Raw genomic sequence first — 72089 nt, forward strand, 5'->3', positions numbered from 1 at the left:
GTCTAACTTCGATTAAAACCAGTATCTGCAGTCCCTTCCTACATATCTACATTTTCGTACATGCTAAAGCTTTCTTGCTCACTGTTTTTCAATGGCGGTTTTTGAAATCATCTGCAAGCCATTCATATTCAGTTCAAAACAATGGGATAAGCTGTCGAGTAACCAGACTGATAACAACCACTGTGTCAATCTTGGAGGTGTTCAGTGAAACGATTGCTGAGCCTGCGCTTGGTCTTGCTGATATATTGGAGTCCACACCTGGAACAGTAGGTACAGTAGATGAGGTTGGAGGAGGTGCTAGTCAACCTCTGCCTCACCTGAAAGGACTGTCAGGGGGAGGAGGTACAGGGACAGGTGTTGCATTGTCTGCAGTTGCAGGGGAAGGTAACTGGGGAGGAGGTGGTTTGGGTGGGAAGGGATGAGTTAACCAGGGAGTTGCAGAGGTGACGGTCTCTGCGGAAAGCGGTGGAGATGGGAAGATGTGGCTAGTGGTGGGATCCCGTTGGAGGTGGTGAAAATGTCGGAGGATGATGTCTTTCCAATCAGGTTTCAGGGCTCACCACAGCACAGTCTGCCTTGTTGAAGGTACATAATGACCTACTGCTTACCGTTGACTCCGGCGACTGTGCAATCCTGCTCCTTCTCAACCTCAGCGCAGCATTTGACACTGTCGACCACACCATCCTAATTGACCGTCTCCGGTACGGGGTTGGTATTGATGGCACTGCCCTGAGCTGGTTCATCTCCTACCTCAAAGGTAGGAGTTTCTCTACCAACATAGGAAACTCTTTCTCCTCCCCAGCTAGTCTCTGCTGTGGGGTTCCACAAGGTTCCATCCTTGGCCCCATTCTCTTCTCCCTGTATATGCTCCCCTCAGGCCAAGTCATTGAAAGGCACGGCATTTCCTTCCATTGCTATGCAGACGATACACAACTCTATCTCCCCCTGAAGCCCAATAACCAATCAAATCTGCTTAACATTACCCGCTGCCTCGAGGATATCAAGTGCTGGATGGCCCAGAACTTCCTCCAACTAAACGAGAGTAAGTCTGAGGTCATCCTTCTCAGCCCCTCAGACTCAATCAAAATGATAGCAGGCAGCTTTGGAAGCCTTACTCCACTATTCAAACCTCACGTCAAAATCCTTGGCGCGATATTTGACTCAGCACTGAAATTTGACAAACACGTCAATGCCGTGGTAAAAGCTAGCTTCTTTCAGCTTCGGATGATAGCTAAAATAAAACAATTCCTCCAGTTTAATGACCTCGAAAATATCATCCACACATTTATCTCCTCCTGCCTAGATTACTGCACCTCCCTTTACACTGGCATCAGCCAATCTTCTCAGTCCCGCCTGCAACTGGTCCAAAACGCCGCAGCGAGACTCCTGACGGGCACCGGAAATAGGGACCACATCACCCCGATCCTGGCCTCTCTCCACTGGCTCCCTGTGCGGTTCCAAATAAATTTCAAGACCCTCCTCTTTGTCTACTTGGGGTTGCTGAATGTCCCGCGGTCTAGGCATAAACTCAGGGACGACCGTGCCTTTGCGGTTGCAGCTCCTAGACTGTGGAACAGCATCCCTCTTCCCATCAGAAATGCTCCCTCCATCAACTCCTTAACATAGAAACATAGAAATTAGGTGCAGGAGTAGGCCATTCGGCCCTTCGAGCCTGCACCGCCATTCAATATGATCATGGCTGATCATCCAACTCAGTATCCCGTACCTGCCTTCTCTCCATACCCTCTGATCCCCTTAGCCACTAGGGCCACATCTAACTCCCTCTTAAATATAGCCAATGAACTGGCCTCGACTACCCTCTGTGGCAGAGAGTTCCAGAGATTCACCACTCTGTGTGAAAAAAGTTCTTCTCATCTCGGTTTTAAAGGATTTCCCCCTTATCCTTAAGCTGTGACCCCTTGTCCTGGACTTCCCCAACATCGGGAGCAATCTTCCTGCATCTAGCCTGTCCAACCCCTTAAGAATTTTGTAAGTTTCTATAAGATCCCATCTCAATCTCCTAAATTCTAGAGAGTATAAACCAAGTCTATCCAGTCTTTGTTCATAAGACAGTCCTGACATCCCAGGAATCAGTCTGGTGAACCTTCTCTGCACTCCCTCTATGGCAATAATGTCCTTCCTCAGATTTGGAGACCAAAACTGTACGCAATACTCCAGGTGTGGTCTCACCAAGACCCTGTACAACTGCAGTAGAACCTCGCTGCTCCTATACTCAAATCCTTTTGCTATGAAAGCTAACATACCATTCGCTTTCTTCACTGCCTGCTGCACCTGCATGCCTACTTTCAATGACTGGTGTACCATGACACCCAGGTCTCGCTGCATCTCCCCTTTTCCTAGTCGGCCACCATTTAGATAATAGTCTGCTTTCCTGTTTTTGCCACCAAAATGGATAACCTCACATTTATCCACATTATACTGCATCTGCCAAACATTTGCCCACTCACCCAGCCTATCCAAGTCACCTTGCAGTCTCCTAGCATCCTCCTCACAGCTAACACTGCCCCCCCAGCTTAGTGTCATCTGCAAACTTGGAGATATTGCCTTCAATTCCCTCATCCAGATCATTAATATATATTGTAAATAGCTGGGGTCCCAGCACTGAGCCTTGCGGTACCCCACTAGTCACTGCCTGCCATTGTGAAAAGGACCCGTTTACTCCTACTCTTTGCTTCCTGTTTGCCAGCCAGTTCTCTATCCACATCAACACTGAACCCCCAATGCCGTGTGCTTTAAGTTTGTATACTAATCTCTTATGTGGGACCTTGTCGAAAGCCTTCTGGAAGTCCAGATACACCACATCCACTGGTTCTCCCCTATCCACGCTACTAGTTACATCCTCGAAAAATTCTATAAGATTCGTCAGACATGATTTACCTTTTGTAAATCCATGCTGACTTTGTCCAATGATTTCACCACTTTCCAAATGTGCTGCTATCCCATCTTTAATAACTGACTCTAGCAGTTTCCCCACTACCGATGTTAGACTAACTGGTCTGTAATACCCCGTTTTCTCTCTCCCTCCCTTCTTAAAAAGTGGGGTTACGTTTGCTACCCGCCAATCCTCAGGACCTACTCCAGAATCTAAAGAGTTTTGAAAGATTATTACTAATGCATCCACTATTTCAGGAGCTACTTCCTTAAGTACTCTGGGATGCAGCCTATCTGGCTCTGGGGATTTATCGGCCTTTAACCCATTCAATTTACCCAACACCACTTCCCGGCTAACCTGGATTTCACTCAATTCCTCCAACTCCTTTGACCCGCGGTCCCCTGCTATTTCCGGCAGATTATTTATGTCTTCCTTAGTGAAGACGGAACCAAAGTAGTTATTCAATTGGTCCACCATATCCTTGTTCCCCATGATCAACTCACCTGTTTCTGACTGCAAGGGACCTACATTTGTTTTAACTAATCTCTTTCTTTTCTAGTCTAGACTAAAAACGTATCTGTTCTCCCAAGCCTTTCCTGACTTCCTCTGAGCGAGGGCTATTTGTATATATGTATGTAGCTTGCTTGTGTATACTATTCTTATAACAAATGTAAAGCATTTTGGTCAACAAGAGTTGTTTTTTAAATGTGCTATATTAATAAATATCCGGTGGGCGGCACGACCGACGTCGCAGCGGCCTCTGCAGTCCGTCTGTCTTTTAAAAAAATATTTTTAAATTTTATTGACCTGTTGAGGGTATAGTTTGTAGTGGGTTTTTGACTGTGTATGTGTGGGGGGCGGGGGGTGGGTTGGGGAAACTTTTAAATCTCTTCCCTGTAAGGGGACCCGACCTTTTTCCTGTCGGGTCTCCGTTGTCGTCTGGGCCTGGCGCCGTGGAGCGGCCTCCAGCCGGAGCCAGCTGGGGGCTCAAGTCGCGGAGCCGGCGGAGCTACGGACCCACCATCGTGGAGCTGGCCGGCTTCGGAGCGTGGAGAGCTGTGGTGGCACGCTGCTGCGACCCGACTCCGGTGGATGGTGACATCGGGAGCTCGCGGGTCCCCGGTGGGAGACCGCTTTGCGGGGCACCGGCAACGGCGACTTCTCCCGCTCGAATTGCAGGGTTGAAGGTGACCTGGAGCGGGGCCTTACATCGCCCGGCGCGGCTTAAACAGCTGCGGGACTTGCTAGCGCCCGCCGGGGGCTCCAGTGTCGGGACCCGGAGCAGGGCCTTGCATCGCCCGGCGCGGCTTTAAGTGGCCGCGGAACTTTCTAGCGCCCGCCGGGGGCTTTGACTTTGACTTTGACATCGGGAGAAGAATGGAGAGCAGGGGAGAGACAAGACTTTGCCTTCCATCACAGTGAGGAGGAGATTCGCTGTGATGGATGTTTGTGTGGATTGTGTTGGTGTGTGTCTTGGTTCTTTTCTTGTTGTATGACTGCAGAAACCAAATTTCGTTTGAACTTCATGTGAGGTTCAAATGACAAATAAACGGTATTGTATTGTAAATGTGACTTGACTGGACAGTATTGGGTGAGGCATCGCGGTACTTACTGCTCCCTCCCTGAAGGGGCGATGCGGCGGGAGTCTCGCCTGCCCCTTGGGCAGCGAGGGCGGAGTCAGGGCGCCTCAGGTTCCTGCAGACGTGGTGCTGCTGCTCGTTATCGTCAGTCTGAGGTTCCGGACACCCTTCGTGCCACCGCCATGGGTCTGCGCAAGAAAAACAAGAACCCGCCGGTGTTCAGTCATGAGTTCATCGTGCAGAACCACGCCGACATCGTGTCGTGTGTCGCCATGGTCTTCCTGCTCGGTCTGATGTTTGAGGTGAGTTAGTGAGCGGCGCCTACCTCCACCCGCATCGGGGTTAGCTCCCTTTCAACGGCCCTCAGTGAGGCTGCTCCCCGGCTCCGGCCGTCCCCGAGACGTGGCATTCCGTGGTGTCGGGCGGATCGTGGACATGTCGGTCCGCTCCGTCGCTCGGCCTGCCTGCCTGCCACCAGTATCCGGACCCTCTCTCTGGGTTGCTTTTTCTCACCCGGACCTGGTCTCAGCCGCCGGGCATTCTGGTAGTTGTAGTGCCCCGTACGTGTGTCCGGGCGGCGGTGGGCGAGTGCAGGACTACAAGCACCACGGTGCAACGCGCGAAACAAGCGGCGTGGCTTGGCTCAGCTCCCCCTCGGGAACAGTTGCCTTTGGGTTGACGTGTCCAATTCGAAGAGCTTCCCGAACCTCATTTTACTCTAAGCTTGCTGATGGTTTCCAAAATGTATATGTATCCATTCTTAACCATGCTGCACTTGAATATCAATTTATGTTTAAAACTACTTGGAAATATAATCCATATGTGCAATTAAAATGTATTTGTCTATTTTGTCACTGCTGCATATGCCCCTGTTCTGCATCGTACTTTGAGAAGTTTGGTGATGTTTTCGTTACTCTTCATCAGTGGTAGAAAGCCTTGCGTGTAAAATTGCAAGAGTTAACCAGGCTTCTTAACTCGGCATGATTTTTCCTGCGAGTGCCTATCTACGTATATCTAAACTTACATCAATGTAATTGCACTCTAGTCAAAGCAACGCGGTGTCATGTTAGCGACATGCCTTTGTAAATGTGTAAATTTAATAAAACCAGCGTTTTTTAATTGGGTGTTGGGTTAAATGTGAGTATACTGATCCAATTATTCACTACAGGTTAATGCTACTTCACTGTACGCATTTGATTACATTTGTGCAAAGTTGTAAGGAGACATGAAGACATGGTACAAAAGTTGCAAGATAAATTTTTGCAAAGCGAGTTACAGTTCATAGAATCAATCAAAAAATTAATACACAAAAACAAGCGTTTTGCTGGTAATATCTGTGATGTTGAATAAGAGCAACCAAACATTATCCCACTTTCTAACACATAGCTCTGCACATCAAGTCCGTAGCTCTACACTTGACTCTTCAAATACACATTAAAATTGTTCCAAAGCGATGGAAGGGTAACTCCATCAGACTTTCTGGCATTGAATTCCAGAGTTCGTTTGCCCTTTTGAAAAAAAAAATCCTCATCTTTTTAAAACTATGCCGTCAGGTTTGGCGCTGTACCCAAGGGAATTGGGTCCTTTCTATTTGCTATTCAACCGCTCTGAATTTAATCCACTGAAATCATCTCCCTTTTGTTCCAAAGGAAACAAGTTTATTTGATATCTCGTCAGATAAAAATTTAGATCCATGTAAATACCTTATCTTCAAATGTATACATGGTATGCAAGGTGTGGTCTAAATTGTACATATGAAGCTGAAGCATAATTATGAGCTCTAAAGTTCTGTGCCTCGGCCTATGTGAAAGCTATGCTATCTTAAGCATCATATTGACTTGCCCTTCTACCTGCCAAACCTCCCCAAATGTCTTTCATAGTTGGCTTTCTTCTCTTCATTTTTAATCTTTTTGAGTTCCAGATTTGTTAGTGCTAGTTTCCTTTGATTAACTCTTTGCTAGTTTAATGTCAGAGGACCTAATGCCATCTTTCCAAGCTTAACATTGGGAATGTTCAGGTTAGTGCAGAATTTTATCATGAGATTGGGTGCTCTCTCTGTAGACTCTGCGCATCTTCTGGCTTGTTGGTAGATGGGTGTTATTCTGGCTGGAGGTCCATGACCAGTGGTGTTCTGCAAGGATCAGTGCTGGGACCTCTGTTTGTGATATGTATAATGACTCGGACAAGAATGTAGATGAATTGGTAGGCAAGTTTTCAGACAACATTAAAATTGGAGTTGCTTACAGTGAAGGATGCTGTGAAACGATACAGCAGGTTATAGTTCAGTTACAGATACGGGCAGAGAAATAGCCATGGAGTTTAATCCATGCAAGTGTGTCCATGCACCTTTGTGCATGGACCATTTGTTTCTTTGCTCAGACCTTGTCTCCAGCATATCCAATCTGTCACCTGGGTGACCACAATAAATTAATTCATCTTTGTTACTTGGCCACTTTTGACTCTTTGATAACATTTTTCATGTCAGCTGGGGGGCACTTGGCACTGCTTCTCCTTTTCACATTACAGACCCGAAAAAAACAAACTATGATCTTCCAACTAGATTTTTCATCTACTCTCGTCTGTCTTTGTAATTCTGACATTGGATTGCAATCAAACCTACTGATATATTCCGAATGGTTTCAAGTGTTGTTCGAGCAGTGAATAACCAGACAAGTGAAGAATATTCTATTAAAATGTTTAAGGTGCCTTGTGGATGGTGAAAGGTTTTTGGAGAAATCATGATCTGCTTGTGTGACTGGTTCCTTGTCAATGTTGACTCTTCAGTATCACAATGATGACAAATGACAGGAAACCCGATGTCAATGCAATGTGGTTGTGCGGTTTTGTTGTAGATGGTCGATGCTTGGTACTTGTTCAGCACATTATCTGAGGTTTATCAAGTAAAGCGTCAAAGGTTTCTAAGTTTTTCTTTGTGCAGGGAAGACATTCTTCATCCTGTTTTTGACTTTGTGATGGAGGGAGATGATTGATCAAATGGTTGCAAAATGATTGATCCTCTAATCCTTTCTAGTGTAATTATTTGTACTGACTCAGCTTGGCAAATCCCCAGCTGAATCTGATTCAGTATTTCAGTCAGGGTGCTTTTAGACCTTTCCTGTGTCACTACACTCAGTTATACCTTTATTGCCCGGAATATATTGAATTAACTGAAGATCACCATCTGTGTTTGTGGCGTGGTCAGGGCAAGATCAAAATGTATCATGTTCTTAGGGCTTCAGGTTCAAAATAGTTATAAATACTCATCTATGTGTTTTGCTCTTGTGCTGGACTTTGGTATTGTTCATGGTGGAGCTAAGTATGTAGCGACTAAATCAATTTTCCCTCCGGCTGGATGTAGCTTTGATATGTCAATTGTTCAATAGCAAATTGTAATGTATTTTTGTTTTGCATTTATGCATGCATGCAGTCCTGTACTTGATGCTTCACCTCAGTTGTTAGCATTTTTCGGCCTGCTTGCGGTTATGATCAGCAAGCTGTCCTGCATTCCTCATTGCTTCCACACTTGCTGGGCACGATAGGATGACTGATATGGGAAGCTACGTGACTAGATTGTAGTGGAAATGAAATCATTACTGTGTGTGAAACCTCATTTTTGTAAATGTATCCCATTTAGTGTGGGTTTTAATGCTGTACAACAAAATTGAGCTGCCCTTACTATTGTTGGTATTGACATCAGCCATTGAAAAGGTTGATGTCCATTTTCCGTGCTGATTTATGGTTAAAATGTTGTTTTTTTAATTTAAATGATTACTTATGATAACTGAGGATATTTTCTTTCCTGTTTTGCAGATGACAGCTAAGATAGCTGTGTCCTTTGTTACTCTGCAATATAATATCACAATTCCTGCAACAGGTATGTTTTCTTAGCGTTTTTGGATTTCTCCGAGCAATACCTTGCATTAAGTAACCCTTGCTTTCCCTCTGTCTCCATCCCTTCACCATCCTGGTTCTCCGACTAGTTTGACTGTCCTCCTGAGTACATTTTACTGATTGTATGCCTCGTTGTCACCTTTCCCTAGTTTAATGATCTATTCTACATTTTCCTTGATCTTCCCCCCCCTTTGATCTCTTGTTTTCATGCTTCCATATCTCTGTCTCCCTCTTCCCCGACTCTCAGATTGAAGAAGGGTCTCGACCATCACGCATTCCTTCTATCCAGAGATGCTGCCTGTCCTGCTGAGTTGCTCCAGCATTTTGTATCTATCTTCGGTTTAAACCAGCATCTGCAGTTCCTCTTTTTCTGGCTGAGCCTCTCGACAGCCTAGCTAATTTATTAACCCAGAGATGAGCTTCCAGCTCAATGTCCTTCGTTACAAAGACCACCTACATTCACCTTCAGAATATTGGGAAAGGTCACCCCTGTCTGTGATTTGACTATGGAAATGATGTGTGGACCAATCTACCATCCACCCATCCAGAATTCTGGGGCCTATCTCCAGACTTCGTCTTCCATTCCAGTATTCAGGCATGAGATTTCTCCACGGATTTTGAAATTTGATAAGTCATCGCCGCTGTTGTGAGACTTCACCCCTTATGAGGCATCAGCGCTATCGACGCCCCACTTCACACCTCCGTGGTGCCGACCCAGGCCCCAACCGCGGGCACCATCGGCCGCTTCGTCCGATCCGGGCTTCTACCCGCGAGGACTCGGGCTTCTACGCGGCGCTCCAGGAGGCGTCGAGACCGCGGCGCCTCGATAACGGCCTCTGGCCGCGTTCACAGGTCGTCGGGATGCCTTCTGGCTGCGCAATACAATGCATTGTTGCATTTCCTACTTGGACTCACCATTGAGTCAGCAATTAGCATTCCTTAATAGTCACTGACTTTGCTGGACATTTTCACATTGCCAGAATCGCCAAAAGAAGATAAAAGATTATTTGCTTATTTTTCTTTTATTTTAAATATAATTTGACCATAGATTTAAATAAATTAAATCTTTAATTTTAAATTTTGGCAAGTGTTATTTTCAAATATGGCTTAAATTCCAAGTTGAGATGTTAATATTTTGTCTACTTAATTTGACTGAGTAGCTATGTAGCACAATATGATCATCTTTGAAGTAGACGGACCATCATTTTCATCCTAACTGTTAAGAGTTGGATTTGAAATTCATTTGGCATTTAAATACAATGGTAAAGGATACTTCTCTATAATTAGAGTAAACAAGCAAGGAACAGGTATCATGTTACAAGTAGGTGTAATATAAAATATTTTCAATATGACATAAGTGTAAACAAGCAAGGAGTTGGTGTCATTTTAAGGTATGATTATCACAAATTTTCTGTGTAAATTAAGAAGTGACAAGCAAGTAAAATGTGCCATTTTAAGGTATAATTTAAAAAAATTACAGTATAAATTAAGGGTAAACGGGCAAGAGAGTATATTGCCTGGACCCCCATCTCTCTTCCTCTTTTTTTCAGTTTTTTTCCCTATCATGCCTGAGTATTACCTCAATTAAACATTTTTCACCCTTGCGTTCAAATTTCTCTATTGTTCCAAGACTCCCTATTTTGGTAACCACAGTCTCCTTCATCACCACAATGCGTTTACTTTTTACCCATTTCTGGACACCTCTTTATTCTGAGTGACGTTTCCTCACTATTTGGCAACCTTGCCTCTGTGAACCCTGAACTCTGAAGTTCCCTCCAAAATATTGTCTCTCCAATTTCCTTCAAATCGTTTCTTAATCCACAATTTTACTTAGTAACTGCTTGCCAGGCTTCTTCTCATTTTCTTGGTCTGATTCCTGTAAGGTGCCTTAGGACATTTTATTATATTAAAGCAGTACATAATACAAGATGTTATCATTATCTTTATCATGGGCTGATGTAAAGTGCTTATTAATGTGATGGTTTTTTGATGAACCTTCGAGTAATTTCTCGCTTTTTGAAATTATTTGCAAGTAACATACTTAAAAACATCAACCGAAGTTTAAAAGTAGTTTGTCATGAATACTGTTGTAGTTGTTGTACATGGTCTTCAATTATTAGTTTTTCTTATTCTACTTATTCCTATTTTCCCATATTCCTTCAGATTTTTTTTTATTGTAATTGTTGGACATGGTCTTCAAATGTTAATGGATTTCTGACATCTCAATCAGCGGGATCCTATAACTATTGCTTGCTTCCATTTTATTGAAATGTACTTTCCTTCTGCTATTGGGATCACATTATAACTTTTTACTGGAGCTTTACAGTAATTGTGTTGAATTCACCTAAAACACCTGAACTCCTTCAACATTAAACCCACCCGTTCTAGAGTAATGATTTTTTATTTCTACTAGCTGAACATTTTGCAATCGTTACTCTCAAGTTTTTTTTATTGTTATTAATTAGTTTATCAACCTAATCATTCTATTTTTTTTATTTGCTTATTATACAATCTTGTAAAGCTTCCATCTTTTTTTGTTTTTTTGTTGTTGTTTTATTGTTGTTTATTTTATTAGAAGTTAATACAGTACAAAACAGTACAGTGGAACCTAATTTTAGGTGCCAACTATGTCATACCATAATCAATTCTATGTACAACCTCTAGTTTTATGTTTTGAGAAGGAAGTAAGCAAGACAAGAAAAAGAAAACAATAGAAAGCGGAAAAATAGATGGTAGAGAATAGAAAAATGTGAAGTGTGTATATAAAAAAAATAAATAAATAAAAAGTGGAAAGTAGAAATAGGAGAGAAGGCCCCTTAAAAGAGAAATTTTCAAATCTTTATTCGGAGATGTAGATCTATCCGGGAAATCAGCAATCTTTACGGTACCGCTGCATCACATGATTCCAAAAAGTCGATGAAAGGAGACCAACTCCTTAGGAATTGGTCATATTTATCTATTAGTCGGAGTCTCATTTCTTCAAGGCGTGCTATGTCCATCATATTCCTAATCCACATTTTAACAGTTGGTATGGTTGTATTTTCCCAAAATTTAAGTATCAATTTCTTTCCAATTATTAACCCATAATTAAAAAAACCGTTTTGGTCTTTATTTAAATTGATATCTTCTACTATTATTCCAAATATAATCCATTCCGTTTTAGGTTCTATTGTGGACATGAAAAGCTTTGTAAATATATCAAATATATCGCTCCAAAATTTATTCAACTTTGTACATCCTACAAATGAATGTGTTATATTAGCGTTTTGAAACACACATTTATCGCATCTGGGAGAGACGTTTGGATAAAATTTATTCAACCTCGTTTTTGAATAATATAGTCTATGTAATAATTTGAATTGAATTAAATTATGTCTTGCATTAATAGAACAATTATGTGTGTTCATCAGATACTTTTCCCATCTATCCTTCGAGATCTTTATCATTAGCTCATGTTCCCAATCTTCTCTTAGTGCTTCTGTTGAGGGTAATTCTCTATTTAATATATTATTATAAAAGTATGATATTAGTTTTTGTGAATCAGCCTTAATATTCATTGCTTCTTCTAAAGGATCTAAAAATATAGTTTGAAATCTATGTATATATTTCTTCATAAAGTCACATATCTGTATATATTTAAAATATTGATTATCCTTCAGTTTAAATTTAAATTTTAAATGTTGAAATGATAACAGTTTGCCCAATTCATACATATCCCCTACTTTCCTAATCCCCAGTCTATCCCATTGTTGATATGTTTTATCGATAAGAGATGGTTTGAATGCGGGGTTGTTCAATAGTGGGGTTAGTACTGATAGATTATTTAATTTCAAGGATACATTTATTTGTTTCCAAATTCCATCTTTAAGATCACATTACTTCATGAATGATTTATGAATTGCATTCTTTTCAATGTATATTTTGTTTTTCTTTTAATTTGACAGTTACATTTGCAGTTATTGATTCTTACAAAATAATCACCTGTGAACGCCTACGTGTACTTTTGTTTTACATATGTAACTTACCTTGTGCATCAATATATCTTGAATTCTTTGTTTCTTTTAGATGAAAAGGATGCATCACGCATTCTTTATCATTATGGCTTTAAGGACGTGGCTACAATTTTCTTTTACACTTTGGTTGCTATTATTCTCCACGCCATTGTGCAAGAGTATGTGCTTGATGTGAGTATGGTTACATTTTTAAAATAATCCCTCAAATGATGTTTTATCCAGCTATCAAATGACTTGAGTTTCATCATTACAGAAAATCAACAGGCGGATGCACTTCTCAAAAACAAAGCACAGCAAATTCAATGAATCTGGACAACTCGGTGCCTTTTACTTGGTTTCTTTTGTCTGGGGAGCATGCATTCTAGGCTCTGTAAGTAAAAATTATTTTCAATAGTTTTTGATTTTGGCAAATATAATGATTGCTTAACAGTCTGAGCAAACATTTTTTCATGTTTACAGGAGAATTACGCATCACATCCTAGGAATTTATGGGAAAGCTACCCACATACGTTGATGCCGTGAGTATTTTTTTATAAAAACATTAATATATCTTCACCTATTTCTATTATTTATTCTTTACAATTTTAATTCTTATAGGCGTGTGCAATGCGGGTGCACTTTTCAATAGAAATAGTAGAATAGTTTCTTTATTGTCATTGTAACATGAACCATGTACAATGAAATTAAAAGATGTCAGCCAGTCAGTGCACCATTCAAACATTTCTAAAAGCTAACGATACATACAAGGTAAAATATTAAAAAAAAGATAAACAACTAAAATAAATATCATGAAAATAGCACGCATAAACACCCAACCCTACATCCTTCTGTCGATTTCACAGTGTACCACAGTCCCTTAGTATGTATCGCCCCTGCGTTCCTTGACGGCTACATTTAGTGCCTTTATAGCAGTGGGGTAAAAACTGTTTTTAAGTCTGTTTGTCCTTGTCCTTGTAGATCTGTACCGTCTGCCTGACGGCAACAGTTCAAACAGGGAGTGTCCGGGGTGGGAAATGTCCTTTATAATACTCTGAGATTTTTTGATGCAGCGGGAACTGTGTAAGTCCTCCAAGGTAAGGAGAGGGCAGCCGACAATCCTCTGGGCGTTGTCAATGCCGTTTGTGCTGGGGTTTTGGGTCTAAAAATGAGTGCCTTATGGTTATAAATGCTTTTCTTCCTTTGAGCACAGCACTTGACCCAAAGTGTAGGAGAAAAGAATCAATCTTGTGGCTCTCTTGGGTGTTTCTTCCAATGTACCTCTAACCCTAAACATCTTGCTTAAACTTGCTGGACACCTCTCCCTGATGAAGCAATGCTGGAATATTATTATTATAATAATAATAATAATAATAATACATTTTATTTATGGGCGCCTTTCAAGAGTCTCAAGGACACCTTACAAAAATTTAGCAGGTAGAGGAAAAACATGTAAGGGGAATGAAATAAATAGTAGAGACATGACTAGTACACAAAGTAAAGACAGAATACAATTAAAAACACAATATGAGGCAATTAATGCACAGATGAAAAGGGAGGGGGACGTGGGGCTAAGGATAGGCAGAGGTGAAGAGATGGGTCTTGAGGCGGGACTGGAAGATGGCGAGGGACACGGAATTGCGGATCAGTTGGGGGAGGGAGTTCCAGAGCCTGGGAGCTGCCCTGGAGAAGGCTCTGTCCCCAAAACTGCGGAGGTTGGATTTGTGGATGGAGAGGAGACCGGCTGATGTGGATCTGAGGGACTGTGAGGGTTGGTAGGGGGAGAGGAGGTCAGTGAGATATGGGGGGGCCAGATGGTGGAGGGCTTTGTAGGTGAGGACCAGGATTTTGTAGGTGATCCGGTGGGAGATGGGAAGCCAGTGAAGTTGTTTGAGGACTGGAGTGATGTGATGCCAGGATTTGGTGTGGGTGATGAGTCGGGCGGCTGCCTTCTGGACCAGTTGGAGTCGGTTGATGTAGGTGGAGCTGATGCCAAGGAGAAGTGAGTTGCAATAGTCCAGTCGGGAGGAGATGAAGGCATGGATGAGTCTATCAGCAGCGGGAGGTGTGAGAGAGGGTCTGAGTTTGGCGATGTTGCGGAGATGAAAGAAGGAGGTTTTAATGACATGGCGGATGTGAGGCTCAAGGGAGAGGGTGGAATCAAAGATCACCCCAAGGTTGCGGGCCTGGGGAGATGGGGAGACAGTGGTGCCGTCGATTGTGAGAGTGGTGTTATTGATTTTGCTGAGTGTGGCTTTGGAGCCTATGAGGAGGAATTCTGTCTTATCGCTGTTGAGTTTGAGGAAGTGATGTTGCATCCAGGTTTTTATAGCTGACAAACAGGAGTTGATATGGGAGAGGGGGGGGGGGGGGGTTGTGGGGGGATTTGGTGCCGAGGTAGATCTGGGTGTCATCGGCGTAGCAGTGGAAGTCCAGGTTGAAGTGGCGGAGTATCTGACCAAGGGGGAGGATGTAGATGATGAAGAGGAGGGGGCCGAGTACGGAGCCTTGGGGAATGCCTTGAGTGACCGTGGCTGTAGCAGAGGTGTGGTTGTGGAGAGAGATGAAGTGGGATCTGTTGGAAAGGTAGGAACGGAGCCAGCTGAGTGCAGAGCCTTCAATGCCGAGGTTTTTGAGTCTGGTGACAGGATGTTATGATTCACTGTATCGAAGGCTGCGCTCAGGTCGAGGAGGATAAGGATGTTGAGGGAACCAGTGTCAGCAGAGGTGAGGAGGTCGTTGAGGACTTTGAGGAGAGCAGTTTCTGTGCTATGGAGGGGGCGAAAGCCAGATTGGAGGGGTTCAAGTAGGTTATACGCAAGGAGGTGGGAATGAAGTTGCGATGCAACGATACGCTCCAGGGTTTTTGAAAGAAAGGGGAGGTTTGAGATTGGGCGGTAGTTAATGAGAGAGGAGGGATCAAGACCAGGTTTCTTTAAGATTGGTGTGACAGCAGCAGTTTTGAAAGCGGAGGGGACAATTCCTTGGGACAATGAGGAGTTGAAGAGATTAGTGAGGTAGGGGCAGAGAACGGGGAGGCAGGACTTCAGCAGGGGAGTGGGGAGAGGATCGAGGGAGCAGGTAGTGGGTTTGGAAGAGCTGATGAGTTTGGAGATTTCAGTAGGGGTGACCAGGTCAAACTGGGAGAGGAAGCAGTGTGGAGGAGGGGTAAGGAGGTCAGTGGAGATGTTGAAAGGAGGGGCCTTGGTAGGTGGTGGAGTAGATGCTGGGGAGTCGGGTACAGGGGATAAAGATTGATAGATGGTGCTGATTTTATCAGCGAAAAAGTGGAGGAATGAGTTGCAGAGATCCGGAGTAGAGGTAGGGAGAGTGTTGGCTCGAGGCTTGAGGAGGTTGCCCTCTGTGGAGAAGAGAGTTCTGTGGTTTAGGCAGGGGTCGGTGAATATGGAGGAGAGGTAGGCAGATTTTGCAGCAATGAGGGCATCTTTGTAGTCAGTGAGGTGGAGTTTGTAAGCTTCAAGGTGGACTGTGAGAGATGATTTCTTTGTGAGTCGTTCAAGTCGGCAACCAGTCTGTTTCAGTTTACGAAGTGCAGGTGTGTACCAGGGTGAAGATGTGTTGAAAGTTACGGTTCTTGTTTTGAGGGGGGCCATAGTGTTAAGGGAGGTAGACAAGGTGGAGTTGAGATGGTCTGTGAGATCATCAGGTGAGATATGGGGGAGAGTGGTGGAGAGCAGGTCAGAGAGATGGTGGGAATCAATGGATTTTAGATTACGGAAGGTGATTTCTCGGAGGAAGCGGGGGCGAGGTGTCGGAGAAGGGATGGTGAATCGTATAAGCTTATGATCAGAGAGGGGGAAGAGGCATGGATCAATCAAAACTCATTTTGAATAACCTGAAGGGAAGACTAACACACTGGGTGAATACATGGTTGTGTCAGCCTCAAAAAGAGCCGAAAGAGCAATACAAAGTTACGTGCTGCCACAAATTGTGGGAAGAAATTATGTGGGACATAATTTGCCGAGAACGACTGGCAGATTTGGATGAGGGTGATGATATTGTGTGCCAGATCAAAGTGGCAGCCTCTACTGAGACTCGGTCTCCAGAAGTGAGAACAGTGAACACTGCCTGCAAACTGAAACCCTAACCTTTGCGTTCTCTAAAACGTGGTAATTGGCCACCAAACCTTGGTAATGAGCAATTTTGTTATGTCAATGCAGCTTAGTACCCAGGACCTCCTGGTTTGAGGCTCAGCTGAGTATTGTCTTTACTTGCTGCCTCTTGTGAAGCTCTCTTTCCCTGAAATGAGAAAGTGAAAACCACAGTTGAATTTTGGAGAAAAGAAAATAATGGCTATGCTATCCTAATAAATGTGGTACTAAATTTCAAGTTCAAATGAGCCATGATTGATTTCAGATCTGTACTTTACCGTTAGACTTTAGAGACCTGATGTGACATTATGGTTGAACCAGAAGTTTATTTACAATACTTTCAGCTTATTTAATTTTAGACAGGACTTGGTGTTATAGTTGCATTCAAGACATTAAATAATTTTGTTGTAATATATTTGAACTGGTTATTTATTGTAGACTTATTGCAATTTATATCCAAGAGCTGAAATATGATATTTGATCACTGGTAGCTGTAAAGTCTGAGACTAATTTGCATGCTACACTATTCCAGGTAAGAATATTAATTTCACAGCGTCGTGAAGAAATATGCAACGTTCTGATTAGTCAGAATGCTTTGTGGCAACACGGCTGTGAGCAAAGGTTGTCATTACAGTAGTGTCCCTTAGTTATCTGGAACTGTTTTTGTTGGTTATTGCAATGATGCCTCCAAAATATGTTACAGATAAATTAGCGGTAATTTATGTAACTATTTACAAGAGTTAATTTAACCTGTGCATTTTGATTTTGGCCTGTACATTGTGATTTGCACTAAATTGCAAGATTTCTATGTACATTCTTTGTAACATATTTTGTTATTTTTTTTAGTTTTCAGGTGAAATTTTTCTATATCGCCCAGGTGGCTTATTGGTTGCATGCCTTACCGGAGCTTTATTTTCAGAAAACCCGAAAGGTGAGCTTTGGTACTTTTCCTTTGCATGATGTTTTGCATACAGTATACCAGCTGCAGCAACAAATGTTGGGAAGGCAAATTTGATTAACAAAGTTAATAATAATTAGTTGATGATGAACAGCAGAATTTAGACGACTTGGCATTGAACAAAGCTCTGTAGAAATGCAGTCTAATATTATTATGTTAAGCCTTGGTAATGACATTAGTTTTTGAGCTTTCCTGATGAATGACAGATTAAAACCACTACCTGGTGTGGCTGTACAGCCCAAAAGCCTTGGGTGTAGGAAAGAACTGCAGATGCTGGTTAAATTGAAGATAGACACAAAATGCTGGAGTTAATCAGTAGGACATGCAGCATCTCTGGAGAGAAGGAACGGGTGATGTTTCGGGTCGAGACCCTTCTTCAGTCTGACGAAACGTCACCCATTCCTTCTCTCTAGAGATACTGCCTGTCCTGCTGAGTTACTCCAGCATTTTATATCTATCTTCTGTGGAACTATGAATCTTCATCGGAAGTAAAGATGCAGCTGCGAAGTGTCACTAAGGGTTTTCCATGTGGGCGGCACAGTGTCGCAGCAGTAGAGTTGCTGCCTTACAGCGCCAGAGACCCAGGTTCGATCCTGACTACGGGTGCTGTCTGCACAGAGTTTGCATGTTCTCCCGACGACGGCATTGGTTTTCACCGGGTGCTCCGTCTGATTTCCAAAGACGTGCAGGTTTGTAGATTAATTTGATTATGTAAATTGTGTGTAAGATAGAATTAGTGCACGGGGTGATTGTTGGTCGGCTGAAAGGTGTGTGACCACTGTTTCCCTGAACTAAACAATGTCTGTTACCTGGGAAGATGGGTATATTTTAGACATACAAGTGCAGTAAAACTTTGATAATCCACTATCTGGTTGTTCATAAATTCTATGGGTTCTTCATCTGGCTCATTGGGATTCTGATTTGCACACTCCTGCTGACACAGACACCCAGGTCTCTGGGGAAACGTATTATGCTACTGTGTAACATTTAAAAGTAAAATAAGTGTATTTGAATATTCGTACAAAAAAACACCCAATAGAAACATAGAAAATGGGTGCAGGAGTAGGCCATTTGTCACTTTGAGCCAGCCCCACCATTCAATATGATCATGGCTGATCGTCCAAATAATCTGTCAAATCTGCTGATCCACAGCACTTTGTTCCTACTTTGCAGTCTACACTTTGCAGTCTACAATGCCCTTCAAAATGCGCCACTATTCCCTCCCAACCCAGATCCAAGCTGCATGACTTCCCTGCCTCTGCCCTGACAGCATGATCTAAGCAAAACAGGAATTCTTCCCGGAAGAATGGAAAACAGATTTTAATGCAACTATTTTCTTGTGTATCTAATAAGTGAAACACCCCCGACAAGGTTTTGTCATTGTTTTCAGCTGGATATACCAGACATTTTTTAAAGATTTTGTTGATAATGAAAATGTTTGATGTACTAATGCTGTTCCAAGGCCATTGAAACATCTGAGTTAGAATCATTATATATTGATTATTTGACCATTCTCAATATATTTCTGGAGAAGATGCATTTTTATTGATGTAACATACATTTCAATGAAGTGATTTGGAATCCACCTCTAAAATTGCACCTTTGAACTATGTTTGCACTGTTACTGGTTTGTAATCAGTTGAGTGTCTTTTTGTTTTTAGGAAGATATTCCTCGGCAGCTTGTGTATACGAGCTTGTATATTTTACACATTGCTGGAGCTTATCTGTTGAAGTAAGTATTTTTCAGAACTGGTGTGAATGAAGAAAAACCCCTCAATATAATCATTTGAATCAGGCAATTAAAATAAACCTAAATAGGAACTCCAGAAGACCCTGTCACTTGTTTCACTGGAAGGGGCTGTTAGATAGTCAAAAAGAGAGCCAATAATAATAATAAACTTTATTACGGACTCAAGGTCCAGACAAGGGGCAACATTACATTAAAAATGCATTGCATATCAAATATCATAAATATATATAAAATCATGGTATATCACATAAAAATATCATAATTTATATTTAACAAAAACCCACAATACTTAAGTTAAAAATCCAGATTAAAAGATGATCAATGTCCTACAACGAGACAACGATACCAGTGTCTCCACAACTGGGATTCGTAGTGTGTAGTGCTAACCCTTATGTTTGTCAAGGCCACAATAAGCACATTTTTAGAGTCATTTATTCTGCAAATGAATTTATACATGTGGTGTCTTAGGATAGCTTCTAAAGTACTGACTCCTGCAGCCACAAACATATTACTGGCATTACACCATCTAGGTTGCCTTAGCAGTGTTCTCATGGCATCGTTATATGCCACCTTTAGTCTCTGCATACTTGTCTTTAAATAGTTCGACCACAGGTGCGCAGTGTAGAGGGGTGTGCAGTATGCTCTAAATAGCGACATCTTCACCACATCTGCACACGCACCAAATTTACGCAAGAGGATATTTGCCTGTACATACAGCATGCGTCGTTGCCTATAAATATCCTCATCATCTTAGCCAAGATTGTAGCTAAAGGGGAATCTCTCCTTTTTAAAATTCATTTATTAACAATATTCGTTATTTTAATTAAACTGAACCAAACCTGCAGGGACACTGTTTATAGGCTATCTCAACTGTGGCATTTCTTAACAAGTGGGTAGTTTTGCAGATGGTTATTTTAATTATATGGTTTCAAAATTCTGTTGCATTAGCTTGTGGCAAACCTAACTTCAATTTGTGACCATTTTTACTTGTCTGGAATTTAGTTGTGACAGAAAAGGCTTGTGTTTCTGGGCATTCATCAATATATTCATGAACTAGGTGCATGACATTAATTTGAAGATTGCCTCCCTCTGATTTAACCCTCCCTGGGGAGAATGACCAATTTACACAGAAATGGGATGATTTGGGAATCAAACACATATCTTATTCCTTTAGGCTATGATTGGTTCTTCGAACTGATTTTTGTGATTGAGCTTGCTGCTAGAAGTATGACCTTTATTTATGTTGGTCCTTTCGATCTTGAACAGGAAAAAAATGGAAAGGTTTGGAAAAATAAATCTTCACTTGGAAGGCTTTTTGGAGATGTTAATAAATCATGAATAGAAGAAACTTCTGATGACTTCTGATAACTAGATTAATTCTGGTGGCTCAGCAAGACATAGTTTTCGGCCGATTAATTTGCAAATTAGTAAATGAATCGGTAAATCATAAATTAGATTCATGTTATGGTATTGGTTAAATTCATGGTGGAACAAGAATTTAATCAGCAAGGTAGTTAAGCTGATCGGAATGGAGGTCATGTCAAATGTGTAACTTGAATGGACACTCAACCTAACAAGTCCCTGCTTTTTATTATCTCAATCTATATATGCAATATCATCTAATTTTATTTACACCAATGTTCATTTTTCGATAATCACCGTTTCCAACTTCACTTATAGTTAGTTTAGAGATGTAGTGCGGAAACAGGCCCTTCGGCCCACAAGTCCGTGCCGATCAGCTATCCCCGCACACTTAAGGGCCCGTCCCACTTTCATGGCCGAATTCATGACCTTTTTTACTCGTGGACATTTTTCATCAGGCTAGAAAAACGCCCCGACCTACTTGATGCCACGAGTACCTACGACTAGCATCACGACCTACCTAAGACCTCATGACGACCATGCTGCGAGTATGAGTCAAGGGCAAACTCGGCAGAGGTCGTAAATTAGATCGTGAAAGTGGGACAGGCCCTTTACACTATCCAACGCACACTAGGGACTATTTTCAATTTTATCAAGCTAATTAAACTACAAACGTGTTCATCTTTGGAGGATGGGAGGATCCCGGAGAAAACCCACGCAGGTCACGAGGAGAACGTACAAACTCTGAACAGACAAGCACCCATAATCAGGATCAAGCCCAGGTCTCTGGCGTTGGAAGGCAGCAACTCTTTCCTGCGCCCAACCGTATAAACATTTTAATTTTCATTATCCCCCAATTTGATGATACCATCAATGGGTATTGCATTTGAAATCAGTTATGCTAACCAGTTTTCTATCTCTAAAACCCTGTTTCCTCATTTGAAAACTAGCAACTATCTTGTGAATGTGTCTATTTAGCTTCATAAAGTAGAGAAGCATTCCTATTTACCCATCAGTCTTTTTTTTTTAATGGTCCTCCTCTTGTCATTCTTTGAAATTTAGAATTTGTATTCCAAATTGTATCTAAATTTGCACCTAATTTAGGAGAAAAAAAAATTAGGAGTATTTTTAACCATGCAATATTAACAGTTAAGAATCTGATTTGTTCATGCTGATATTAGTCTTTGATTCTGTTACTGAGAATGGGGATAACTTAAGATTGCTATTGGTTTATTGTTGAAAGGTCTACGTCCATTGTTGCTAACGGAATGGAAACTGCAGAATATAATGTAGACACAAAATGCTGGGGTAACTCAGCGGGTCAGGCAGCATCTCTGGTGAGAAAGAATGGGTGACGTTTTGGGTGGAGACCCTTCTTCAGAATATAATGTTACAGATTCAGAGAAAATGCAGATAAAAACATGCTATTGCTGCAACGAGGTAGATTGGCAGATCATGAATCTTAGACTCTTGAACAAAACTCGTATGCTAACAGTGGGGACGAGCTGTTTTGGAATCTGATTGTAGTTTCATCTTTTGTTCCTTCTGCATGAGGTGAGGAGAAAAGAGAGTGAGTGAGGTGTGAAAGGTCTTGATAATGTTGATCGCTCTCTGCCCATTTGTTGTCAATAGCAAGGTGCGGGGCCCAATTGGGAACAATTTTGGTGAGCCCCAGGTTCCCAGCCAAGGTTTGTAGAATTGTAGAAATATAAATAAAGTCTATTACTTTATATCTCTATATTAGAAAGGAAAGTAATCAAAATGTGCGCTTAAAAAGTGCATGCGAGTTAATGGACCAAACAGATCTAAGCTACATTTTAATATAGAATTGCATACATGTAAGCCTACAGGTAACAAACAAAATGTGTAGATCACCTCTGGAAAGTACCTAGTTACAATACCACTTGTTTTAGTGACTGAAATGAAAAAAAAGAAGTAATTTAATTAACTAGATCCTGGAACAATAACCATTGGCAAAAAAACAGTCCAGGCATGAAATTTTGGGCTTCAGCCCCATCCTACCCTTTCGGGCTTTACTGCAGACCTTTTTGAGTGGAAGACTTGCTATAAAACCACGGATTTTACGATTTAACTACTTGGTTTCCCTCCCAAGTTGACTCTCCAACTTTCCCCACAAGAGCTCGCTTAAACCAAATAAAGCCACGTCTGTTTACACATATATCATTTATTTATTCATTTATTTAAAATAATACTTGTACTCTCTGCAAATATGAATAAAGCAGAAAACATATAACACCTGCCTATCACTTCTTATGAAAAGCCGTAACTGAAGGAATGTTTGAAAAAATTAATTCATCTTCATTGTCACACATAATGATATCTGATCATCTTTTACCTGATGTTTTATGAACATTTGTACTGCTTTTCACAGTAAACCTCCGAAAATCGGTGACCATATTTCAGATATATGGTTTATATCTTGGTCACTAAAACTTACCTCATTTATGGGTCTGACACAAAATTAATCAGATAGTAGTAAGATCCAGTTAGCTGTGTTTACACTCGACGGTAGGGAAACTCGCACCATAAGATGGAAACAAAGTTAAATCTGACGAACTCTAGAAACTTTGGCCAGTCATGCCAAAGAAAACGGTTTTTAACAGTGCGGAGGAAACTCGACGAAACTGAGACGAGCCGAAAGTAGATTACTCTAGCGCAGGGCCCCCTTTGGCGCGGGGCCCAATTGGGAGCAATTGGTCCAGTTGGCTTAAGGCCGGCCCTGGTCAATCTATTAGATATTAAAACTGTGTGTGTGTGTGTGTGTTTCTGGCTGTGTGTGTTTGCGGGTGCCAGCCTTTGATTCATTGCTACGCCAACACCACACGCAGAAACTCCGAGAATTTTTCCATTTTGGTAGAGCTTTCACTTTTACATTCTCAAATCCACTCATTAGATTTTGTCGTGTTTATGCACACATTTTTAATAAAAACCTCCCACCCCCCTCCCAAAAATGTCAAAATATTTGTTTTAAAAACAGCACTCACCCATAGAATGTTGGTGAACGCTCCATCGTGTGATGTCACAATGCCCAATGCTCACAGATGTCCAATCAGAATAGATCTCATTTACATATGCCTTTGCACCAGCCCCAGCCCCCCACCCCCGCAGCCTGTGTCGAAGCGCCTGATCACGTGTGTGGGAATAGAGAAAGAGGATTGGGGGTGATAGGCAATGGGGAATAGATGGATTGCCCCTACCCCTTCCACTCTCCCCCAACCCCTCTCCCCCTCCATCCACACTCTTCCCCCTCCCTCCCCTACCCATCTCCATCTTCCATTCCCTCCCCCACACCTCCCCATCCCTCTCTCCTCTCCTCCCCCTCTCCATCTCCCTCTCCTCGCCCCTCTCCCCCTCCTCCCACCCCATCCCTCTCTCCCCCACCCTCCTTCCCTCTCCCCTCCCATCCCCCTTCCCTCTCTCCCCCCACCCCCTTCCCCCTCCCCATTATTCCCCCTCCCTCCCCACTCTTCCCCCTCCATCCACACTCTTCTCCCTCTCTTCCCTCCCCCTCTCCTCCCCTCCCCCACCCCTCTCTCCTCCCCCCTCTCCTTCTTCCTCTCCTCACCCCTCTCCTCCCCATCCCTCTCCCCCACACTTCCCCCTCTCTCCGCTCTCCCCCTACCTCCACACTCTTCCCCCTCCCTCCACACTCTTCCCCCTCTCCCTCCTCCCTCCCCTCCATCCTCCCCACCCTCTCAACCCCCCCCACCCTCTCCTTCTCCCTCCTCCCCTCCCACCCCCACCCCTCTCTACCCCACCTCTCCCCCCCACCCATATCTGTCTCTTCCACCACTCCCCCTACCCCTCTTCCCCACTGTTATCCCCCCTCCCTCACCACTCTTCCCCCCCTCTCCCCCTCCCTCCCCACTCTTCCCCCTCCCCTACCACTCTCCCCCTCCCTCCACACTCTTCTCCCTCTCCCCTTCCCCCTCTCCCTCCTCCTTCCCCACCCTCTCTCACCCCTCTCTCCTCCCTTTCCCCCCTCTCACTCCTCCCCTCCAACCCCCAACCCTCTCTATCCCACCTCCCCCTACCCATATCTGTCTCTTCCATCACTCCCCCTACCCCTCTTCCACACTCTTACCCTCCCCCTCCCTCACCACTCTTCTCCCTCTCTCCCCCTCCCTCCCCACTCTTCCCCCTCCCCCCACCACTCTCCCTCTCCCTCCACACTCTTCTCTCTCTCTCCCATTCCCCCTCTCCCTCCTCCTTCCCCTCCCCCTCCCCTTCCCCCACCCTCTCTCACCCCCTCCCGCACCCCCCTCTCACCCCCTCCCGCACCCCCCTCTCCTCCCCTTCCCCCCTCTCCATCTCCCTCTCCTCACCCCTCTCCCTCCTCCCCTCCCATCTCCCTCCCCTTCCCCTCATCCCCTCTTCACCTCTGTCCCGCCCTCTAACATCCCCTCCCACCCCCTACCACTCTCCCCCCCCTTCCTGCCCTCCCTGCTCTCCTCCCCCCCATCCCCCTCTCTCTCCCCTACCCCTCTCTCCTCTCCCTCCCCAATCTCTCCCCTTTCCTCCTCCCCCTCTCCCCTCCCTCCCCGTCTCCCTTGCCCCGTCTGTGTGTTTGGGGGGTGGTTAGTGTGAGTGTGATGCCGCAGCCCCTCCGCAAACGCGCGTTGGGGAAACAGACCCAACGGGTCTGCACTTGGTCTAGTAAAATATAAAATTCTGCCTTTTTTTTTCTCTAGCTTGAACCGTTTTGGCCTGGTACTCATGGTGCTGCATTATTTTGTGGAACTTCTGTTTCATATCTCTCGACTGTTTTATTTCAGTGATGAAAAGAACGAGAAGGGGTGAGTTTAACCACTTAAAACAGTGCTTGGGTCCGTATTTAATAGCAAGCAATTGTACTGACCACTATAAGTTTACATTGTTTATTCAAATGTTAATAGAGATATAAACATTACAAGAAAAGAGGACTGTTTTTGTTCGTAAATCCTGAAGCTTATTTTATGAATGAGTAGTTGACCATGCAGTTAACTGAGACTTTATCATTGCCAAATAGATTAGATTCGCAGAAGGATAGTTTTCAGATACTGCAATAATTAGGAAAGCTAACAATGTTGTCATTTATTCCACGAGGAATTCAAAAGGGAGCTTATACTTCAGTTATATAGGGCTTTGGTGAGACAACATTGGAATTTTTTCGGGAAGGATATTAATGTGTTTGGAAGCAGTTTGGAGAACCTTCCCAGAATATATTTGGAGTATGTGGGTTATCGTATAAAGGAAAAAATTGAACAGCCCACGTTTGTACCCAATAGGGTTGGAGTAAAAGGAGACTTGATTGAAGCAAAAGACCCTACATGGTATTTATAGGGTGGATGTAGATATGATATTTCATCTTGTGAGAGAATCTAGAAATAAGGGGCACTTTAAAAAAATATATAAGGCTCCCACCGCCTCCATTTAAGGCACAGGCATTTTTTTCCACAGAGGGTCCTGTGATTTTGTAACATTCTTGCTTCAAGAGTGGTGAAAGCAGTGTTCAGATATTTTCAAGGCAGATGTAGGTAAGATTATGATAAAGAAGTGAAAGATTATAAAATGATCTTATAGTGAGAAAAGTTTGGAGGGCCAAATGACGTGCTCCTGCTAATTTGTAAGCTTCCATGTAATACATAGCACTGAAATATCGTATAGAGTTGAAAACTATTAAACTGTGGATATAATTTGGGTTAAAACATTTCCAAGAAGGTTCACCGAAGTGGAAAGGAGAAAAGTAAATTGGATAAATCAGCCATTTGTTTTAAGTCCCTTCATTTTGGAGATTAAGAAAAAACACCAGGGTAAGCTGCTTGTTGACCACATATTTGGAAGTCCACCTATTTCTGGGTGCAATGTATAATGTAAATAAAATTACTTAAATGGATTTGGAATGGCTGTTGTTTGGGTGGCTTGCAAGTATTAATGCTGTGATCCCACATGGTCTAGCTGATTTATCTTGGCTCTCTGGGGATTTAAAAAAAAAAAAGTATTGTAATCAAGTGTTGGAAAAATCAAGAAATTGATATTTGGATTGATCTACAGATGAGCTTTAAAATTTGCTGATATGCACATTTGAAGCAGGCAGTTATCCACATGACCGAAATATTGTGTTGTTTCCATACTAGCCACTTTTGTATCCTCTAATTTAGACACCATTATCTTTTTTTTTTTACATGATTTATTGATTGTTTCACAAATTCACAATTGGTGTGTGTCAGTGCATTAAACTTGAGTTTCTCCATGAATCAGTCTTGCTCCTGCTTTTAATCTGACTGAATTGCTGTCATCACATATAAGAGAAATATATCAATTTTCTACATGAAGTATTGGTGTGAATATTTCAACGTTGCAGTCACCTTTTGGAATTTGTTCTGATCATCTGTGGTCAACTTTCTAGAAAGTTGTAAATTCATGCACCATACTTTATCCTAAGTGCAGGGCCTCGACATAATGGAATACCGAGGGTATGCTGCGCTCTTGATAAAGCTATCATTTGGTGAGGCGATAAATCAAGCCTATTTTCTGGTCGATGTTGATGGTCCTATGGCACAATTGAAAGAAAGCTAGCTTTCTTTTTCCACCCCCAGAGCACACAATCAGTCTGAAGAAGGGTCCCTGCCTGAAACATCAGCTATCCATATTCTACAGGGATCCTGCCTGACCCGTTTAGTTTAGAAATACAGCATGGAAACAGGCCCTTTGGCCCACCGATTCCATGCCGACCAGCGATCCCTGCAGACTAACACTATCCTAAGCACACTCTGGACAATTTACAATTTAACCAAGCTGATCAGCCTACAAACGTGCGTCTTTGAAGTGTGGTAGAAAACCAGAGCACCTGGAGAAAACCCACGCAGGTCACGGGGAGAACGTACAAACTCCACACAGACAGCACCCGTAGTCAGGATTGAACCCGGGTCTTTGACACTGTAAGGCAGCAACTCTACCACTGTGCTACCCACAGTGTTACTCTATCATTTTGTTCCTTTATTTTTATGTGGCATTTTTTTTCCTGGCTAATGTTTGTTCCTCAGTTGATGCCAGTTACACATTGTGATCATTACTTTTTATTTGTAGAAGCTTGGTGCATTTAAGTTGATGTTTGTGTTTTCTATATTGCTAGAGTTTTAACGGTACTTTGATTGTAAAGTGCTTGGGAATGTACTGAGATTGTGAAAGATGCCGTGTGGACCCAAGCTCAGATTTTTTTTATCTGGACATGTCGAAAGCAAAACCAAAGATAGCTTAGTCTCAGAATCTTTAAGAAGTAAAATTTTAAAATTCTGAGAATTTTAGAGCTCTGACATTTCTTTGCCATTCATTTGCTGCTTATATGTTTCGATTTGGTAACTCATTAATCTTTTTCTAAATTCCAGTTTTACCCTTTGGGCTGCCTTGTTTGTCGTGGCACGACTGCTTACTCTCTCCCTGTCTGTACTCGCCATTGGATTTGGCCTTTCTGGATCTCAAAATCAAAGTTTCGATTTAGCTACTGGAAACTTTAACATTTTGGCTGTAAGGTACAAATTTTAAATGTGATGAAAAATGTTGTTATATCTTTGAAGGTATGATTTAGAGTCATTAATGTCATGGCTTTCCGGAACCATTTTTCAATTACACGTCCTGAGACAAATCTTCGAATCATCACAACAGGTTTGCATTCTGATTATAGTGAATATTTTGTCATTTCCCCATTAATTGATTTACATGAGGAACACCAATGGATAAGACCAATGGTCCATCTCCAGCATGAATGTTAAAACTGACAACTTGATGGCAAAAAAGTAATTTTAACAATCCAATGGGTTTTTGATTATTCACTATTTACTTCAATTTTCTATGCAAGAAAATATGCAGGGATTTACGGAAACTGGCGGGCAAAATGAGCACACTGCGCCCATTAAAAAGATCACAAAATAATTGCGGAATATTGAAAGGTTGTTTAAATGAAGAAAATTCTTTATATAACTTTCCAATTATTAAAATCTTGAGTGTTCTAAGTGATGTGCTAAAAATTAAACTATTTTTGGCAATCCAGTTGATTGTGGTATAACAAAGAATAAACTAGTTTATTGCTGCACCATTTTTTAAACCTAGCTTGGGCCTTTTCACAAAAATAATTTCATACATCCCTGGGGCTTTATTGCCACTTGCTTTTCCTGTTATAGTGTCAAATCAAAGCAATATCTGTCCCTATTTCTAATTTAAAGGCCTTTCCTTGACATCTTATCTATTGAGTTGCCTTCAAAACTTTCAACATTGTAACGCATGGTTTTGGAGGAAGAAGAGGAGACTTGCTGCTCTCCTGGTCAGGCAGCTTCCGTGGACAGGATGAAGGGTCTCAACCTGAACCTTCGACTGTCTATTTCTCTCCACAGATGCTGCCTGACTTGCCAAGTCTTTCCAACAGCTCTTTTTTCTTTTGCTTCAAATTTGCTTTAATAACTTTGGCAGGATTACTATTGAGAATTTGGCATAAATTCTTTATTATTTATTTCCTTAACAATGATGATTTTATTTGGACAGGAGAGATGACAATAAAACATTTTTTTAAATATGCTTTTTTTCCATATTGTCTAAATTAATTGACTAACCCACTTCATGATCTGCCCGTAAACACGCAATTATTTTTGGTAAATGGAATATGATAATGGTGAAGAAAATATAACTATATAATTCTGTATTTAATTACAGAATAAGTGCCCTGGCTGCCATTTGCTTGACACAAGCATATATGATGTGGAAGTTCATTAATTTCCAGCTCAAAAGATGGAAAGAGCATGCACAAATACAGGCTCTAAAAAAGAAAGCCGGCAACACAAAGAACAAAGCAACCAAAAAAGGAGAAAATAAAGGTTAGCTTAGTCATTTAAGATGTGGTGACATTTGGTGCCAAACAGTGGCATTGGAAGCAATTTAGTAATTTTCAAACCTGTTAAAATGTATTGTTTTCTTCAAATGAAAATGGTAATTTGAAGTTGATTGGCACGTGGAAGAAGAATTTGGATCCTCCCTGGGTTACAGCGGGATTCTGTTCTTGAGAACTGTTTATAAGCTAAACAGACCGGTAGAGAGAAGTGCAGCTGTGAACTGAGTTATAACCATATAACAATTACAGCACGGAAACAGGCCATCTCGACCCTTCTAGTCCGTGCCGAACACGTATTCTCCCCTAGTCCCTAGATAGAGTTCCCATATGGCAGAAGATGCCTGCAGTCCCACAACAGGTGGCAAATGTTCAGTCGTAGGTGTGAGTTATACACAATTTGGATGTTAGTATACTGGAGAGGAACTGCAAATGGATTAGTGCTTTAGGCTCTATCCTTTACTTACCTGTTCTCTTACAGGTACCAGACTTAATGTTCAATATTTGCCCTTGTTATTTCAGATTTATACAACTGCTGTAGTGTTTTGGTCTTTCTCCTGCCATTTTTGATTTGTGTTCTTCCTTTATAACTAACAAATGGGTGTGTATACACCCGCTTGAAGTCATAAACATTTTAGTTGGTTGTAACCATATCAAAAATAATATTACATGATTCCAAAATGTATTTCCAGGTCAATATGATCTCTTCCCTCACTAATTCATGATTTTCTTTGGGCGGGGTTTTGGTTGGGGAGATGGCAGTGGGTTGTATCTGCCCGTTTTACACCTCAATTTTTGTGTTGAACTCTTTAATATGTTGTGTCCATTTTTATTCATTTTTTTTAAAAACCTTTTTCTATGGAACTTATTATTATTTAAATTATGTGAAGCGCTTTGGGGTCAATGCAAATTGTCTTAAAATGCACTATATAAATAAAGTTTACTTACTTACTTACTTACTTACTCAATTATTCATTTGGGTTCGTTCCTGATAGAACGAGTCTGACACCAGAGAATATATTTTTATGTTCCTCCTTGCACAGTTGGCTTTTATTCTGTTACTATTTCATCTGCTTTGTGTATTCTGTGTAGTTCAGCCTGCTTGCAGTTCACATAATTTTGGTCCCAGATGGCCACAGGAATTAAGCAATAGTAACCTGTCTTTCTGTTTTGCAGCTAATGGAGTAAATGGAACCGTCACTTCCGAAGATAGGGACTCTCCACGTTTAAGAAAAGCTAAATCATCTTGAAAGACAGACACCGGCGCATCTACAGACAAATTGCCAACTGCTTTATTAGATTTTCCATTGACAATTTTCCTTCAAATATTATTTAATTTTCTGCAGCAAATAGTCTTATCTTCTAGGTACGTGCAACAGAAAATAATTAAGCCAATAATACCGAGAGGAAAGGGAAGTTGGCAGGGTACTCTTTTACTCACAATGTCCCCATTTTAGAGAAACAATATAGCAGATTCTATTTGATATGCTTGTGAAATTCTGCTCTGCTCAACCAGAAATGGAAGTGGTTTATTACAGACCTATCCACATTTTCCAGCTTTAAGAAGTTATGCTATAGCTAGGGCTAAATTTTCCTAACCTCCAGAATTTCTGCTATAAGAAAATAGTTACTTGTACAAAAGCATCAAAAAATCTGCTCAACTTTGCCAAAATATAGTTTATGATCTGTCTCTTCCAGTGGGAACAACTAATGCAGGGACCCATCTGGGAAATTATCATTCCCCCTCCATCCTTTGGGGATGCAGTGTAACACAATTGTCCTTCCTCTCCTGTTAGTAGTAAATGACAAGGTGTACATGCAATGAAAATGGTCATAATTTTATCACTGCATAAAAATACAAAGTGCTGCACCAATGCAATTAAAACAATGATACTATCTGAAAATAGACCTTTTGTTTTGGGATGCCAAATTATTATTGCCGGCTGAAGTAAATGTTACCTTTCCTCTTATAAGTTGAATTATTTTATAAATTACTTGAGCAGTTAATTTAGCAATTCATCACTAGAACAGTTGTTTTAAATTGAGATTTCTATCATACAAGAAAATTATGCTTCTTTGTTTTTATACGGTGGGATTAACATGCATATAGGTTCATGTAATGGATTGAGTCCTAAAATCACATTATTTTCTATGCTTTAATTTCTTTTGATTAGAATTGCAGTCATCCTCTTCACTCATGTGGCCATCCACTTTGTCAGCATTATAACCAAATACTCAGGTTAATTCGAGCAGGGGCAGAAATTAGAGATCACTGCAAATAAGATTTTTTAGAAAACAATGAAAGAAAAGAATTGCAGTAAAACAGGTATGCTTATTTTTTTTACTCTAGGAAAAGAACAATAAAGACTGCAAATTTTAGTAGCAGTTTTATTTTAAAAAATTGCAAAGCCTTAGTGTGGCAGTTCTGCAGATCTAATGACAGAAAGCAACTATTATTAACATGACAACAATACAATATACTTTACATAGGGAATTGCTAACTTCAGAAGAGTTTTAATTTTGTAAAAAAATATATAAATGAGAATTTCATAAAGATCTTTGTCATTAAATTTAAAGACATTTCTGGAATGCTAACTATTGGTGGAGCCTTTAATTTTGTAAATTGAAGAATGCTCCTGGATAAAGCACTTCAAATTTTCCTGAAATCCTGTCCATATTTCTAGTTTGGAATATGACCAGTGTGTAGGTGAGGGATTAGGAAATAATTTGCGAAGAGCCCATTTCCTGCATTGCATTTGTGATCACAAGGAAGGTGATCATTATATGCAAAAACTACTAGGATTCAACACCCCATTTCAAGTTTGTCAGCTTGGCTCCAAATTGAGGTTAGATCAATGAGCCAAGTGTGTCTTTCTGGCTGAGTGATCCAATATGATGTGGATGAAGTATGCATCACCATTTAATTAGTGAGCACAAAACGATATTTTGGGATTATTTTGACAGTCTGATTGCATGATCATATAACTGCTGGGAATGCAGAATGCTATGTTGACGTTAGATGTTCAAAGAGCATTCAGAGTAGAGACGGCTTACTATTGTGCCTTACTGTGCCTAAATCTCACCTGGCATTGTTAAGATGCTGGATGCTCAAACTATTTAAGTACGACCTTTCTTTCACACCAATGAGCGCACAAATCTATTGCCAAAATATGTGCAAACAAAGTGGAAAGGAAGGCTGTATTTTTAAAATAAATATCCATGAATAATTTCTTTAATCTAATTCTGCTTTATATGTTATAAATACTTTCAGTTAATGGACAAAAGTGACCTTTTTCATGACTAGCAACTGACGAGTATTAATATATGATATGTAAGATGCCTCCAATAATTGGGAAATTGGTTTTACTTTGGATGTGTTGTCTATGAATTGTATTTTCAATTATAAGCACAGTGAATTATTGTAACTGCATTTATTGCAGAGTAAATGTGAAGTAAATTGTCCAGCCTACTTTGACTCTTTTTTCAATGTGGCATCATGTGTAATCAGTTGCTGTGTTTTTGAAATCTTTAATTTATACAGCTGCAGAAAATGTAAATGCAAAAATTGTGTGCATAAAAACTAATTGATTTAACTTGATGGGTCAAACAGCATATATCAAGGTAAAGGAAAAGTTAATGTTTCTCATGGCGTCCCTTCAACAGTTTTTTGCTCCAGTTTCCAGTATCCATGCCAAAACTGAGCCTAACCTGACAAACGACAATATTAATTGAAAAACATTGCATATGGAGTCTGGAATTTGACCATGGAGTGTGACTCTAGTGAGGGAATTGGAGACAAAGGTGACGAAGTAATTTCACACTGGATTTCACTAAATGTGACTTTCCTGTGATTAAAAATGAAAATATTGCAGCACCTTCGTTGGATTCATCTGCTTTTTGATTTCGATTGTGCATATGAGAACTGAAAATTGGGTGCTTCACCGATACTCTCTGGTAATCCAGTGGAATCATATCTTTCCCACTTGTTCTCTTTGATTAAGTTAGTAGAAACCTAGACCAGTAGGGCATTTGGGAAATGTGCACTACCTTCACATACTACATCTTTGTGCAACTTAATTGAATCACTGGTTGATTTTGCTGTTTTATCCATGTGCGCTTTTATGTCCACCGTTTATTTTTCTGAAAGTATAAATATCTCTAAGTTATGGTCATTTTTCATTCCCTGGGTATTAATAGTGATACAGTGTGGAAACAAGCCCTTCGGCCCAACTTACCCACACCAGCCAACAATGTCCCAGCTCCACTAGTTCCACCTGCCTGCGCTTGGTCCATATCCCTCCAAACCTATCCTATCCATATACCTGTCTAACTATTTCTTAAACGTTGGGATAGTCCCAGCCTCCACTACCTCCCCTGGCAATTTGTTCCATACACCCACCACTCTTTGTGTGAAAAAATTATCCCTCAGATTCCTATTAAATCTTTTCCCCTTCACCTTAAACCCATGTCCTCTGGTCCTCGATTAACTTACTACTCTACTCATTCTACTTGATCTATTCCTCTCATGATTTTATACACATTATTCACTTATAATTTCCAATGATTTCTGTGAAACTTACCTCAATCGTATAATGATGCGATATTGCATCCTTGAGAAGTGCAGAGCAAAAATGTAAGTGTTGTACAGCAACAAATTGGAAATCAGGAAATGGAGGAATCCAATAAATAGACTATTGTAAGTTACAAAGATTTGATAAGAACTCATGAAGATGAGTATGGATAAACAGTCTGCTGTGAACATGGAATGCATGAACACACTTGGATGAAAATGATCTGGAAATGATGTACAGTGGCTTGCAAAATTATTCATACCCCTTGAACTTGTCCACATTTTGTCACGTTACAACCACAAACGTAAATGTATTTTATTGGGATTTTATGTGATAGACCAACACAAAGTGGCGCATAATTGTGAAGTGGAAGGAAAATGATACATGGTTTTCAAATTTTTTTACAAATAAAAAACTGAAAAGTGTGGCGTGCAAAAGTATTCAGCCCCCTTTACTCTGATACCCCTAAATAAAATCCAGTGCAACCAATTGCCTTCAGAAGTCACCTAATTAGTAAATAGAGTCTGTGTGTGTAATCTAATCTCAGTATAAATACAGCTGTTCTGTGAAGGGCTCAGAGGTTTGTTAGAGAACATTAGTGAACAAACAGCATCATGAAGCCCAAGGAACACACCAGACAGGTCAGGGATAAAGTTGTGGAGAAGTTTAAAGCAGGGTTAGGTTATAAAAAAAATATCCCAAGCTTTGAACATCTCACGGAGCACTGTTCAATCCATCATCCGAAAATGGAAAGAGTATGGCACAACTGCAAACCTACGAAGACATGGCCGTCCACCTAAACTGACAGGCCGGGCAAGCAGAGCATTGATCAGAGAAGCAGCTAAGAGGCCCATGGTAACTCTGGAGGAGCTGCAAAGATCCACAGCTCAGGTGGGAGAATCTGTCCACAGGACAACTATTAGTCGTGCACTCCACAAATCTGGCCTTTATGGAAGAGTGGCAAGAAGAAAGCCATTGTTGAAAAAAAGCCATAAGAAGTCCTGTTTGCAGTCTGCCATAAGCCATGTGGGGGACACAGCAAACATGTGGAGGAAGGTGCTCTGGTCAGATGAGACCAAAATTGAAGTTTTTGGCCTAAATGCAAAACGCTATGTGTGGCGGAAAACACTGCACATCACCCTGAACACACCATCCCCACTGTGAAACATGGTGGTGGCAGCATCATGCTGTGGGGATGCTTTTCTTCAGCAGGGACAGGGAAGCTAGTCAGAGTATGGGATAAAATGGAAAATTAAGATAGATACAACTTAGCATGAGACTAGAAATACATATACAGCATGAGGCCAAAATGATAACATTGAAAATAAATTAAAGGCAAAATAACAACCTTGCATTGAATCTTCAGCCCATTATTTTATAATTTGAGAAAAACTCAAGCAATTCACAAAATAGATATCACTCCAAGGAGATGAACAGAAAAATCATAACCTTGCATCAATATTGCTTGAAGTCAGGGGGAGAAATTGTTAAGTTGGTTGGGGTGAGCCAAGTTTCTGTATCCAGGTATGTCAGGCAAGGGTAAGAAACCAGATCCGTATCGCCAATGAGGATGGGCGAGTGTGGCTGCAAGAGGAAGACAACTCCAATAGATGGTTCGGGAAAGTAAGGAGGATCCAAGAAAGACAAATAATGCCATGAGAGAATTGCAGGCAGCAGTAGTTTCAATAAACTCAAGCACTTTGAAGCATCGTTGATGTCTCAGATAGCCAAAAACTCTGTGAGGTAAATAACAATTTCTAGTGGCTGTGAAGAAGAAGAAATGATACCAGTGGGCCTTAAAATAAAAAGTTTGGACTTGAGGACTGAAGGGTGTTTTTCAATGATGGGCCAACAGAGTTAACTTATTCAGAGATTAGTTGGGAAGCCAGTGAGAAATTACCACATCGACCAGTTCGTCAAACTTCCTGAATAGATGATGCTCTGGTGGTGTTTCAGCTACTATGGTGTTGGTCCATTGCTCCCAGTTGACAGAATGATAAGATCGCTACGTTATACAGATGTATTGAAAAGAAGAGTGGTGATGGAGATGAAAAAGACTTCCAGATGGATCTGAGATGTTCCAGCAAGACCTTGCACGGTGACACACGTCTAGGATGGTGACTCAATTTTTCCAGCAGAAGGAGATACATGTCGGGACTGGCCTGGCAACACACCTAATCTTAATCGGATTGAGAATTTGTGGTCAATCATCAAGGAGAGACTGAAAGAAGAACGGTAGCAAAAGACAGAAAATATCGAGGCCATAATTCAACAGCGGTATCGAGATGAAAAAATTGTTGGTAACTCAGAATCTGGTTGATTCCATGCCAAATCATGTCTAAGACTTCATAAAGAACAGGTGGACATAGAAATGTATGAAAGACATAAAGGTGCGATAATAATGAATGAAAGATAGCCCTGCGACATGTATATTGCCCTACTAGACTAAGGGGAACCCGTTGGGTCTCATGTTCAGACGGGAGGGCTGGTACCCCAACGCAATATTCCACCTCTCCACCAATTCCAATATTGGTGGCCGGGGGGGGGGGGGGGGGGGCTATCTGGAGCGCTAGTATGGGTGTTATGGGCTGAAGGGACTGGTTTCCAGAGGTCTGGTATGGACATTGTGGGCCGAATGGATTCTTGGGCTGGCAGCTCAGTCACTCAGGCCAGAAAGGTGAGAAAACAGGTGAGAGACAGAGAGAAGGGGGAGAGGGAGGAGAATCAATTTTAGACTTTTTTCATCTTTTTCTGCAGATCACAGCTATGAAGGAGGGAAGTCTATCCTGGCCTGGATCTCACAGGGAGCCAATGAAGGGAGGGAGAAAAATACTGGGGTGAGGTTTAATACTTGCAGGGGGAATACTTACTGATGGGCCGAAGGGACTCCTGGGCTAGTACAGGCCTGATGGGCCAAATGGGTTCTTTAAAAAAAATCTCAGTGAAAGGCACGTTTTCTGGCTAGACACGGGCCTTTTGGGCCAAAATGCCCCTCCTGGGCTAATCCGGGCATTTCGGGCAAAGGGGACTGGTTTCTCGGCTAATAGGGGCCTTGTGGGCCGAAATTAGTGGTTTCAGGCAGGCCAAACAATTAATTTCACTTCCATTTCAATTTCAACTGCAGGGCAGGCCAAACAACTCATTTCGATTTCAAGTTCAAGCACAGGGCAGGCCAAACAACTCATTTCATTTTCATATCTATTTCCATTGGAGTTTCAAGCACAGGGCAGGCCAAACAACTCATTGCATTTTCATTAAGGGCTAACAAATCATTTATTGCAAGCACATTGCAGACTCACAGTTCAGTTGGTTCACAGCTTAGAATCACAGTTGTGGCCTCTCCCTCGCGATCTTCCAGAGTGACTGACTCACGTCCAGGCATCCGGGGTTTTATATTCCTGCCTCCCCCCCGGAAGGGGCGTTACCTTCATCATGGTGATTGACAAGCGAGAGGACCAATCAGCTGATCTCAAGATTTTTTAAACACTCATAACCTTTTTTTCAGCGATCAGAATAATCCTCGGGGCTGCCTCAGCGGAGGAGGACTGAGTAAGATGGCCAAAAATCATAGCGATATATGGTAGCTTTTTTTTTTTTTATCAATATACAGCGCAAACAGGAAGTGGTCAACATGAGACTTTTAGTTATATAATCAGAGTGTATGCTTGATTCAATTAATTTACACAAGGATGTACATCCTGGAATTTAATTAGATAGGAGCTTTTCATTCTAGTTGTTAGACTAGCTTCTTTAGCAACTAGAAACTTTACCAGAGCCCTCCACCAATGTAACAAAAATCATCAGTATGAGAATATTTGGGTCCTTGATCACGAAGTACCTCATAACCTGTGATTTATGATTCCCTGATCGACGAAGGCCAGAATGCCAAATGCCACCTTCACTCCCCTATCTACCTGTGACGCCACTTTTGATGAACTACAAGGCGACACTCCTCGATCCATCTGCTTTCCAACACTCCCCAGGGCCTTACCGTTCATCGTGAAGATCCTGCACTGGTTTGACTTCCCAAAATGCAACACCTCACACTTATCTGCATTAAAGTCCACTTGCTATCCCTTGGAAATCTTGCCCAGCTGATCAAGATTATGCTGTAATTCTTCATAAACATCCTTACTGTCCACAATTCTACCTATTTTATTGTCATATATAAACTTAATAAGCATGCCTTGTTTATTCTTATCAAAATAGTTAATATTGATGACAAAGTAATGGAACCAGCACTGATCCCCGAGGCACACCACTAGTCACAGTTCCACTACCACCCTCTGCTTCCTACCACGATGCAGACTCTATCCAGTTATCTAGCTCTTCTCTGGATCGCATGCAATCTAACCTCCCAGGGTACTTTACATGCAGTCAGGACTTGTTGAAGTCCATAACCACACAAAATGTAGATCAGTGCATGCTCCTTTAACATAGTGACCTCACCACTACTAACCACTCCCCATTGTCTCTTGTATAATTGTAGCTTCCCCACCTCCAGCTCGCTCTCTAGCTCCAGTGGTGACCACGGACAGCTAGTGCACAGTGTGTGTAGTGCTTATAATAAAGTTATCTAGTAAAAGACTGTGTGACAAGCAAGTCATTTTACATGGTGTCACAGCGGTAGACTCGCGTCTCCTGTTCATCGGCTTTATTTTTATTATTTGCTTTCTCCCAGTTGTGTCCCCATCCCCCTATTTTCTATTATGTCCAACTCGTGTCGTTGTCCCGACACGCTCGTTTTTGACACGGACATCGTCCACCGCTGGACTGTCTTCCAGCGCGACTATGAACACTATATTGCAATCTCTCATCCTGATGCCACTCCTGCTGTACAGGCTCACCTGCTCCTCAACCTGGCTGGTCCGGAGGCCATGGAACACTATGCCTCGTTCGAGTTCGCCCCTGCTGAAGACCGTCGCGACCCGGTATGTCTCATGGCTAAATTCACTGCCCTCTGCGATATCCCTACCAATAACATTATCGAGCGCTTTAAGTTCTTCCAAAGGCGTCAGATTCCCGGTGAGCATATTGACGCTTTCATTGCCACTTTGCGTCATATGGCTCGGCGGTGCCGCCTTGAAACGATAACCCCGGACGAAATGATCAGGGATGTCCTGGTCAACGGTCTCCTGAACTCTAAGCTGCGTGACGAGCTCCTGATGAAGCCTGATCTAACGCTAAGGGAAGCTATGCATGCCGCTCGCATGGCCTCTGCTGTTGGCTCCGTATCTCAACCGGTGTCCCAGGACATCAACTTCACCGGTGCTGCTGGCCGCCGGCGGATCAATGGCCCGCCACGCCAGGGCACCGTCGCTGCGCCTGCTAAGGTCACCCCTCGTCGCTGCCCAAATTGCAATTTCTCTTCCCACCAATTCAACGTTTGCCCAGCGCAGGGTAAAACTTGTAATTCCTGCGGGAAGCTGAACCACTTTTCTGCGGCATGTCGATCCCGTGGGAAACCTGTCCCTGCTCCAAGAAGGAGTCTAAACAACCTCGTGGACTCTGATAGCGCGCCTGGTTCCCAGTACCAGTCGGATGAACTCCCTGACTCTGATACGAGCTCCTCCCATGGTGATTCAACTGTGTTTTCGCTTTTGGGTGCACCTGCATTGATAACAGATCCCTCTGTACATGTCACTGTGAATGGCCACTCCTTCCCTGCGAAGGTCGATACTGGTGCTTTTGCCAATGTTATGTCTGTTAGCCTCTTCAAGCAGATAAGATCTGGGTAGAGGGTTACTCCCGATGACTCCCGCCTTCATGCCTATAGGGGAGGTGTTCTGGTCCCTGTGGGGAAGGCCACGGTTATCTGTACAGTTCTTGAGACCTCTCAGCCCCTCACTTTTCTCCTGCTGGATTCTGAAAACGTCACCCTGCTGGGCGCCCGTGCATGCCAGGACTTTGGCTTGGTCTCTTTCCACCGCGACATCCACCTGGTGCAGGCCCCCATGGACCCCCTGAGCGAGTACCCTGACCGTTTTGATGACGTTCTGGGCAAATTGCCCTGTGCTTACAAAATCGTTGTTGACCCGGGGGTCAACCCGGTGATTAGACCGGCCCACCGCGTTTCTTTTGCCATGAAGGGCCGCGTGGAGTCCACGCTACGTGACATGGTGGCCATGGGCATCCTCAAGGAGGTGAGTGCTCCCACCCGGTGGGTCTCCACCATGGTCGTCGCTGCCAAGAAGGACAAGAGCGAGATCAGGATCTGCATCAACCCGAAAGACCTGAACCTTGCCATCAAGCACCCGCACTACTCCATGCGGACAGTGGAGGACGTCGCTGCACAGGTCGGTCGGCCACAGTCTTCTCGGTCCTAGATGCCAAGAGCTCCTTCTGGCAGATCCCTCTGGATGAACGTTCCTCCTTTCTGACCACCTTTATCACACCCTTCGGCAGGTTCCGTTTTCTCCGCATGCCTTTTGGGATCAACTCAGCAAGCGAGGTTTTCCAGCGCACCATGGAACAGCTGTTTGCCGGGTTGCCGTGCGCTATCATCGTGGATGACATCCTGGTGTACGGGAGGGACGTCGCTGAGCACGACCTGCACCTCCGCCAAGTCCTGGACAGGGCTCGTGAGATCAATCTCAAACTCAACCCGAAGAAGTGTCGGTTCCGCGTTCCGGAAGTCACTTACGTAGGCCACGTTTTCACGGCCGGGGGTCTAAAGCCAGACCCCCAGAAGACGGCAGCGGTCACCGAAATGCCCGCTCCCACCGACGTGCCTGGCCTGCAGCGCTTTCTGGGCATGGTCAACTACCTGTGGAAGTTCATACCCGACCTCAGCGAACTGAGTGCTCCCCTGAGGGAGCTGATCAAGAAGGACAATGCCTGGGTCTGGCTCCCGCATCACCAGTCGGCATTCGTGGCCCTGAAGTCCAAGCTCGCACGCACCCCGACTCTCAAGTTCTTCGATCTAAACAGGCCAATTGTCCTCACTTGCGATGCATCTCAGTTCGGCCTCGATGCCGCGTGCCTGCAGCTCCATGACGACCAGCAGCTGCCTGTTTCCTATGCTTCTCGCACCATGACCCCTGTTGAGCAGCGCTACGCTCAGATCGAGAAGGAGCTCCTTGCCGTGGTGTTCGCATGCTCCAAATTCAAGGACTACATTCTGGGCAACACCTTCACCATTGAAACTGACCACCAGCCGCTGGTCTCTATCTTGAACAAGCCCATCCATGTTGCCTCTTCCCGTTTGCAGCGGATGATGCTGCAGCTCCAGCGTTTCACGTTCCAGATTGTGTACCGCAAGGGCAAGGATATGTTCGTGGCCGACACATTGTCCCGTGCGCCGCTCCCTTCCGTTGCCCGCCATCCATACGAATCGTCTGACCTGATGGTACTGAACGTTAACATTGTTCCTTCCCAGCAGATGCAGTCCCTGGTCAAACACACTGCCGCTGATCCTGCCCTGCAACAGCTTGCGGGCGTCATCCGCCGTGGCTGGCCTGACCGACGCTCTTCCCAGCCGGCTGGTGCCGTGCCCTACTTCCTGGTTCGGGATGAATTGGTGCTGCACAACGGCGTGGTGGTGAAGGGTCACAAGGTCGTGGTGCCGGCCGCGCTGCGGGATAATTACTTTCAAACCGCCCACAACGGCTACCCCGGGGTTGAGGCCACTTTGTCCCAGGCCCAAAGCCAGTTGTACTGGCCGGGCATGGCTCAGGACATCCGGGACAGGGTCTCCGCCTGTGCTGCCTGCAACAGTCTCCTGCCTCATCAACAGCGCCAACCTCTCATGCAGCAGCCGGCTCCCGAGTTGCTGTGGATGGCTGTCGCCACTGACATATTCGTATGGCGTGGCAAACACTTCCTGGTCCTGGTGGACTCCTACTCCAGCTGGTTCGAGGTGGACCAGCTGCCTTCCCTCACGTCTGCTGCCGTCATCGGGAAGCTTCGCCGCCACTTTTCAACCTTTGGGTCCCCGGTGACTCTCCAATCCGACAACGGCAGCCAGTTTTCAAGCGCAGAGTTCCGTGCCTTCGCCGCCCGTTGGAACATTCGCCACATCACCAGCAGCCCCGTGTACCCGCAAAGCAATGGCCTTGCGGAGCGCGCTGTCCGCAGCGTCAAGGAGCTGCTGGAACATTGTCGGCTTTCTCATTCTGACTTCTACCTTGCCCTCCTCAACCTCCGCAACATTTCCCGGGACCCCGCACTCGGTTCGCCTGCCCAGCGCCTCATGTCCCGCACCACTCGCCCTCCTCTCCCGGTCTCTCAGCAATCCCTCAAGCCCACGGTCCGGAGCCCTGCCGCTGTCAAGGAGCGCATCATCGAGAAGCAGGCCATCCAGAAGCGCTCCTTTGACAAGTTGTCCCGTCCCCTTCCCCGTCTGTTCCCGGGCCAGGTTGTCCGGATGCAGTCCCCCTCCGGTCACCACCGGCTGGTCGTTGTCGTTGGCAATGCTGACTCTTCCCGGTCATACCTGGTTGACTACGAGGGCACCATGTACCGTCGGTCCCGCCAGCACCTGCTGCTTGTCAACGAGCCTGCTCCGCCTCCCGCAGACCCGTTTTCACCGCCTGTCCCTTCCCCCCTGCCCGAAACTCCTGCCCCTGTCACTCCTCGCATGCCCCGGAAACTGCCATCTCAGCTCTCTGTGCCCCGCTCACGCCAGCCTCCTTCTCCTGCCTCGCCTGCGAGTGTACCTGTTTCGCCTCCCCGTTCTCCTCCTTCCCCTGGGCGCTCTTCACCCGGATCTCCCGTCTCTGTCCCTGCCCCCGTCCCTGCGGCTCCTGCGGTTGAGGGGGAAGGCGGGTTGCGCACCCACTCTGGGCGGTTGGTCAAGCCGCCTGTCCGTTACGGGGTGTTTGAGTAGCCTGTATCATGATATGTTTTAACTGTTCCCTGCGCGGTTTCTGATTCTAGCGTATGAGCCGTGGTCGCTCTGTGCAAGTGCAATGCTTTTGTTTCCAAGAGGAAGGATGTAGATCAGTGCATGCTCCTTTAACATAGTGACCTCACCACTACTAACCACTCCCCATTGTCTCTTGTATAATTGTAGCTTCCCCACCTCCAGCTCGCTCTCTAGCTCCAGTGGTGACCACGGACAGCTAGTGCATAGTGTGTGTAGTGCTTATAATAAAGTTATCTAGTAAAAGACTTTGTGTGACAAGCAAGTCATTTTACACAAAATACTCCAAATGCAGTTTAACCATTGTTTTATACAGCTGCAGCACAGTGTCCAATTCTTATGCTTGCCTTTGTAGATAGGCATCAAGTATAACAAATGCCTTTTTCAAGAATCCATCCGTGTTGTTACTCTCAGGAATGGATTTGCTCCCCAAGCTTCTCTATTGTCCAACAATGATCCTAAAATACTTTCCATTTACTCTATATGTCCTAGCCCTAAATTCCTAAAAAGCATTATCTTACACTTGCCTGGACTAAATTCCAGCTACTCCACCCAAATCACAACGGGTCAGATCTCATACAGGGGAAAACGGAAGGTAGGCTGTTTATTTTTACGTTAAAAAGGGCTTCTTAAGATCCCTTTATACAAAGTTTAATGTTGCGAGTAGCTAATTTGGGGCCCATTATATCCCGCAGTTTCTGGGCATGTGAGGGCACAAATCTACCGCAATGTGAACGTTCTAAACAGCGCGTTCACAGGATCCCACTAGAAAGCTGATTTAAATGGACTTTAATTTACAGCAATTGAACACAAAATTCCTTCCATTTGGCCTATAAATTAATGTAAATGAGATTTTAAAATCATGGTTTATTGTGAATTATTTGTGAATATTATTTGGACACTTAGGCTATTTAAAAATGTTAATCATTTATTAAGAAATGGATAGATTAGATCTAGTAATTGAAGTTTGAAATTAGCTACAATTGGGTAACTAACTAATTATATGCTTTAATTTCAGGTCATCCAAGTAAGATTATTTTATATTTGTTTCAGAATGCTTCAATCTATGATAACTGAAAATTTCATTCAGTTCTCTTAATTTTTAAGAAAGTTATGTGCTTTTGACTGTCCACGATCACAGCTTTTTTGTTTTGTCCATAGAAAATCAATAGGGAACAAGATGCTAATTTCCGAGTATGAAAATGGCCATAACTTTTTAAATACTTGAGATATGAAAGTGAATTAGGTGTCAAATTAAACTTATTTTTATGCTTTATCTGATGGGATAAATTGCAGACTTGATTTTTAAAATCTCAAAATTTTGTAACATTGCTACATCATCTGAAAATCCAGATATAAAAACCATTATATTACTGAACAAGTTGCTACCAAATAAATTCACTTTACATCATCTTATTCACACTATTCCGTTGGGGTTCACTCAATTATTAAGACACCACAAATTTGTAAATATGACCACAAGTAAATAAGGAGGAGGTTTTCTGGACAGTATAGAACGAAGTAACAGTCTAACATATATATGCTTGTTGAGGGATTTCCTATCTGAGCTTAAGAATCAGGAAAGATTGAAATTGATCCTTAACATTCTTCAGCAGTAAGCTAAGCAATCTGGTTTGAAAACCTGCATATCCCATCCAATATAATCTCCAAATACTTTAATCCACAGACAGACAGATTGTCCGGCTGCTCATTTTTCAATAGAATTTCCCACGAGATCTATGTAATAACTACTATTTTGCTTAAACTAATAATGAGCTCATCTTGTCAGGCTTGATGATTTCACTCTGATTTGGACATTACTGGTCACCACTAGATGGCAGCATCAAACCTTATATTATGTCAATATCCAGCTCTATACATGGCTGCGCACAGAGAACGTTTGCAACAAACTAACTGCAAAATTACTTCAAATGTTATTTCCAATGAAACTTTGGAAAAATTCAATACCATATTGCAATATTCCTACTTGTAACTTTGGCCTTTATTAAACGGCACAGAGGTAGAGCAGCTGCCTTACAGCGCCAGAGACCCGGGCTCAAAAATGACTATGGGTGCCGTCTGTATGGATTTTGTATGTTCTGCCTGTGACCACATGAGTATTCTCTGGGAGCTCCGAGCTCCAAAGACATACAGGTTTGTAGGCTAATTGGCTTCTGTAAAGATTATTAATTGGATCTAGAGTGCAAAAGGTTACTGTGCAGGAATCACTTGGAGGGCCGAAGCTCCTGTTTCTGCGCTGTATCTCTAAACTAAACTAAAAAACTAAACTTTTGTTTTTCTTATGATCTATGAATCATTCTACCAAATTCCTGTCAGTTGGTTTGTACAGATTCAGTGGAAATGCCTAGTTACCCACTATTTCCCCCACTGCATTATTGGTCTACAGTGCCCTTCATAATGTTTGGGATAAAGACCCATCATTTATTTATTTGCCTCTGTACTCTACAATTTGAGATTTGTAATAGAAAAAATCACATGTGGTTAAAGTGCAGATTGTCACTTTAAAGGCCATTTTATACATTGTTATTAAAGGCCATTTTTATGCATTTTGGTTTCACCATGTAGAAATTGTAACTGTGTTTATAAATAGTCCCCCCATTTCAGGGCACCATAATGTATGGGACACATGGCTTCACAGGCGTTTGAAATTGCTCAGGTGTGTAATTGCCTCCTTAAGAGAGCTCTCAGCACCCAGCCTTTACTCCAGTCTTTCCATCATCTTTGGAAACTTTTATTGCTGTTTATCAACATGAGGACCAAAGTTGTGCCAATGAAAGTCAAAGAAGCCATTATGTGATTGAGAAACAAGAATAAAACTGTTAGAGACATCAGCCAAACCTTAGGCTTACTAAAATAAATTGTTTGGAACATCATTAAGAAGAAAAAGAGCACTGGTGAGCTTACTTATCGTAAAGGGACTGGCAGGCCAAGGAAGACCTCCACAGCTAATGACAGAATAATTATCTCTATAATAAAGAAAAATCCCCAAACACCTGTCCGAAAGATCAGAAACACTCTTCAGGAGTCAGGTGTGGATTTGTCAATGACCACTGTCCACAGAAGACTTCATGAACAGAAATACAGAGGCAACGCTGCAAGATGCAAACCACTAGTTGGCCGCAATAGTATGGGCAGGTTACAGTTTGCCAAGAAGTACTTAAAAGAGCAACCACAGTTCTGGAAAAAGGTCTAGTGGACAGATGAGACGAAGAGTAACTTATATTAGAGTGATGGCAAGAGCAAAGTATAGAGGAGAGAAGGAACTGCCAAAGATCCAAAGCATACCATCTCATCTGTGAAACACAGTGGTGGGGGTGTTATGGCCTGGGCATGTATGGCTGCTGAAGGTACTGGCTCACTTATCTTCATTGATGATACAGCTGCTGATGGTAGTAGCATAATGAATTCTGAAGTGTGTAGACACATCCTATCTTCTCAAGTTCAAACAAATGCCTCAAAACTTATTGGCCGGCGGTTCATTCTACAGCAAGTCAATGATCCCAAACATACCGCTAAAGCAACAAAGGAGTTTTTCAAAGCTAAAAAATGGTTAATTCTTGAGTGGCCAAGTCAATCACCCGATCTGAACCCAATTGAGCATGCCTTTTATATGCTGAAGTGAAAACTGAAGGGTACAAAACAAGCATAAACTAAAGATGGCTGTAATACAGGCCTGGCAGAGCATCACCAGAGAAGACGCCCAGCAACTGTTGATGTCCATGAATTGCAGTCATTGCATGTAAAGGATATGCAACAAAATACTAAACATGACTGCTTTCATTTACATGACATTGCTGTGTCCCAAACATTATGGTGTCCTGAAATGGGGGGACTGTGTATAAATACCGCTGTAATTTCTACATGGTGAAACCAAAATGTATAAAAATGGCCTTTATTAAAATCTGACAATGTGCACTTTAACCACTTGTGATTTTTTCTACTACACATGTCAAATTGTGGAGTACAGAGGAAAATAAATAAATGATGGGTCTTTGTCCCAAACATTATGGAGGGCACTGTAGATCCTCCAGTAAACATCAACAGATGGCTACATATTTGCTGCCATTACGCCACACAGCTGACTACAACTTTCTGCACAAACATTAAAGTCTGAATGTCACTATCAGCATTTAGGATAGATCCCAAGACTGCCCTCTGAAACTGGGCAATCTGCATAGTCTGGCAGTGAAAAGCAAAGTGCATCAAATATTATTCATGAAGGTAACCCAGGAATGAACAGCATCAAAATTATTAGTAGCTGAGAGTAGAGCAATATGTAAAATTTGATGTAAAAAAAAGTAATAATTTGAAAACGTGATAATTTGAAATAATAATTGAATCATGTTGTCAAGATTTTATATAATTTTAAAAGAAGTCTGACATTTATCCAGGTTGTTGTTTCTTCTTGGGCAGTCCTATGGCATCGTGAATGATTTGCTTTCATTGCGGTTTCGAGGATTCTGAGGGAGGTATTGAGGCCAGTGTGGGAATCATCAGTTCATGGTGGCAGTTGTGGCTGGTGCGTCAGGCAGTTGGGTGGTTTGGGAGGCAGCGCTCTCGTTCCATTCTTATGCAAGGCTTCCATGTACTCCTGATCATGGCCTTGAGGTTCTCGACATCATCCTGGCTGTTCCTTCTCCACTATTAAGTTGGCATTTGCCAATGATTCCCAGGTTTCAGCAAGAATGCTTTATTATTAAATTAAAAATAAGTTGTATATGAAATGTAATATGTCAATAAGTATTAGGTACTGTGGTACCACATTATTGTACTTACTTCTAACAAAATAAAATTTTAAAAAAAAAGTGAACCAAAAAAAAACTACATAATCCCAACCAAACACAAACCAAATACATAATCCCAACCAATCACATGTGGAAGAGCAAGCACAGGAATAATTGGTGAATGGGATGGTGGTGCGGGTTAGGACATGCAGCAGAGTTTTGTACACTGACTCACAGAGAGCAGAACACAGGGCAGATCGGGAGTGCAATGGGCTCAACAAGAAACAGGTACCAAAAAGAGTCAATCTCGGAGACACCAAAAGTAGCTTTGTGGGAGCAGAAAGAGAAAGTCATTGCAGGTTATTCTCTTGGAAGAAACGGGTAAATAAAATTGGAATCAAGAAGTGCTGTCCCACTTAGCTGGAGAGTAGATTGATGTTGGAGGAGGGAAGAATGTGATCTGCAATGTCAAAGGTTGCAGCTAAGTCGAGAAAGATGAAGAATAAATCACCTCTGCATCAATTGGAAAGAGTGAGCCTGCTGCTAATGCGTAAATTCAGTAAGGTGATGGGGAGAGGCATGCGGACATGACCAAATCTCGATAGTAGCATTGACCTGAGATTTACTGGTAATGAAAAGGTCACAAAATGCTGGAGTAACTCAGGCAGCTTCTCTAGAGAACATGAATAGGTGATATTTCAGGTCGGGACCCTTCTTCAGACCTAACATCAGCAGTTCCTTGTTTCTACATTTTACTGATAATGAGTCTGAACTAATTAATCAAATTGATAAGTGATCAAATATGAAGAGCACTAGAGTTACAAATGGCTTTTCAAAAGGTTTCAAAAAAGGGAGTCATCAAATTAGTTTGCCTTTGCTTCGGAAATAAGAAGAAAATGTCATGGTTAATAACGTCTTCTGAAAGTGATCTCTAATCAACGAGCAAAAATGGATAGTTGCTGGAAATTTCAAATAGAGTAAAAAAATTACTGGAAATTGTTAACTGAAAGGTTACCGTTCTGTGTTTTGTACTTGCTGAGAATTTTCAGTATTTTCTGTTCACATTTGAAAACATGAATATATCAGATGCAGAAAATCCTTGTGAACTAACAAATTTCATGCTCTTTGTTGAAAAGTGCATGTCATTGCATGGACTAGCAAAATCTCTGCTCACAGAACATGATGTTGTATAATAGTAGGGACAGACCAGAACTGAAGGAGGTCATGGACACAACACATCCTTCACTTTATTTGAGAATAGCTTGGCCATGAATAGGCACAAGGAAACATGAAACTCCTGGGACAGCAGAAGTATTCAAGGTTCTGATGACACTTCAGTTTAAGGGCACAAACATCAGCACGGGGGAATGAGGAAGCAGCACTGTTGGGATGGCCTGACATCAATAAGGCTGAGAGCAATGTTCCAGTGAACTGAGTAACAAGGAGTGTAGATGGGGCTTTAAAGTAAATTGTGGAATTGTGTGGTGGGGGAAGGGGTTTACTCAGGGTTGAAGATGTTTAGAAATTAAAGAATAAAGGCAAGATGATAGTACAAGTTAATAAACCATGTAACTGAGACAAAGTGTAACAGAAAAAGTCAGAGACTTTCTCAAGAGTAGTTTTACTTTCGCAACAAGGGCAAGTAGAGCCAAAGAGCCAGTTTCCGTGCTGTATTACTCTAGAGTATGCCTATAAATAACATTAAAGGAAAAATTAAAAAAAGACAAGATTGAAGACTATCTGAAATTGATTTAAAAAAATCTATAGGTGCAGCTCTATAGCACTTTGTTTAGGCTGCATTTGGAGTATTGCGTGCCATTCTGGTTACACTATTATGAAAAGATGTGGATGCTTTGCAAAGGGTATAGAGGAGGTTTATCAAAATGCTGCTTGGATTAGAGGGTTTTAGCTACAGGGTAGACTTGGATTGTTTTCTCTGGAATGTCAGAGGTTGAGGGGAGACTTAATAGAAGTATATCAATGGCACAGACAGTTAGAACCCTTTTCCCATAATGGAAATGTCAAATACTAAGTACATATATTTAAGGTGAGAGGAGCAAAGTTTAAAGAGATGTGCAGGGCAAGTTTTTTTACACGTAGTGCCGGGTGCCTGAAACGTGCTGCCAGGGGTGTTGGTGGAAGCAATATAACTATAGCTAGAAGGTGAGACGGGGAATGTGTGGTGCATGCTTTTCCACACAGAGGGTGGTGGAGGCCAGGAACGCATTACCAGGGGTGGTGGTGGAGGCAGATACGATAGTTGTGTTTAAGAGGCTTTTAGATGGGCACATGGAAGCGGGTGGTACAGAGAGATATGGATCGTGTACAGGCAGATGAGATCAATCTAACTTGGCATTATGTTCGCCACAAACATGTGGGCCGAAGGAACCTTTCCTGTGCTGTTCTGTTCTATGTTCTATGAATGCTTATGGGTTATGGCATTCAGAACAAGACACAAATTGAAAATTACAATCTCAAATAAAAACAGTAAAAACAGTAAATGCTGGAACTACTCAGCAGGCCAGGCAGCATCAAGGGATAAAGTGATCAAATATGAAAAGACACAGAGTTAAAAAAGGCTTTTCAGTAGGATTCAAAAAAGGGAGCCATCAAATTTGTTATAAGAAAATGAATGAATTAATGGCACAAATAGAAATAAAAGGGTGTACCTTAAGAGTTGTACGGAGAGGTGGTTCTGGGCTAATAGGCGGAAAAGAGTAGATGGGATAATTCTATTAATAAAATATGAGATCAGAACTGTAATAATTACGAATAATAGGGTCGACCTACAAAAATCCAAAATACAAGGGATAGAGTATTGGAGACACTCAGGGACTGATGGCTGATGACTGCATGAGTGCCTTTTGAAGGAAGTCCAACCATAATGGACTCTTTGGTTGAAAATGTTCATAACTCACTAAACTCTGGGAGGAAATAAAGTGCGAATCCTTTATTCAAAAACTTAAAAAAAGATAGGCCTGGAGTTTGTCGCATTCTATCTTTCTCCAAATCTTTCATACAATTCTCAGCATTTTCCTTTATTTCAGAGTTCTAGCAACTGCTATTCTGCACTTCACATTTCCAGCACATTATCTTTTTCTCTCTCCACTGTTCTTGTTCATATGCCTGCAATTACATTAATCCAGACAACAACAATTCATTCCTCTCTCTTGGATTGCAATGAAAACTATTCTGTCACCTGGATAATCTATGTCTCCAGCCTATAACAGGCATTCTCTGTTTTGTCCAACCTTCCCACTCTCTGAAACCTAAAACATGCTAGTTTTCTCATTTTTCTGGTTCAGGTGAAGGGCTGTTGACCAGAAATGCTAATTCTGTTTCTCTGTCCATGGATGCTCAATATAATTTATTAATAGATAAAGTGGACATAAGTTTAAAGTGAGAGGGAAAAGATTTAATAGGAACCCGAAGGGCAACTTTTTTACATAGAGGGTGATGGGTATATGAAACAAGCTGCCAGAGGGGTAGTTGAGGCAGGTACTATAACAACATCCAAAATACATTTGGGTAGATACATTGAAAAGAAAGGATTAGAGCAATATGGCCAAATGTGGGCAGGTGTGACTAGCGTAGATGGGGCATCATGGTCAGCATTGGTAAGTTGGGCCGAAGGGCCTCTTTCTGTGCGGTAAGACTATGACACTATCTGTTCCATTATAAAATAATTCAACCAAGTAACATCTTTGTTACTTTGAGCCTGATTTCAATATTAATTGCCAGCAGTTTAAAATAAACTATAAACCCATAGTTGTCTGGAAGTCATTCAATTCGGTTCTGCAGTGATATAGAGAGATATAGAACAAACAAATGAAAGATATGCAAGTAACGATGATCAAGGAAACAGTCCATAGTTGGCTGTACGCTAGGTGATAACGAGTTATACAATCAAACTTATCAGGACAACAGTGAAACTAGTGCAATGACTAGGGTGTGGGATGAACGGAGAGAGAGGGGACACAAGGGTTACAAAGTTATTGAAATCAATATTCATACTGCTGGGTTGTAAGCTGCCCAAGCAAAATATGAGGTGCTGTTCCTCAAACTTGCATTTGGCATCACTCTGACAATGGAGGAAACCCTGGACAGAAAAGCCAGTGTGGGAATGGGAGGGGGAGTTAAAATATTTGGCAACCGGGAGATCACGTCCAAGGTGCACTGAGTAAAGGTGTTCAGCGAAATGATCGCCCAGTCCATGCTTGGTTTAAATTGAGGAATTTAGGAGGGGATAGAGGAAATGATAGGGGCCAATTCCAAACAAAAATAGCTCACTTACCTTCTTTTATAAAGAACATTGACCACAGCTTCCAATTGTAGAATTTTCTTTTATGTTGTTACAATAGCTAAGAATTAATGTTGAAGATGAATACTGAAGATGAGTGCATTTTGCTATTACTTTAGGTTTGAAATAAACTTGAAATATATAAGTTTAGGATTGTTGCAATTTGGAGAATGATTGGCTGTACCATTACTGTACTACAGTGTATTTGCTGTCAGACACCAGTAGAGGGCACTCCACTACAACTTTCCCGGTGATGGAAAGACTGAAAGCTGTTATCCTTGGTCATCTCTAAATGTACCTCATCTGACATTGCATTAAGTAGACATGAGCAAGACAAATATATCTGCTTCATGCAATTACGTTAACTTTTTTTTCTTTGCCAACTGAATATTGCTATATTCTGGCGACTAAAATGTTGCTCCTAAAATTCTTTCTTTCATTTATGCTGTTAATCACATGTTGACGAAGCTGAAATTTTGACAGTACGGTGTTAAGTGTATAAACTGAGTGTAATGAAGGATTCAAACGTGGGTTTATGGATCTGGAAGAGAATGCAGATATTGGTTGGCATGTCCTGCCTGTGAATTTAGAGGGGTTTTTGTAACATAGTGGGGGAGTTTTTCTTGCTGCATCTTATTCTGGAAGTGAGGAAGAGCAGGAATGCCCTCTTTTCCCCAATGAATCCACTCTGTTTCATTAGCAAAAGCATAGACCAACAAAGGTAAAATATCACTAATTATATAACACTGGAAAAAGATCAATGGGCAGGGCTTTGTAGACAAGCACATCTTGACCTATTTATTACTTCAGCACAGTAGTAACAAATGACACCAGCAATCCAGGCTGGCCACATCTATCTCGATCCGAAGTCACCTCTTCCTTCTCTCCAGAGATGCTGCCTGTCCCGCTTACTCCAGCTCTTTGTGTCTATCTTCGGTTGAAACCAGCATCTGTAGCTCCTTTTACACACCTTCCTGTATCTGATTAGCTTCCTACAGTTGCCTATTTAGAACCATTGTACAATTCCCAATACCTCTCTTTTTCAACATCAAATCTCTAGCAGTAACCCTAATTGTACAATGTATTTTGCTATTTTTTTCATTTAGAGCACCTGCTCAAATATATTTGTTTTACTATTTGAAAATCCTTGGTTATTATGCTACCATTATCAACTGCAAAATATATTCCATCAAATTTCCAAATAATCCAATTCATTGAGATGAAAGAGTGGGAACAAGGAAAGAACTACCATACCTGTAGTCCCTCTCAACTTTCGAACAATTTTGCTTACAAATCAGGCAGGGAACTCTGAAGGAAGAATAGGACATTGAAAAGCTCATTGTTCAATATATTATCACTCAATTGGTCAATATATTACGCAAACATGCTGACTCGAAAATGTGTATTGATTAAATAGTTCCATTCAGCATTACATATGAAGGTTGCATGTTATTAAGCCACATTGAGGATATATTTATTGTGTCCACGAATATCGCAGAAACAGAGGGTGCTAGTGACAAGACCAGGCATACACCCTATGCTGACCTCTCCCTCAGGAAACACAGCTGTACATACAAGTTGATAGTGTCGAAGTAGAGATGCTCAAAAGCTTTGTTACTAGGAATAAATATCACAAGCAATTTGTCCTGGACCAGTCACATCGAAGCTATGGGCAAGAAAGCACACCAACGCCTCTACTTCTTTAAAAGGCTTAGGATGTTTGGCATATCCCCAACAACCCTTACCAACTTCTACAGATGCATCGTAGAAAGCATTTTATTGGGATGCATCACAGTCTGGTTTGGGAACAGATCCATCCAAGACTGCAAGAAATTGCGGAGTTGTGGATGTAACCCAGACCAAACTTTTTTGGCATGTATGAAATCATGCAAAACAATCTCCCTTCCATTGACTCAATCTACATTTCACGCTGCCTTGGGAAGGTCGCCATCATCATCAAGGACTCACCTCAGTCACTCCCTCTTCTCCCCTCTTGCATCAGGCTATGGGCAAGAAAGCACACCAACGCCTCTACATACAGTGCATTCAGAAAGTATTCAGACCCCTTCACTTTTTCCACATTTTGTTACGTGACAACCTTATTCTAAAATGGATTAAATTATTTTTGTTTATCATCAATCTACACACAATGCCTCATAATATAAAAGCAAAAATAATGGGTTTTGACATTTTTGCAAGTTAATTAAAAAGAAATAACTGAAATATCACATTTACATAAGTATTCAGACCCTTTGCTATGAGTCTCAAAATTGAGCTTCGGTGCATCCTGTTTCCATTGATTATCCTTGAGATGTTTCTTCTACAGCTTGATTGGAGTCCACTAGTGGTAAATTAAATTGATTGTACATGATTTGGAAAGGCACACACCTGTCTATATAAGGTTCCTCAGTTGACAGTGCATGTCAGAGCAAAATCCAAGCCATGAAGACAAAGGAATTGTCCGTAGACCTCCGATCTGGGGAAGGATACGAAACAATTTCTGCAGCTTTGTAGGTCCCGAAGAGCACAGTGGCCTCCGTCATTCTTAAATGGAAGAATTTTGAAACCACCAGGACGCTTCACAGAGCTGGCCGCCTGGCCAAACTGAGCAATCGGAAGAGAAGGGCCTTGGTCAGGAAGGTGACCAAGAAACTGATGGTCACTCTGACAGAGATCCAGAGTTCCTCTGTGGAGATGGGAGAAACTTCCAGAAGGGCAACTATATCTGCAGCACTCCACCAATCAGGCCTTTATGGTAGAGTGGCCAGACGGAAGCCACGACTCAGTAAAAGGCACATGACAGCCCGCTTGGAAGCAAAAGTCACCTAAACACATTCTTTGGTCTGATGAAACCAAGATTGAACTCTTTGGCCTGAATGCCAAGCATCACGTCTGGTGGAAAACAAGCACCACTCATCACCTGGCCAATACCATACCTACGGTGAAGCATGGTGGTGGCAGCATCATGCTGTGGGGATGTTTTTCAGCGGCAGGAACTGGGAGACTAGTCAGGATCATGGGAAAGATGAACGGAGCAAAGCACAGAGAGATCCTTGATGAAAACCTGCTCCAGAGCGTTCCCATCCAACCTGACAGAGCTTGAGAGGATCTGCAGAGAAAAATGGAAGAAATTACCCAACTACAGGTATGCCAAGCTTGTAGCATCATACCCAAGAAGGCTTGAGGCTGTAATCGCTGCCAAAGGTGCCTCAACAAAGTACTGAGTAAAGGGTCTGAATACTTATGTAAATGTGATATTTCAGTTATTTTTAACTACTTTGCAAAAATTTCTAAACACCTGTTTTCGCTTTTTTATTATGGAGTATTGTGTATAGATTGATGATTAAAATTTTTTTTTTTAATCCATTTTAGAATAAGGCTGTAACGTAACAAAATGTGGAAAAAGTGAAGGGGTCTGAATACTTTCTGAACGCACTGTACCTCTAGATTAAAGGACAGTTTCTTCCCAGCTGTTATTAGACAACTGAACGGTCCTCTCATTAGCTAGAGCATGGTTCTGACCTCCCATCTACCTCATTGGAGACATTTGAAATATCTTTAATCGAACTTTATCCTGCACTAAATGTTGTATCCTTTAACCTTTATCTGTGCACTGTGGACGGCTTAATTGTAATCATGTCTAGTCTTTTCTTTGACTCGATAGGATGCAAACAAAAGCTTTTCACTATAACATATGAAAAGAATAATAAACTAAACTATTATTTACTATAAACTAGCTATTTGAAAACACAAAGTGCTGGAGGAACTAAGCTGGTCAGGCAGCATCTCTGGAGCAAAAGAACAGATAATGTTTTGGGTCGAGACCTTATTTCGGACAGTCTTAAGGGAACTGACCCAATATGTAATCTGTTCATTCCCTCCACCGATGCTGCCTAACGCTATGAGTTCGCCAGCCCTTTGCAGATGCTGGTGTGTTGAGCAAAACCTTTTTGTTGGTCTCACCTTAGCAAGTAACTACAAAGCTATGTGTGGTACACAGTTGTTTTTAAATATATCCACTTGGGAAAAGCATATTGGAGCACAGAATACAATTGAGATCGAGCCATTGGATATTGAGCTCCCCACCATCGAAGGGAGAAGGGAATTATAGGAAGCACTATCTCAAGAAGGCAGCTAATATCATCAAAGACCTACAGCAGCATCAAACTATTATGAACTTGGTATAAGGGTTGCACAATGCAATTTAGTTTGCACTACTATGGTCTGGTACCTCGTATAATTTATTGCATTATTGTTTATTGAATATTTATGTGTTGTGTGGTTATCTGTTAAAGCTGCAGCAAGTAAGAATTTCATTGTTCCTTTCCCAGTGCGTATAACAATGGACTTGACAATGGAACCTGGAAGCATAAAGATATGAAATTGCATTGAGGATGAGATCAAGAATACTGAACTCACGGGCCCAATATTAAAAGGGATCCTTTCTGGCTATGAGAAATTACTGAATCAATAGCAAATCTTTGCAGAGATTCCAGCACCAGCTTGAGCCTCTCATATGAATCTGCATGCACTGCTTCAACCTAATTAAAATGTTTAAAAATTCTTTATGGAGTATACCTTGAGGCTGTTCAGAATGATACCATCCAGGCCTTAAATAATTCCTTCATACTCTGGGATTGATTCATGAACCACTGGTGAGAGTGGTTGACTGCCAGGCATTTAAATAGTGTTACTATTATCATCTGATCCTCTGGCATGCCTAATTAAGCATAGTGACATGGGCTGGATTCGCAGCATGTTAAAGCTAATGTGGCGAACTCCAACACTGAAAAGACATGCTCACATGCTCATGAGAGAATGATCTTTCTCTCAGATCATTTCACACATGCCAAAAATTGAGACAAGCTATATTCATAATTGTACTACTCCTGTGCTTTACATCCCAGGCTCACATGCAGAACTCAAGGGCGGCTTCCATCTTCTAAACTCCTTCTCAAACCACAACCAACTGCCAAGACTCCAGTCACAGAGTACCATGACTAGTACCGTGAATAGACACTACATTAGGTAGAACATCACAGCATATGCACACAGTTGCTAAAGCAAATAGACAATAATAAGCATTAAAATCATAGGCAAATCGTCTTCTAGATAGCCAAATATTGCTTGAGTTGAAGCATGTGTAGATTAATTTAGTGTAGAAAATACACTCAGATTAGTTTATTTTCAGATGTACCTGGGTGCAATGAAATTTCTACAATTCACAAGCACAAAAGGCTGCATCAACAGATTGATGGATTCTCAATTATCAACTGGAAATGGATTCTCAATTTTCAACTGAAAGATGAATTCTCAATTATCAACTGGAAATTACTCAAGCAGTTCAAGACTTCAATCATTTCATTGTGGTCCATGATAAGCCAAGCCTCCGGAAACTCTTTGTTGAAAGAAGGATACGAATATTGGTCATTGAGGGAAAGTGGGGTAGGGAGTTGTTGTTTAGGCTGGGGGAAGGGGTGGGTGGGAAGAATTAATCTTGGGAGGAAAAAAAAATCACATCACAGGTTTTAATTAACCTTCTAGCATTTTTTCACAGTACTTCTTAAAGGATATATTTTAAACTTTGAAGATTACTTCTCACAATTGTGAGGTTCACCTGAGCATTGTGTCACTTATGTTGCCTTGGACTGAACCCTAGTTATGGTTAAAGCTCAGCAGCAGCACTGTGAAAGAGGAAAGTGGCAGAGAAGGAATAAATGAGGAAGTAGAAAGGTGTAACTTAAAGGAAGCACTTTCTTTAGGTTCAGTTTCTTTAACGTTTCTTGGATTGGAGCTCAGGGTATTATCTATATTACTAAAAGTCTGATCTTGACCACTTCCTGGTGTTCTGTATATTGATTTTAGAAAAAACGCTGTCACGTACGGCTGTGATTTTCGTCCATCTTACTCAGAGTCCCCCTCCGCTCATCAGGTGTCGAGGATTTTTCCCATCGATGAAAAATAAAAGAGTTATTAGTGTTTAAAAAATGTTGAGATTCTCTCTCCTGTCAATCACGCCATGAAGCCCATGCCCCTTCTGGTGGGAGCGACTATAAAACCCAGAAGTATGGGCGTGGCTCAGTCTCTGCAAGATGGAGGAGGGAGAGGTCATGACTCGCTGTCTTTAGTGGCCTTGCACCCTGCTTGAAATGGTATGAAACTGCACTTGAATTTGGTGGCCTTGCACCCTGCTTGAAGTGGTAAGAAACTGCACTTGAATTTGGTGGCCTTGCACCCTGCTTGAAATGGAATTTCAAGGAACAGCCGTGAATCAACTGCCAGCCCACCAGCAGTGAGTGAGCTAAGTACGACCAGACTATTCGCTGATGATTGTTTGCTGTACCGTCCAATTAAGTCAGCTGATGATGAAGATGCTCTCCAAAAGGATCTCGATACTATGGTTGAGTGGTCACAACAATGGGGCATGCAGTTCAACCCTTCCAAATGTGAAACCATGCGTGTCATCAGAAAGAGGAATCCAGGAGAAACATCTTACAATATACTTGGTGCCATCCTTGAAGAATCCAAACAAACCAAGTATCTTGGCATCAAATTGCAGAATGATCTGCGTTGGAATGGTCAGACTCATCATGCAACGGTGAAAGCAACAGGTGTCCTAAATTTTCTGAGGCGCAACTTTCATCATTGTTCAACTTCTGTCAAGGAGAAGCTATACTTCACCCTCGTTAGACCTCATTTGGATTATGCAGTTGCAGCATGGGACCCATACACAAATAAAAACATTTCTTCCATCGAACGTGTCCAAAGACAGGCAGCTCGATTTGTTACTAACACCTATGAGAGAGAAGCGAGTGTCACCAAACTTCTGAATTCTCTGGGGTGGAACCCTCTCCAAGCCAGACGTGAAGCTCACCGTTTGATCTGTTTTTACAAAATGTTAAATGGTCAGCTCGACATAGATTATAAGACCTACACCAAACCCAAACCAATTAGGAGCAGACGAGGGCATTCAATCCAATTTGTGATCCCAGCTACCAAGACAGATGTGTACAGCAATTCGTTCTTCCCCCGCACAATTAAAGCATGGAATAATCTCCACCCTACTATAGTTACCCAACCAGATGCAACTAAATTTAAAGTAGCTCTTTCTTCCCAATAACCCTTTCTGGCTTAAGTCCTCCCTCCACCACCTCCAGTTTAAATTCCATTTGGAATATTTTGGAGGACCAAGAAACCAAGAACCAATAATGCAATAGTGAATGCATTGGGTTAGGGTTAACCATTGATGAACCCCCATGATCAACATCCTGACAAATTAATTGGACCAGCTAAATATAGTGGCCACACAGCCGTTCTGAGGCTAGCTATCCTGCAGCAATGATCTACCTCTTGACTTCTCATTGCTTTTCAACCATCCAAATGACAGAGGTCAGGAACAGCATGTCCACCACTCTAAACATTGGATCCAGCACCTACCTCCTAGTGATAGTGTGTATCTCCTACAAAGTGCACTCAAGTCATGAAACAAGGCAGCAACAGCACCTCTCAAACTCAATCTTTGTCATCTCGAAGAATAAGGGCAGGAGGAGTATATATGCACCAACATCTGCAGATTCATCTCCAAGGCACACTCCATGTTGTCTTGGAAATATTCTGGACCTTCTGCAACATGGTTCAGATCTTGGGTAAATCCTAGCCCCTCACCCCCCCCCCCCCCCCCCCCCCCCCCCCCCCGCCCCCTCTGATCTTGCAGAGATAGAGATGAAGGAACAATGTTGTATTTTCAAGTAACCTACCAATTTCAGGGACCAAGGTGGTGGCTGACCACTAAGCACAAAGACAATTGGTCCGCATGGTCACATCACATAAAATGAATACCAAGGTTTGTACTGGTTCTCTTAAATCTAATTCTTGCAGAGCAGACATGTAGGGTCGTGCAGTCTGCCATAAAATGGAGGCATCCTGACTTGCACAGGGAAAGCAGGCGCTGACCTGCACGATTCTTCAGTTGTTCATAGAGCACATTGATTCTCTCCAGAGATGCTGCCTATTCCGCTGAGTTACTACAGCTTTTTATGTCCATCTTCGGTTAAAACCTAATTCAATATAATTATGGAGAGGGACAAAACTGGACCTAGGGTTGAGATTTTTGATTGGAGAAAGGCTAACTTTGAGGAGATGCGAAAGGATTTAAAAGGAGTAAATTGGGACAGTTTGTTTTATGGGAAAGATGTGGAAGAGAAATGGAGTACATTTAAAGGTGAAATTTTAAGAGTACAGAATCTTTATGTCCCTGTTCGGTTGAAAGGAAATCGTAAAAATTGTAAAGAGCCATGGTTTTCAAGGGAAATTGGACACTTGGTTCGGAAAAAGAGGGAGATCTACAATAGTTATAGGCAGCATGGAGTAAATGAGGTGCTTGAGGAGTATAAAGAATGTAAAAAGAATCTTAAGAAAGAAATTAGAAAAGCTAAAAGAAGATATGAGGTTGCTTTGGCAAGTAAGGTAAAAGTAAATCCGAAGGGTTTCCACCGCTATATTAATAGCAAAAGGATAACGAGGGATAAAATTGGTCCATTAGAGAGTCAGAGTGGCCAACTATCTGCAGAGCCAAAAGAGATGGGGGAGATATTGAACAGTTTCTTTTCTTCGGTATTCACCAAGGAGAAGGATATTGAATTATGTGAGGTAAGGGAAACAAGTAGAGTAGCTATGGAAACTATGAGGATCAAAGAAGAGGAAGTACTGACACTTTTGAGAAATATAAAAGTGGATAAGTCTCCAGGTCCGGACAGGATATTCCCTAGGACATTGAGGGAAGTTAGTGTAGAAATAGCAGGGGCTATGGCAGAAATATTTCAAATGTCATTAGAAACGGGAATAGTGCCGGAGGATTGGCGTACTGCGCATGTTGTTCCATTGTTTAAAAAGGGGTCTAAGAGTAAACCTAGCAATTATAGACCTGTTAGTTTGACGTCAGTAGTGGGCAAATTAATGGAAAGAATACTTAGAGATAATATATATAAGCATCTGGATAAACAGGGTCTGATTAGGAATAGTCAACATGGATTTGTGCCTGGAAGGTCATGTTTAACTAATCTTCTTGAATTTTTTGAAGATGTTACTCGGGAAATTGATGAGGGTAAAGCAGTGGATGTTGTGTATATGGACTTCAGTAAGGCCTTTGACAAGGTTCCTCATGGAAGGTTGGTTAAGAAGGTTCAATGGTTGGGTATTAATGGTGGAGTAGCAAGATGGATTCAACAGTGGCTGAATGGGAGATGCCAGAGAGTAATGGTGGATGGTTGTTTGTCAGGTTGGAGGCCAGTGACTAGTGGGGTGCCACAGGGATCTGTGTTGGGTCCACTGTTGTTTGTCATGTACATCAATGATCTGGACGATGGTGTGGTAAATTGGATTAGTAAGTATGCAGATGATACTAAGATAGGTGGGGTTGCGGGTAATGAAGTAGAGTTTCAAAGTCTACAGAGAGATTTATGCCAGTTGGAAGAGTGGGCTGAAAGATGGCAGATGGAGTTTAATGCTGATAAGTGTGAGGTGCTACATCTTGGCAGGACAAATCAAAATAGGACGTACATGGTAAATGGTAGGGAATTGAAGAATGTAGGTGAACAGAGGGATCTGGGAATAACTGTGCACAGTTCCATGAAAGTGGTATCTCATGTAGATAGGGTGGTAAAGAAAGCTTTTGGTGTGCTGGCCTTTATAAATCAGAGCATTGAGTATAGAAGTTGGGATGTAATGTTAAAATTGTACAAGGCATTGGTGAGGCCAATTCTGGAGTATGGTGTACAATTTTGGTCGCCTAATTATAGGAAGGATGTCAACAAAATAGAGAGAGTACAGAGGAGATTTACTAGAATGTTGCCTGGGTTTCAGCAACTAAATTACAGAGAAAGGTTGAACAAGTTAGGGCTTTATTCTTTGGAGCGCAGAAGGTTAAGGGGGGACTTGATAGAGGTTTTTAAAATGATGAGAGGGATAGACAGAGTTGACGTGGAAAAGCTTTTCCCACTGAGAGTAGGGAAGATTCAAACAAGGGGACATGACTTGAGAATTAAGGGACTGAAGTTTAGGGGTAACATGAGGGGGAACTTCTTTACTCAGAGAGTGGTAGCTGTGTGGAATGAGCTTCCAGTGAAGGTGGTGGAGGCAGGTTCGTTTTTATCATTTAAAAATAAATTGGATAGTTATATGGATGGGAAAGGAATGGAGGGTTATGGTCTGAGCGCAGGTATATGGGACTAGGGGAGATTATGTGTTCGGCACGGACTAGAGGGGTCGAGATGGCCTGTATCCTGTGCTGTAATTGTTATATGGTTATATGGTTAAAACAGATTACAGATTATCTGGTGTATTGAGCGTGGGAGCGTGTGTGCGTTACGCAGGCAACCAGACGGTATTACTGTGTTTAAACAGTAAATAAAATGTGCTTCTTGTTGTCATGAGGCGGGGGGAGGGGGGGCAGTGGGAGGAGATAAAATTGTTTGTTGTAATGCACACTTGTCATCGGCCCACTAGGGAATTTGTGTTTCCCCCCCCCCCCCATGTTTTAAAAGCGATTTACTATGGCTGCCAATGCCCCAAGCCGTCTGTCCCCGTGGCCAGGGTTGGGGGTGAATCACTCGGTGTGGGTGGAGGGGGGTGAATCACGTGGGTTGGGGTCCGGGGTCAGAGGGGTGAATAACCCTGGTGTGGGGGCTGGGGTTCGATGTCGGTGCATCACGGTCAGTGACTCTGGGTGGGCGGAGGGACCAGCCTGTCCCACACCTCTGCTCCGCCCGGCGCTGCTGACACACAGCCTGTCACAGTGCGGCCGCATGGGGAAGACGAGGCGGAGGGCAGCCGTGGCCGCTGTCCCAAGGGATGCGCTCCTTCGGCCGTTACAACTTAGTGCTCGGGTTCAGAATGCCCAGTCACCTATGGCTTGTGTGGGAAAATGACCCCCACCCTCCCGTCTCCCCCCCGCCAGTGATGTGATGGACGCGGGGATCTGGACCAATCGCTAACAAGTCCCGCCCCCCAGCGACGTCATGACCGTTATTTGACTTTTCGGCACAGCGACCATTCGGTGAGTTGGCTTGTAGGCGATGCAGCCTTTCGGTGAGTTGGTGTTTCGGCAGAGTTTGGTGAGTTTGCTTTTAGGCGTCCCGCCCTTTCGGTTTGTTTGCTTTTAGGCGTCCCACCCTTTCCGTTAGTTGGCGTTTCGGCTTTGTTTCCGTTCGGTTATTTGGCTTCCATTCTTTGCTTCGGCTTCTCGTCCTTCGACTCCACGTCCGGGTACCTAAGCACTCTATGATCCCAAGATTATTTTTAACTGAGATAAATCGTATGAGCTAATGTATGAGCTAATTTCTCCAGGGATAATGGTGTCGATTATGAAATTGGACCAAGTACCTCTGGTCTATGTTATTATGATCTATGTTATCATGCTTGTTGTTTATTCAGCATCAGGACACACATCTAATGATCTAATCGCTTGTTTCAGCCAGTACTGACATAAATTGCCCCAAGCTCCAGACAATAACCATTGTGAATTAGTCTCTGGAGGACTAGGGGTACAATATGCTATGTTTTTGCTTTACACATGATTTGATGGGATGTTCTATTAACAAAGGAAGATTTCAGAGGGCGGTGTTTGAGCTGAATGCAGACAACTCAATGTTTTTCCTAGGTTGATAGAGCATGTAAAATTATAAGTATGTTCTTACCACTGAATGTAGCTATTCAGGAACACTTTCAATAAACCCCCCTGTTAGGACACTGCTTGGCAAGTCTGCAAGCTTCAAGATAGGCATTGCAGATGAGTTGAAGGGTTGAAGAACACTGACCAGGAGGCACAGAAATATTGAGGATGTTATCGATGCCTAGACTTCCCGATGGAAGTGAAAGTTTTAGTCATTCTTAAATTCTTGGCCATTGGATTATTGCAAGTGGCTGCCACCAATCGCTGCCTTACTTCTTGGGTTGCTGCTAAATTCACTATCAGTGAGATTACTGTGGTGCTGTATTCACAGATGTATGACTGCTGCATCTTAGATACCGAGATTTACCAGCATTCCAGCTTCTGATAAATTCAGGCAGTCACCAACTGTACTCACCTGGTCCATAGTGCTTTATTGAATAAGCCAGATACTTCTCATTAAAGAAAGGGTTTGCATTCCGTAAATGTCTAGATCGATGTGGATCATGAGAAATAGCTTGATGTTTCTCAAAAGCTACCTTTTATCCTTGGGGAGCTCACACTACTGGACATTTTCAGTGGAGTATGAATGGGGTGGGCAAGTGACCCCACTCCTGCAAAAGAGAGATGGTCACATGTACCACATATCTGCTCATGTAAAAAAAAGTATACTCCTGTGTGGCTTCTTTACCCAAGCATATCATCTCTTGTCACATGGAAAACAGTCCTCCACATCTATAGCACCACTATTTTTCTCCAATATTAGGTTTTGCTTTAGTCAAATGGGGAGGTATGTACGTGTTGCGTCTCGTTGCGTTCTGCACCTGGGGGACGGGGACGGCTTTGGGGGGGGGGCTGTCGGGGGCCGGTGAGGGAGGGGGGAACGTTCTACAGGCGGGGAAGGGGCACGGCTTCAGGTGGGGGCCAGTGGAGCGGGTGCGTCCTGCAGCGGGAGAAGGAGACGGCTTCAAGCGGGGGCTGTCGGGGGCCGGTGGGGTGGGGGGAGAAGAGTGTCATAGATAGATAGATAGATAGATAGATAGATAGATAGATAGATAGATAGATAGATAGATAGATAGATAGATAGATAGATAGATAGATAGATAGATAGATAGATAGATAGATAGAATCTAACAAGAACAATTCAATAATAAGCCCCCATTGTTTCTGTTCAAGGGCAGAGCGTAACACTGCAGAAATTCTTAATTATATTCAGAGGGGATCAATTTTTTTTTTCAGCAGTCTCAATAGGTCTCTACATTACATGATCGATAGAAGTATCTTTGAAATTTTCTCCTTGTGCCTCAGTTATTGCTGACATTTACCTTTTCCCTTGCTGCTAATGAAATAATTGTTTTTTTAATGTTAAATAATGCATGAATATACTGCAGAGGCTTCTCTTTCTACTTGATAATGCATTTTACTTTACTTTATCCCTATTATTCTCTCATAAAGAATACAGGAAAGGATTGGTATCAATTCAGAATCCACCAACAGAGCTCAAAATTAATCACCTACTCAATTGCTTAATTCTTCATTATCTAGCAATATCTAACCCCAAATATTCACCATCTTCTGTGGAAAGTTGCTAAATGCAATGTAGCTCTCATTTCCAGAGTTCATCAAGAGTTTGTGACTCCTTTGAAAATATTACCAGAGTTCAATATTTATTTTGAATGCCTCTCAAGCCCACTCTTTAGTGTAAACAAACCAAAACTCTTCCATCTGTCCTTATACTTTAGAAAATCTTAACATTAGAAGCAGTTCAGCTATCTATTTATAATTACTAAAAGTCTGATCTTGGCCACTTCCTGGTGTTCTGTATACGCTGCCACTTACGGCTGTGATTTTTGGCCGTCTTACTCAGAGTCCCCCTCCGCTGCGCAGAACAAGAGGATTGTTCTCATTGATAAAAAATAAAAGAGTTATTAGTGTTTAAAAAATGTTGAGATTCTCTCTCCTGAAGGCCACGCCCCTTCCGGGGGGACTATAAAACCCCGAAAGTGTTGAGTGCCTCAGAGAGTCTCTGCAAGATGGGGGAGCGAGAGGGTCATGTCTCTCAATCTGAGCTGTGAATAACATTGAACACATGTCTACTAAACTGAGTGGTTTTACTGACCTGGCAGTGCCCTTAATGTGGTTTGAAAATATAGTTTGGAAATGCTAAAGCTGTGTTGCCTTTGGTTTGGAAATGCTAAAGCTGTGTTGCCTTTGGTTTGGAAATGCTAAAGCTGTGTTGCCTTTGGTTTGGAAATGCTAAAGCTGTGTTGCCTTTGGTTTGGAAATGCTAAAACTGTGTTGCCTTTGGTTTGGAAATGCTAAAGCTGTGTTGCCTTTGGTTTGGAAATGCTAAAGCTGTGTTGCCTTTGGTTTGGAAATGCTAAAGCTGTGTTGCCTTTGGTTTGGAAATGCTAAAGCTGTGTTGCCTTTGGTTTGGTAAATGCTAAAGCTGTGTTGCCTAATTAAAGTTGCCTTGCCTTCTATATAATTAAAAGTCTAATCTTGACCATTTCCTGTTTGCGCTTTATATTGATTTTAGAAAAGACGCTACCACGTACGGCTGTGAATTTTGGCCATCGTACTCAGTGTCCCCCTCCGCTCATCAGGTGCCGAGGATTTTCCACATCGATGGAAAATAAAAGAGTTATTAGTGTTTAAAAAATGTTGAGATTCTCCTGTCAATCACGCCGTGAAGGCCACGCCCCTTCTGGTGGGAGGGACTATAAAACCCAGAAGTGTGGGTCAGTCTCTGCAAGATGGAGTGATCATGACTCGCCGTCTTTAGTGGCCTTGCACCCTGCTTGAAATGGTATGAAACTGCACTTGAATTTGGTGGCCTTACACCCTGCTTGAAAAGGAATTTCAAGGAATAGCCGTGAGTCAACTGCCAGCCCAGCAGCCGTAAGTGAGTGAGCTGCCAGCGCAACAAGCTTGAATGACTGAGCCGCCAGCCCAATAATCCATTTGGCCCACAACGTCCATACTGGACCTCTGGAAACCAGTCCCTTCAGCCCACCACACCCATACTAGCATGGTGGAGAGGTGGAATATTGCAGGTCCCACATAGTTTTTTTCATTTTTGTTTGCTCTTAGATTAATAATTGCCATATTCCACATAAAATAAATTCTTATCCAAAATATGCAAGTGTTGTCCAATCCAATTTACTTAGGTACGTGGCAGAGCATGGCTCTGCCATGCTCTGTCACGTCCCTCCACTCTGCTAGCTTTATTTCTCCCCACCCCTGCAATCAGTCTGAAAAAGGGTCCCTATCCAAAACGTCACCTATCCATGTTTTCCCAGGATGTTGCCTGACCTGCTGAGTTACTCCAGCATTTTGTCTTTCCTTGGTTCCCAGATTATTTTATGATATGAATGCACCTGCTTACATAAATAGATCAATCTTTGTCACATCTGGTATCTTCACCTCCTCAGAATCAAAGATCTTATAGCGGAGCTCCGCTATAAGATCTTTGCTCAGAAGTAAGGAAGTCCTCTATTTTATTATAATGATTGCTACCATTTATTTAAAGTATTTTTAGGAATCCCTTAGGATTTTTAGGAATCCCATAGGATTGTTCATTATTCTGTGTTGCTTTTGCTCTTGGTCAACACCTGTTCTCTTCTTCTGTCTGTAATAATTTTCAAAATGACTGTTAATTGCTATTTCTTTTTCTTTCACTTACTGCTTTTGATTTCAGGATGTCTTTTCGGTAATCATGAACTGCTACATTTACATTTAGTAATACTTAATAATTTATCTCTCCATTTCAAACTCATCATTTTGTTCTCTGAGCCCGGAGCAGATGGTCACTGCACATACAGCAAATGAACACGTTTAAAAAACATGAATCAGGACTATATAAAAGACATGTGTGGCTCAACACTGAAGCCTCTCAATTTGTGATTTTGCAACTACAGCATCTGCAAATGGCTTAAGACAATCATGGCCTCGAAAGAACATCCCACAAATTACTTGAATACTAAATTCTATTTTATATAATGACTTTCAAAAGACATCTGGACAGATATATGGATAGGAAGGTAGAGGGATATGGGCAAAATGCAGGCAAATGGGACTAACCTAACATGGCAACTTGGTTGGAATGGACAAGGCAGGCTAAATGGCCTATTTCTGTACTGTACAGCTCTATGACTGTACCATATTGTTCTCAGTGCAATAACTGGGGAACTAGGGGTAGCCTTCAAACTTGTATCTGGGCTATTTTTAACCATTATCTGATTCTATTCTAATCTACCCCTTGCTTATTCTTAATACTTCCTTTCCTAACCACCAATAGGTGTCACATCATCCACATCAGAACCCATGTTACACAAACCTGTAGTTAACATGAATCAAGTTAATCTGATGGCTATGTGGGAACATACAGCAGGAATGTGCCCATGTAATAAAAACAGGAAATGCTGAAAATACTCAGAAGCATCTGTGAAAAGAGAAACAGAATTGATGTTCCGGTCCATGACTCTTACTCAAAACTGGAAAAGGGGAATAAACAAGCTAGTTTAAGTGTTCAAGAAGGAACTGCAGATGCTGGAAGATCGAAGGTACACAAAAATGCTGGAGAAACTCAGCGGGTGCAGCAGCATCTATGGAGCGAAGGAAATAGGCGACGTTTCGGGCCGAAACCCTTCTTCAGACTGATGGGGGGTGGGGGGGAGTAGGAAGGGAAAAGGGAGGAGGAGGAGCCCGAGGGCGGGGGGATGGGAGGAGACAGCTCGAGGGTTAAGGAAGGGGAGGAGACAGCAAGGGCTAGCAAAACTGGGAGAATTCAACGTTCATGCCATCCGGACGCAAGCAACCCAGGTGCTGTTCAATATGAGGTGCTGTTCCTCCAATTTCCGGTGTTGCTCACTCTGGCAATGGAGGAGACCCAGGACAGAGAGGTCGGATTGGGAATGGGAGGGGGAGTTGAAGTGCTGAGCCACCGGGAGTTCAGGTAGGTTATTGCGGACTGAGCGGAGGTGTTCGGCGAAACGATCGCCCAACCTCCGCTTAGTCTCCCCGGTGTAAATCAGCTGACATCTAGAGCAGCGGATGCAGTAGATGAGGTTGGAGGAGATACAGGTGAACCTTTGTCGCACCTGGAACGACTGCTTGGGTCCTTGAATGGAGTCGAGGGGGGAGGTGAAGGGACAGGTGTTGCATTTCTTGCGGTTGCAACGGAAAGTGCCCGGGGAGGGGGTGGTATGGGAGGGAAGGGAAGAATTGACAAGGGAGTTGCGGAGGGAGCGGTCTTTACGGAAGGCAGACACAGGGGGAGATGGGAAGATGTGGCGAGTGGTGGGGTCACGTTGGAGGTGGCGGAAATGGCGGAGGATTATTTGTTGTATTTGCCGGCTGGTGGGGTGAAAGGTGAGGACTAGGGGGACTCTGCCCTTGTTGCGAGTGCGGGGATGGGGAGAGAGAGCAGTGTTGCGGGGTATGGATGAGACCCTGGTGCGAGCCTCATCTATGGTGGCGGAGGGGAATCCCCGTTCCCTGAAGAACGAGGACATTTCCGATGCCCTGGTGTGGAACGTCTCATCCTGGGAGCAGATGCAGCGTAGGCGGAGGAATTGGGAGTAGGGGATGGAGTCTTTACAGAGGGCAGGGTGGGAAGACGTGTAGTCCAGATAGCCATGTGAGTCAGTTGGTTTGTAGTGTATGTCGGTCAGAAGTCTGTCCCCTGCGATGGAGATGGTGAGGTCAAGGAATGGTAGGGAAGTGTCGGAAATGGTCCAGGTGTATTGGAGTGCCGGATGGAAGTTGGTGGTGAAGTGGATGAAGTCAGTCAGTTGTGTGTGGGTGCTGGACCTGAAACATTAATTGTTTATTTTTCTATGGGTGCTGTCTGACTAGCTAAGTGTTTACAGCATTATCTGTTTTTAATTCAGAATGTCAGCATCTGTACTTTATTTTCTAATATGTCTCTAATGGTTGAGATGCCTTTTTTTTCTGAATGTAATTTACGGAATTCTCATTTACTTTTTACCGGACAACACTTGGATATTTTGGATAGGCATTTCTTGTGTCTAAATTTATTTTACATTTTCTAAAAAACAAAAACACAGGTGCTGAAAAATGTAAGTAAAAACGGGAAATGATGGAGATACTTAGCTGATCAGGCAGCATCTATTATTTCTCTCCACTCTGAACTGCTGATCTACATCTTCTCTAGGTACCACAATTCCTCGAAATAAATGCATCCCCGGGCGCAACTTTTCATAAGTTCCAGCATATCACATTCCTCCAACTTGGTCTCTTGTACAACACCCCGCTTTTTCTCCCTAAATTGCCAATTACCCCCTTAGCTATTCCAAATAGTGCGCTGGAAATTGAAAAAAGAACACGTTCTACTTTAAAGCCAATCTGTTATAAGCGATGAATAATCCTATTATACCGTCTTTTAAATCCTGAATATTTTAATTTATCGATATTTGCAAACCTGTAAATCCGGAGTACAAGCGTTATCCCTAAAAAGACACGAACAGTCTTTATTCCCAAAAGACACGATAGATTTAAAATGTGAATGCGTAATAAACAACGCCTTGTGTTGGAAGGACCTGCAGATGCTGGTTTCGACCGAAGATAGAAACAAAAGCTGGAGTAACTCAGCGGGTCAGACATCATCTCCAGAGAAAAGGAATAGGTGACGTTTCGGGTCGAGACCCTTCTTCAGACTGAGTGTCAGGGGGAAAGCTGTATTTATATCTATTCAGAGCCTTAACCCCTCCTTATCACTGCAACCTTCTTCAAGCCTCTGCACTCCGTTCCTCCGGTTCCAGCTCCTTGAGCTTCCACTTTCATTTCCTCCCACAACTGGCAGCTGCCCAGGCTCTGAACTTTGTAGCACCCTCCCCAAACTTCACCACCACCACCCCCTTCTGGTGCCTAGTCGACAATCTGCCAAAACGCAGGATTCGTTTTGACATATTGAAATCCCGTTGATCGTTGTATCGCTATTTCGATCAAATTAAATCCGGCAAGCCACATATTTCCCGATTCCACTGAGAAATCCCGAGCCGCAGCGACGAAGTCCACGCTTGCAATCCAGCCCGCGATGTGTCGTGAATCTCGGCTTAGTTTGAGAGACTTTTAGTTTTTGCACGCTTCACTTCAAGAAGGAGGTAACAGGTCTGTTTTAATATTACTGCTGGCTTGTGTGTGTGTATGTGTGTGGGAGGGGAGGAGGGGAGGAGGGCAAGACTACCAGCTGCACGGACAGGACAGGATGGGTGTCTTGGCCGCCCCGGAGATCCCAGCGCCGAGCCTGGCACTAGCCCCCGCCGCGGGCAGCCAGGTGAACGGCGCCGCGATGGTGACTGTTTGTGGGGCCACGGCAGCAGCTGAGCAGCAGCGTATGTCGCTCTGGGGCTAGGCTAGGCAGGGCCCACCTCCCCACTGCCCGTCCCTCCCCCCCCTCTCTCTCTCCCTCCGCTCGCCTCCCTCGATTGTGGGCGGTTGCCATTTAAATACACAAGGAGCAACATGGCGGACAGCTCGGAGAGGCCGTCTTCAGAAGCGAAGGTCAGGCTGGTGAATCGCCTCCCCTGTTGAACCCCCCCACCCACCTCCAGTTCCGTCGAGCCGGTGAGTAGACCGCCCCCTCCCACACTTATCTCGGAGACACGGTCTGCCCGTCTGTGCCGCTGCTTTTGGCGGCTCAGCCTGGAGCCGAGGCGGAGGCGGCGGCGTGGGTCTGCAGGGACGGTGGAGAGGGGCAGCTGAGCCCCCCTGTGCGTGGGCGCCCACGGCCCGCCGCGCCGGGCAACCGCTCCCGCAACTTCGCCCGACCCCACCAAGTCAGTGTGTGTGTTTTTCCATGCAAGTGCCGGAGGCAGCAGCAGCAGCAGCGGCAGTGTTACTCGGGGCCCGCGGGGGGGGGGGGGGGGGGGGGGTAGGTAAGAGTATTCGGAGTATTGAGAGTATTCAGTAGCGGCTGGGTGGGCCCTACCCGCGTTGGTTTGGCGTTGTCTGCAGCTGCTACCGAAAGTCGCCGCTTTCTTTAATACTATTTCACCAAAATGCGAGCTTTGCATTCGATTCTCAACCTAACTTGAAGGGAAGCGCCATTGATTGACGCGGAGTTTCACCCGTTAAGAGGGAGAGCCACTGTATCCAACAGGCAGCGGGCTATGCTCTCCACTAAATCATCCATTCCCACCCAAACCACCCCCTCCCCAGGTACTTTCCCCTCCAACCGCAGGAGAGCAACACCTGTACGGTATCTCCTCCTCCCTCCGTCCAAGAATCGCGACAGTCCTTTCAGGTGAGGCAGGGGGTCGCTTGAACCTCTTGCAACCTCATCTGCTGTTCCAAGTGTGGACTCTTGTATATCGGTGAGACTGGGAGATTGTTGCGCTGAACACTTCAGCTCAGTCCGCCTGGGCTTATGTGATCTCCTGGTTGCTAAACACTTTAACTCCCCCTCCCATACTGACCTTTCTGTCCTGGGTCTCCTCCACTGTCAGTGTGAGGCCACATGCAATTTGGAGGATCAGCACCTCGTATTTCGCTGGAGCTGCATACACC

General features: G+C 42.9%; 2 protein-coding genes across 9 annotated transcripts in view; both read left to right on the top strand.

Annotated features, from left to right (window-relative positions):
* The first annotated feature begins 4542 nt into the window (after positions 1-4542).
* tram1 (translocation associated membrane protein 1) lies at positions 4543-33285 on the top strand. The gene is made up of 11 exons (XM_033019333.1): positions 4543-4775; positions 8284-8347; positions 12430-12548; positions 12631-12747; positions 12837-12895; positions 17312-17396; positions 19085-19155; positions 25248-25352; positions 27924-28067; positions 29242-29402; positions 30590-33285. The coding sequence occupies exons 1-11, from the start codon at positions 4656-4658 to the stop codon at positions 30661-30663; spliced, it is 1119 nt and encodes a 372-aa protein (XP_032875224.1). The 5' UTR covers positions 4543-4655; the 3' UTR covers positions 30664-33285.
* A 37713-nt stretch (positions 33286-70998) lies between these two features.
* Positions 70999-72089, top strand: part of ncoa2 (nuclear receptor coactivator 2) — a 296823-nt gene continuing 295732 nt past the window's right edge. For 5 of the 8 annotated variants that reach the window (XM_033019338.1, XM_033019334.1, XM_033019337.1 and 2 more), the window contains exon 1: positions 70999-71147. The gene's annotated coding sequence lies outside the window, so the exon portion shown is untranslated. The remainder of the gene's footprint in view (positions 71148-72089) is intronic. The other 3 variants (XM_033019340.1, XM_033019341.1, XM_033019336.1) reach the window with 2 other exon arrangements.

This window comes from Amblyraja radiata, chromosome 4, assembly GCF_010909765.2.
Source record: "Amblyraja radiata isolate CabotCenter1 chromosome 4, sAmbRad1.1.pri, whole genome shotgun sequence".
NCBI classification, from domain to species: domain Eukaryota; kingdom Metazoa; phylum Chordata; class Chondrichthyes; order Rajiformes; family Rajidae; genus Amblyraja; species Amblyraja radiata.

What these genes read in the sequence shown, in the direction of transcription:
- tram1 (XM_033019333.1), top strand. Translation starts at nt 4,656, where the DNA reads ATGGGTCTGCGCAAGAAAAACAAGAACCCGCCGGTGTTCAGTCATGAG. An exon ending in ATTTTCAGAAAACCCGAAAG is followed by an intron (nt 17,397 to 19,084) that starts GTGAGCTTTGGT and finishes TTTTGTTTTTAG; the next exon opens with GAAGATATTCCTCGGCAGCT. An exon ending in GCTGGAGCTTATCTGTTGAA is followed by an intron (nt 19,156 to 25,247) that starts GTAAGTATTTTT and finishes TTTTTTCTCTAG; the next exon opens with CTTGAACCGTTTTGGCCTGG.